This window comes from Melitaea cinxia, chromosome 15, assembly GCF_905220565.1.
Source record: "Melitaea cinxia chromosome 15, ilMelCinx1.1, whole genome shotgun sequence".
Classification (NCBI taxonomy): Eukaryota; Metazoa; Arthropoda; class Insecta; order Lepidoptera; family Nymphalidae; genus Melitaea; species Melitaea cinxia.
Window position 1 is genome coordinate 2,789,303 of NC_059408.1, and position 66,480 is coordinate 2,855,782.

The 66,480-nt window shown below is 35.6% G+C and overlaps 1 protein-coding gene and 1 long non-coding RNA gene across 2 annotated transcripts; one reads left to right on the plus strand and one right to left on the minus strand.

The window, feature by feature from the left end:
- Positions 1-5,376: 5,376 nt before the first annotated feature.
- On the plus strand, positions 5,377-45,942 carry LOC123660599 (sialin). Its single transcript, XM_045595654.1, has 11 exons — positions 5,377-5,380; positions 5,432-5,568; positions 7,405-7,538; positions 12,452-12,684; positions 19,166-19,252; positions 19,657-19,787; positions 22,549-22,698; positions 42,540-42,687; positions 43,649-43,789; positions 44,465-44,550; positions 45,049-45,942. The coding sequence occupies exons 1-11, from the start codon at positions 5,377-5,379 to the stop codon at positions 45,220-45,222; spliced, it is 1,425 nt and encodes a 474-aa protein (XP_045451610.1). The 3' UTR covers positions 45,223-45,942.
- A 14,061-nt stretch (positions 45,943-60,003) lies between these two features.
- On the minus strand, positions 60,004-60,334 carry LOC123660256. The gene is made up of 2 exons (XR_006744155.1): positions 60,276-60,334; positions 60,004-60,115 (listed from the first exon to the last, which is right to left on the minus strand). It is a non-coding gene; the product is annotated as an uncharacterized LOC123660256 (long non-coding RNA).
- Between the last annotated feature and the right edge of the window lie 6,146 nt (positions 60,335-66,480).

Consider the following 66,480-nt stretch of genomic DNA (forward strand, 5'->3'; position numbering starts at 1 on the left):
CCCATAGTTAAAGCAAGAGTTTCAAACGCTATAAACGAATGGGCTAATGAGCACTTGACCTGCCCATTAACATCTTTGACAGCGTGGTCAACGCTCATCGGACATCGGACTTATCTACAGCCTGAACATCTGGTCAAGAAACAGCAATGGATGACTGAGGAGATCCTGAAGTTGATGGATGAACGCCGAACATATAAAACCGCAGACCCAAAGAGGTACGACGAATTGGATAGGCTCATTGCTAGAAAAATTCGATCTGCTCGAGATAAGTTCTATGAGACCAAATGCGAACGTATCGAAGGCCTTTTAAAGTTACATGACGGATTTAACCTTCACAAGGAGATCAAAACACTTGCGGGGCTTAATAGGAATCACAATTTGAATATACTGTGTGATGATCGGGGCAATGTTCTTCATGACCTGGAAAGCAAGAAAAAGATATGGAGTGATTACATAGTCAAAATGTTTGAGGATGCTTCTAGGAGCTCCGCGAATGTTTTCATCACGGATGACTCTGGACCACCAATTTTAACAACAGAGGTGAAACAAGTACTTAGATCTGCTAAAACTGGTAAAGCTTTGGGCCCTGACGGTATACCAGTAGAAATTCTCAAACTGTTGGAAGAAGAACACTTAAACGCCCTAACCAACTTTTTCAACCAGGTGTATAACTCGGGCTCTTTACCCGATGATTGGCTAAAATCCACATTTATAACTATACCAAAAAAGGCAAAAGCAAAGAAATGTGAAGAATACCGCACAATAAGCTTAATGAGCCACGTACTTAAAATATTCCTAGCGATCATCCAAAACAGGATAAGACCTCGATGCGATGAACAACTTGGGGAGTGTCAATTTGGTTTCAGACCCGGCATGGGAACTAGAGAGGCGCTCTTTGCCTTGAATGTTCTAGTACAAAAATGCAAAGACATGCAGACCAATGTTATCTTGTGCTTCATTGATTATGAGAAGGCGTTCGGTCGCGTAAGACATGATATACTCATGGAACGTTTGAGGGATATAGGTCTGGATGGCAAGGACTTACGGGTTATTAAGAACTTGTATTGGAACCAAAGAGCGGCTGTGAGAGTTGAGCATTCGGAGACCGATCAGGTTGAAATTTGCCGTGGTGTCCGTCAAGGGTGTATATTGTCTCCCCTGCTTTTTAACATATACTCGGAAGCTGTAATGTCTGAGGCTCTGGAAGGGTTGGAAGTGGGCGTCAAGATTAACGGTCAAGTCGTGAATAACCTACGATACGCCGATGATACCGTGCTTATCGCCTCTTCAGAGAACGACTTACAGACATTGGTGAACAGAGTTAACGAGTGCAGTGTGAAGGCGGGGTTGAGCATGAATATTAGCAAGACCAAGTTTCTGGTGGTATCGGGCGATAAGGGTTTAGAGCCGAAAATTCAAGTAGAAGGTAAATACCTAGAGCGGGTGCGTATGTACAAATACCTTGGTGCTTGGGTAAATGAAGAATGGGACTGTGGGAAAGAAATTCGGACCCGGATTGAAATTGCCCGAGCAAGCCTTAAAAGGATGGAGAAGGTTTTGTGCAGCCGCAAACTATCCATAAAGCTCAGACTAAGAATACTCCACTGCTATGTCTGGCCAGTAGTGTTATACGGTTGCGAGGCATGGACCTTGCGAGCTGACACCCAGAAGCGTCTAGAAGCTTTTGAGATGTGGTGTTACCGCAGAATGCTCCGTATTGGCTGGACACAGAAAGTTTCGAATGTGAGAGTACTCCAGCGCGTCGCCACTAGCCGAATGTTACTGCAAACCGTCAAGAAGAGAAAAGCCGAGTATTTGGGCCACGTCTTGAGACACGAGTGATACCAGCTGCTCCAAATTATAATGATGGGCAAAGTAGAGGGCAAGCGACGCGTTGGAAGAAGAAAAAAGTCCTGGTTGCGCAACATCCGCGAATGGATGAAGATCGCCAGCGTGGAAGAGCTGTTTCGCTTGGCACGAGACCGCGAAAAATTCGCTGAGCTGACGGCCAACCTCCAGTAGTGGAGAGGCACAAGAAGAAGAAGAAGTAGCTTATAGACACCTGCAACACCAGAAGCATCGCAAGCGCGTTGCCGACCCAATCCCCAATCCACCCAGGAACTCTGGTCACCTTACTCACCAACAGGAACACAATACTGCTTGAAAACAGTATTATTTTGCTGTGATCTTCTGTAAGGTCGAGGTACTACCACAGTCGGGCCTCTTATTATACTCGTACTAACTTCTCCTATTTTCCCTAAGTACATAAAAGTTTACCTTCTCAAAAAGCTTCCTTATTAAATGTTCGGATCACTTCTGGCCATTTTTTTCGCTATTTTGCGTTCGTAAAATGTCATAAAATTTAATCATTGTTCAATACAAAATATTAACATAATTGTTTATATATTTAAAAAAAAAACTTTAGTATTAATTAAAACATATTAGTTAATAACGTATTTCTTTACATCTCAAACACAAATTTTGATTATCGACTGTACTCCGCGGTTTCACACGCGTTAATTTGAGGGAAAATAGCCTTTAGAAAAAAAATATCCTGAGGAAGGCCCTCGGTAAGTGGCCCATCCAGTACAAAAATAATTTTACAATTCAAAACAGTAGTTTCTGAACTAACTAAACTGGGTGTTAAAACAAACGAATAAAAAAAAATCGGCTTTATATATATATATATTTTTTTTAATTTAAAAATTTACATCCACAGCCTTAAAATGCCCATGCCTTTTGTTAATCATGCATGCATTATAATAATATCACAGGCGATTTTTCATTATTACTACAGATCGACAGTCCTGTGACATCTGAGTAAAACTAGGACGTGGTCCGACGCTGACGGTTTTTTCTTTCCTTACAAAATACTGTTTGATGGGAAAGTATATTTTTTCATTGTTTTATAATATTAGTATAGACACTTAGATATTGTTTAACAATTTTACAACATAACGTTCAACACACACAACACGCCGTTCAACACGCCGTGTCAACACAAAGTCCCCGGCGTTGACCAGTTATTATGCAATACACATATATGTACATAGTACGGACGTATATTTTAATGACACATTTACATATGACTACATCATAGATACATCGACCTAGTGTTGTTAATTTATTATATTATTACTATTGGATCAGATCAAGATCATTGATGTTCTTTCTTATTTTCTATTTATTTATTTAATATACAAATATCTATTGAATTACACTATTAAGCTTAAGTTCTCAAAAATGAAAATATATGCTCTTGACGTATATAAATCACTTGATATGATAATTATGATAATTATGATAATTATGACCTAACTACAGGTACAATACGGTTAATAAGGATAAAAGCCCCTTATTAGCTGCGTAGGTTTCGTTGTATTCATGTGTATTTTTTTAATCGTTTCAAATTGATTATGTTATTAAAAATTACTATATTTTTTTCCTTATTAGCTTACACGAATGACAAATAATTTAGTTTTAAACTGTCACAGCTCATAAGTGATCGTCGAAGCGTCAAACCGCATTAAAAACAAAAGGACACCTTATTATTGCTTACAGATGATAAAGGCTGTTGGGAATTCGTGTTTCTTGTTTTAAATTATTAAATGAACGTCTAAATCTCAACTCAAGGTCGGCCCACTAGGATGTGAAACCTGTGTCGTGGGTCCTGAATCATACAACACAAAAGCACAAACATCCAGAACAGGATAAACGTATTCTGTATCGTCTTAACCACTGGCTCTTAAACCTTTTCGTGAGGGGATCATTTGAAAAAATGTTAGTTTTGTTACGGACCACCAATTGTTTGGTGGCAAAATCTGGAGTATCTACTCAGCTTTTAGTATAACACACTCACTCTCCGCCCCTCTGTCGTCGACCATTTCGGGTGCTTCCAGGGATCACGATTGGTTCGTGGACCACCGGTTAAGAACCATTGGTCTGTACAAATATTTGTAATGTGTAGTAAAACGCGTTAACACATCAATGAACACGTAAAATTTAAAATAAATAAATATAGTAATTCCTACGTTTGTGTGTTCGTCTTTATGTGTAACTAATGGATCAAAATCATTATACAAATAACATGTAACAATTGATAATATTCAAGCACTAGGTAGTAGTGCCATTTACTAAGTGTAAACGTCAATTATAACTGTAGCTATAGTAATTGAAACATCACGAAATTTTTATTTTTATAAAAAACTCAAACATGTTTATCGGCAGTTTGACCACATAAAAAGTACGTCATTGTTATTCTATTATCGTTATGCTTATTACAATTTACAATTTACGTGGATTTTTTACTTGTTACATATCGAATATAGCTAACATTATGTGGTACACGTTTAAAATGTAGGTATAGTTTATTTATTATCTGGTGCCCTTTTCACAAGTGTTACTTTAAAATACTTTTAATTACGCAAACATCTAAATCATTAATCACGTTCCTTATCTTTGTCCGCAAATATAAATATGATGTAGCTTGTGACGTAAAGAATGCTGTAACATGCTTAACACGATACTCGATCAAAACATTTTGAGGTCAGAGATAATAGTGATAACAGAAAATTTTGCCATTCTGTACTTATGTACGATGATTCGTACTCTTCCGTTTTTTTTTTTTTTACTTACGAGAGATAGATAATCTTTATTGAGAAAAACATAAGAGGTTTTGTCACACAGTGACCATGTCACCTTTCTGATACGTTACGTGAGGAGTTTATATGAAAATGCTGCCTTAGCTAGTAAGCACATCACTTCAGCCTGTCGCAGTCCACTGCTTGACGTATGCCTCCCCTAGTTCGCGCCAAAAATGGTACGAACTTATGTGTTTTGCCCATATTCACCACGCTGGGCAGGCGTCTTGGTGACCGCAGGGCAGGCTTTGTCGCACTGAAGATGCTGCTGCCCATCTTCGGCCTGTGTATTTGAAAGCCAGAAGTTGGATGGTTATCCCGCCATCACTCGGGTTTTTAAGTTCCAACGTGTGTGTGTGTGTTCCAAACTGTGTTATTCCTTAGTCGCCTCTTATGACACCCACGGGAAGAGAGGAGGTAGCTATATTCTATACTAGCGTACACCCACACAACATAGTGATCACAATTTAAGCTAAATTAGACCGTAACTGCAACGAAAGAATTTTCAAGTTTTAGTAATCGTTAGTAGACAATACATTTTTATAATATGAGTCTTTATCGGATTCGAAACTAAGTTTTTTACTAATTAGTCATTAATATATTCTTTATTTCACTAAAACATAGATTAACATAGGGACGTTTAAAAGAAAAAGAAGTTGGTCACAAGAGGTCTTATCTCTCCAATAGCAATCTTTTCTAAGCAACCTTAGGTAGAGGGTAGATTTAAAAGTATGGCATGGGTAATGGGTTGTCCGAAACATTCAAAGATTTATGTTTGTTTTTTGTTGCAGGTTGTCTAACATGTGTTCAAGTGTTAAACATTATGGTGCTCCTCGGCTTCATGCTGAACTACGCTCTTCGAGTAAACCTGACCATCGCTATCGTGGAGATGATCTTCGACGACAAGACCAACCATACTGTTGCAGCAGTTACCAACCTGACAGAAACCTTCAACGTCACAGAAGTGAGTATAAGTTTTCCAGCTCAAGGTCATTATCAATATCTTTACTTATCGCGTTTGTTGAAAATTCCTATATTGACGTTGCAGACATCATGTTCACGAGCGTCTGAAATTTTTTTGGGTTCTAAATTGTTGCGTATTTTGCGCAATTGTTCGGATAACTGGATACGCCCCCCCATTTAACGGACTTCAAAAAAGGAGAAAGTTGCTCAATTCGACCGTATATATACTTTTTATGTATGTTCCGGGATAACGTCGTCGTTTATGAACCGATTTTGATAATTCTTTTTTGTTGGAAAGAAGATATCCCAAAGGTGGTACCATTATAAGGAAACCAGGATCTGATGACGGAATCCCAGAGAATTCGAGGAGAACCCTCGAGTTTGTTAATTTTTTTCGTCTACTTATGTTACATTTACATATACATATATATATATATATATATATATATATATATATATATATATATATATATATATATATATATATATACATTACTTGTCGATGTAATTGAAATTGGTTTTTTTTCGTTTGCTAACAATTTATTATTAAATCCGTTGAAAGACAAATTATACATATATCTGGTTTCATGACAATAATAAATTAAAAATAAATATTAGGAAAAACCCTCGGTGACACTACTGCTAATTTGATTTATAGCTCGATAATTGTCGAATACGTTGTTTTTTGGTACGCATATGTACATACATTAAACTTCGTATATTATTCTGGAGATCCAGAATAACACACGCTACTTTTTATCCTGAAATTCCCACGGGATTGAAAATCGCGGAGGTAAAACCGCGAGTTGCAGCTAGTATATTAATTTTAATAATTTTTCAATTCACATATCATGTTTGTATTGCTTATATACGCGTTCGCTTAATAACGAATATAAAATATCTAAAATTTCGACCTAACGGGTACATCGTTCCTATAGCTTAATTGGCTAACAAGGTGAGTTGGAGATGCAGGTTCGATCCCGCTGGAACGGATTTTACATATGACATTAAAAAACATATTATGTTTTCCTAGGTCGTAACAATGTGATCTTAACCTTAATGTATGTATATACGTAATAAATACGTTTTTCACAAAAACTCGCTAGTACATACTAGGTAATCATAAATATGCATTTTGATAAACCTACGTCACTTAAAGAATTTCATAACTACTTACTGACCATTTCGAAGCCATCTTTGCAATTAAGATTAGACGGGTATCAGACTGAGTAAGAAATATAAACGAGACAATTAACTGAAATTACAGTAGGTATGGGTTTTTTTTGAAAGTTTATATCCTTTTAATGTTTTTATTCTGTTTGTTATCAAAAATCACAGTTACAGGTATAATATTTTAGAATAATTACTTTAAAAAAAAAATTATAAAAATAATGAAACTGAGTCTAGACTCCTATTTAGTTTGTCTTTTAAGGAATAGTATTATTAACTTAGTGAGCAGTTTAAAAAAAGAGAGTGAGAAAAAAAAAGAAAATTTAATTTAGTGTTAAAAAAAGCGTGTTTTTACTTTTATAACCGCACGTAAGTAGTTATACTTCATTGGCTAGCTAACGTCAGGGTTTCGGTTTATTGTGACGGTATGCGCGCGCATCGTAAAAAGTTACTTTCATCATTTTTCCCTTACGCGCCAAAATAACTTCAAAAATTTAAAAATTAAAAAAATATGTTAAATGACTATCAAAAACAAAAAGATATCAAGTGGGGTCATAAGATTTAGTACTTATAGCGTCTCACACGCTTAAAGAAATTCACCAAGAAGGTTAAAATGTTTTATCTTTCTCAGCATCCGGAACACATAGAACAGACCCGATACCTATGGAGCACAAAGCAGAAGAATCTTCTACTAGGATGTTTCTTCTGGGGATACGTGCTCACAGAAGTACCAGGTGGCAGACTGGCAGAGGTCATAGGAGCTCGGTGAGTAAAATATGTCATACATTGCAATATGTATAGGTACGTTTGTTCTCTAAAGATTTTAGACTTCCAGGCTTAGGTAAAAGATACGTACCTTTACTGCTTTGGTAATATTTGACGTCATTACATGAACATATTGTTAATTATATTATTTTTTACATATTCAGTTCAAACTAATTCAATAATTTGAATGCAATTTTTAATGCTTTTTCATTAAACAAGCGTCCCATACTATAATCTACATAGGTTAACATAAAATTTATTCACTCTCTTAAAACTTTAATTTTTTTTATCGAGATGAGGTCGTGTAAATAAGACTTAAAAGCAATTATTAAAATATTTTATTTACATTGAACAATTTATAGTTCATAATTTCATCGTAATAAGTATTGATGTAAGCTTCATTACTTTGTATCCTTGAGCAGGTTTACTTAGACTTGAATTACAGTAGAATTTTAATTAACAATATAATATATGGCGTTATAAGTTAATTTGTTAATTTAATAACATAACTGTACTTTTTGAAATAATCAATTGTTTGACGTAACGGCATATTACTAATACATAAATTACTGTCTTGAAGATAAGGATCATTATAAGATGTGAAAAGAATCCTGACAGGCTTATCCTGCTAGAAATCCTTTCCAAGAAATAACTTATTACGATTTTTTCATGATTCACTTCGGGGCGCTGACCGAAAATATTGATTCGTCACAAAACAATGCAGCAATCTTTATTGGTTCTAAATATAATTACAATGTTTTAAAGGTCCCAATAATTATTTTCTTATAAATACGACATGTTGTCATTTATTATGATGAAGATCTTCTTTAAATAAGAACTAAGAATTTGAAAGAGATAACTTTAATGTTAATTTTGTTCACATTTTAAATAAATAAATAAAAAAATCACTGCTAAATTATCTGCTCAATATAACATAAAGGGGTTGTTTCATTTTGGGCCAGGTCTTTGTACAGTATTCGAAAAAATAGTATAAAATCATAGAAATTAAAATAAAATATGCATTTAAGTAGTTTTACAGTGATTTAGAGGTAGTTTATAAAATTGATAATTGGGTACATACGTAGAATGGTAACTCTCGAAGTGCATCCACGCCATCTATCTATGTATTTTTGTTATCTATGTTAGATGAAATGTCACTATTTAAATAAATAAGACATTGAAATATCCGTCTCAGCCCCTTTTCACAACCCATTACTAGACACAGATCTCCTCAGAATCGACTTGTTGTTGGATGCGTAGGTACCAATTGTTTTAGTTATTTATAATTATGTAAAATGTCATCATGACATTTGTGTACATGTCATTGTCAAAAAGGATGCCAAGTGGTTGCGATTTTAATTCTTAAAATAAAAACTACCTCGTAAAAAGGCCTTTTAATGAGAAATAATGAAGAAATAATTACTATTTCATGAACCTGAACATTTTAAAATACTGTACAAATACCTAGCCCAGGCTCCATATAAATTTGAAACAACCCCTTTAACAGTAACTGTAAAACCAATTACAAAAATTACGATTGGGAAATTAAAATTAATGAAAATTAATTGTAATTATTAGTTAGATACATGAATTAAGTTCATATGTAGAATATCCTCTTTTTTTATTTAAAGTTATTATAAAATTAATACCATTGTGTATTTTTTTTGTTAATATTGATATTGCGTTATCAATGCAAATCAAAAAAATGCGAATACAAGGTACACATTATATACACACACATAATACCATAATTATATAGTGTTGCCATTCTTTATCCAAGTACACATTTAAATATAAGTAACAATAAACCGTTTTCTTTTGAAGAAAACATAGTAATCGTTTAGTTGATAAGAAACATTTCAAAATTGGAATTGTTGTCCAAAAAACTTAACATTTACTTTATTAAGATGCAACTAATTATAAATCTATGCCATGTTTGTCATCTTAATAAGAACGCAGACTAACATATAAGTGTATAATCTATGGACTAACACGTCACAAATGGTTATTTACAGTCCATTAATATTGTACGTAATCATTTCAGTGGACTTAAATTAGCCTACATGTTATTAGAGGCATCATTCAATGAAATAATTAACGATTCAGCGTCGAACTTTCCAGAAGCGTAATAGGAGAGTCGATTGGGTCAACGAGGATTGATGTATGTGCTTTTGGTCCTTAGTTGTTATTATTATTGCTTTTACGAGCTGTTGCTAACCGATTCGTTATGTGTCAGCTATTGTTATGTTGGAAACGACTTGTTTTTGTTTATTTATATTCAAATTATGCGTTATGATTGGTTCTTTGTAACGTCATGATTTTATTCGTATTGTTTAGTTTTCGTGTATTATCCAATTTCGAATAAAAAAAATTATTCTAAAAAATCTGTAAAATATAATAATTATACCTTACCAAATAATTTCAATAAACATTAAAACATAAACTGTAAAAAGCTTGTGCGCTTTAATCAGAAATATTAAATTTTTAATAAGTACCCATAATATTTAATGCTACCTTTTTTACTTATTTTCTCTTTTTATAATATTCTTGAATATAGGTGTGAATAAAAGGTATTTGTTTTTGTTCATCATCATCATCACAGCAGCCTATCGCAGTCCACTACTGGACATGGCCTCCACAAGTTCACGCCAAAAATGAAAAATGGCGCGAACTCACGTGTTTTGCCCATAGTCACCACGCTGGGCAGGCGGGTTAGTGACCGCAGGGCTGGCTTTGTTGCACCGAAAACGCTGCTGCCCGTCTTCGGCCTGTGTATTTCAAAGCCAGCAGTTGGATGATTATCCCGCCGGTCGGCTTTTTAATTTCCAAGGTAGTAGTGGAACTGTGTTATCCCTTAGTCGCCTCTTACGACACCCACGGGAGAGAGGGGGTGACTATATTCTTTAATGCCGTAGCCAAACAGCATGTTTTTCTTACATAAAATAAATTAATACCTTACTATTTGTTATTAGTTATTACTATACAGAATGTTCGACTCCTAACTGCGAAAAAGAATTCATATCCATAAGCGGGTCTTTACTTGTATGAGACAGTTAGTATTAATATTTCACTTCTCGACGTTTTTAGGGCTAAGAAAACTAGTATTGGATGGTTATGTAGAACTAAGTTGCCAGATATATATGTTCGTATAACAAAGGAAAATTTAAAAAAAAAATGGCTAGGAATGTTTTTTTCACGTAGAACGTGATCTTTAACACCTACAGAACTTTTCACTACATTTATAGGGACGCATTTAGGATTCGAACAGCCTATATCATCATTGAAAAAGACAGCTTAGACGAAATAATATTCTAGAACAATCCAACTTTAAAGTATCGTAAAATGTGTCATTTGTTTTATCGTACATTTCAATTGCGTCAGCTGTCGAATCCAAGAGACTATTACGAGTTTATGACAAATACGAATTAATGATTGGTTAACTTCGATTAAATGCAAAATTGTTGCAGTTTTAAATGTATTTTTAACCGACTTTAAAAAAGAAGTAGGTTCTCAATTTGACTGTATTTGTTGTGTGTTCCTCTAACGTTTTACTGAATGTACCGATTTTGATGTTTTTTTTTTTAATCGAAAGCTGGTACTTGTCCTGTGGTCCCATTTTTTCAATTTAATTTGTAATCAGGAAGCAGTATCCCTAATGATGCGTATTTAATTGATAATTTCTTTGATTACCTACATATATTGTATTACGAAGTCAGTTATATTTTTTCGTTTGGGAATAAAAATAATAATTGTTTAATTAAGTATTCGTTCGTAATATGTCTCATATAAATATAATACTTTATAAAGATAATTAATAATTTTTTTTGAATACTTTCTTTGTTTTTTAATTTTTTTAAACACGATAAATAATATTTTTTCCGAAGCTATGAAATTTCTCATAAAGGAAACAAAACTAAAAATATTATCCTCATTCATACAACTCTGTAATATCTATTACAGTGTTTAAAGCAATAAGGTTCATCAAAAACAATTACATGCCGATAAAAACTTTGCCAAGTATTATTCAGTAATTGTGTTTGTAACAATTTATTGTATTTAACCATTAATTTTTTTAAATATAAAAACATTTATGTTATGTGAGTATGCTAAAAATGTTATAACAAACGGGAAAACATAAAAATAATATCACAATATATTAAAAATTCAATATAGTGTACACGAGTTTAATTTAAAATTATAATGCTTGTAATAATAGGTGCACAATCATGTGGAACGCTCTAGATTGTGAGACCGTTCAGACAGTGTTTCGATTTTAATGAAAATTCGAAATTCGAATTGTGAAATTTAAAAACTATTCCAATTTTCATTTCAAATTTTGTAATTTTATCTACACTTTGTAGTAGGTTTATTCTTAATTATAATATTCTTATAGTTCTTAAAACTAGACAAAAAATGAGTTAATTAAGAAATTTAAATGGTAACATTAAAAACAAATATCGCTAATATTGAACTATAATTCTGTACATGCTTATAATATACTGAATTTATTGAACTATTTTTTTTAACTATTTTATCACATATAAAATAGTTAAAAGTAATAGTTTAATGTAATTATTTATAAGTTTAAACGAAACAAGGAATTTATTGATTAAAATGAAACTAAGAAATAAAAGTGTTTCATTATACAAACATAGTTACTTTTTAATTTTATAGTAAAGTTCTAAATCATAGATATCGTTACAATATTGACTCATGTAATAATGTGCAGTAAATGTGAACGTTTGTAGGTTACAGTTTGAATATGATATTTGCCGATGAATCATGCCTTGCCAGTTGCCACACATGTAACACATCGAGATTGTAACATTTAGTTTAGCTATGAAATTTAATTTAATAACGCATAATATGTTTATTCAATTGAATTTTTAATAATATAATTTGACTTTTTCATAATTGGACGTATTTGCTTTGTCTTCTACCAGGCGAGTGTTCGGCTATAGCACTCTTCTAGCCAGCGTCTTAACCCTCTTGTCGCCTGGAGCCGCAGCAGCCGGGTTCGGCTGGATAGTCGCCCTTCGAGTAGTCCTCGGCTTCTTACTTGGCGCGACATGGCCGGCCATCCTCCCCATGGCCTCGAAATGGATCCCCCCGATGGACAGATCAAAATTCATGTCCAACATGATGGGTAAGTCCGAATGATCTCACGTCTGTTAATAACACTTGATAAATTACTTATAACTAATGAAACTGTTTTGACATTCGCAACGACCAATCCGTGACGTAGCTATCAAATTGACAATTAGGTAAGACGCAATGCAATGTATCGCTTCGCCTTGACCGGCGACCGTTTCGATTAAGCGATTGTCTATCGTGTAATTTTATACGTCAAATGTGGCGCGGAAGTTTATTGTTATCGTTGGCCGCGTAAACGTTTCGATATGCTTCGAAAACATGAGCAACATGGCGGAGGCGCGCGCAGGCGTGGTCGCTGACGTCAGCGCGATACCGCGCTTTGATTGGCCGAAACAAACACGCGATTTAACCTTGCAAAACCGTTGCTAAGCGCGGGTAACCAAGTAACCAGTTCGGAGAAATGTTGTTTAGTGTTATTTTAGTTTACATGTGACGATGAGTTCGATAGCAAGGTTATGCCCGGCTCGTGTTTGCGAAATGGAACGCCTTCGTTTGGCTCCCACTTTGTACGAAACGAGGTTAATGGTGTCTTGTCAGTGGAATTTCGACATATGCCGTAAAGAAATGACAATTTTTGCGCAATCGACATAACATTATTGCCATCGCTGATAAGCACATGTGTTTTATCACCAGATGTAGTTCAATAAAAAAGAAAAAAAAAATACAGTCGAATTGAGAACCTCCTCCTTTTTTGGAAGTCGGTTAAAAAGAATAAAACTATTTAAGGATTTTAAGATTCCATATTTGCTGTATTAGGTACTTATCGATTAATAGGACTGTCGTCCCAGTGTTGAGTGTAGGTCTCGCTTCAGCCTGTGATATCACACTGCTGGGCTTAGGTCTCTTTCTCCCATGTACGATCAGAGCTTAATCCACCACGCTGCTCCAATGTGGGTTGGCGGATATATTTCCTACTGTGAGTAACGATCGCTATTAGGTTACATGATAACAACAGGGACCGACCGGCTTAACATGCTCTCCAAAGGCTCGGTGGAGAGACCCAAAAGGACTGCACAATCACCCAGACCACGACAACCATCTGTATGGCTACTAATTTTTTTTGTCATGTGTGGGGATCGAACCCGTAACCGCCAGAGCAACAGCCACAAACCAGTGCTGTCACCGTTGCGCCAACGCGTCGTCAGGTCGGCATTGTAGGCCTAAAGTCCCTAAATACAATAAAATAAATTATATATAGGTTAGGTATCAAAATCTTACAGATACAGACAACGTACAAGACACAACGTGACTACTGCCAACACAACAACATATTATTTTCAACCAATACATATTATCTAAAGTCAATCCCAACAAGCACAAAGGTGGATTGGGTCATTAGGAAAATTTCACAGACCACTCATTCATCGAACACAAATATATAATTTTATATTATGCGTAAATATAATTAATAAGCAATTTTATATCTGTACGTAATGTAATAAGCTGTATCATTAATATTATTGGATGACGACGTTCTATGATAACGTTTGCGTAAACCACTTGTTTTTATTGAAATATCTATTAAATAACAAACAAGCTTCAGCCTGTGTCATGAATAAATATTAAAGTAAAAAAATATGATATTAATTATTACACTTAATACAATTTTAATTATTAATAAGTGTATAAAATGTATTTGAGATAATAATACTGTGGGGATGGGGAGAGCCATTGGATTCATTTTTCCACATAGCAGCTGCCATAGCTGATGCTATAAAATGGACTTATTCACTCACAATTTTGCCTTAAAATTGACTCAAATAACAATATTGTTATTTTAATGTACAGGATACGACTTTAGAAGTCAATTCACAATTAAAGACAATTATTTTGAAACTGTAAATACTACTTGACTAGCCCGTTGGAGCTGTGTGCAGTGACTGCTTTCTGCTCCAGGGGTTGTGGGGCGATAACCGCGCTGTCTCTGAGTGTAATATATGTATTATATGTATATATTTATCGAAAATGTAGCTATAACAGCAGATTGGTTTACATACATACACAAGAATTAAGTTGGTTACCTTAGACAAAAACGTACCTACCTTCGTTTGAAGAACTGCTTTACAGTTACCTTAAGTTTCTAGATAATTAAATCAATAAATTTAATATTTAATTACTTTAGTGAATAGAATATGTTAAATATGCAGCTACAGTTTTAAGGATTATTACTTATGACACTTATATAATTATTTTTTGTCCTATTCGATCTACAGATATTTGTTATTTGATAGAAAGAGAGAAAGTGACATTAAAACCAGTTATTAGGCATTTATAGGCGAATTATAATATTAGTTTATACTAAGAAGTAATGTTCAATAATTAGGACTTGAATCGACTTGGGAAGTACTCCAATCTTACACAAGATCACACCTAAATAGCATTTTTCTTAACTAATGTTGTGTTTCTATGGTGAGTAAGGTTGTCAGAGATCATAGAAAGCGCTGTGTTGACAGCAGGGGTTAGAGGCTTAGCAAAGCGCTTGTAATGCCACTAGTGTTGCAAACAACTATCAGCTAATAACTATAAATATAATACGGTAACGCGAAATACAAAAAAGTAATAATGAATTACATCATTCAAAGTATTGAAACGATGACATTAAGTGTGAACAGACTGCGAATATTTCATTCCTTGTAATGAATTAAATTGGTTCTATTTGAGTATGTTAAATTGAAATTGATGACAAAATATTAGACATAAAAGTAGGTACATGTTGAGTTTTATTTTTGTCGATTCACATCAACTGTTTAAATAGTCTATTAAAGAATATTTTACATATTCTGTCATACGATTTATTGACTTTTGAAGCCTACTTGAATAAAGAAATTGCTGATTTTGTTTCGAATAATCTATACCTACAACAGGATACATATGAACAGCAATTGCTTTATATTTATACCCTTTAAAAAAATTGTCATTTGGTTGTCAAATATTTATAAGTGCGTTCAGAAAGTGTTTTGTCCATATTTTTCACAATTATATGTAGGTGATACGAAGTTCACCGGGTCATCTAGTGTCCACTAAAATTTTTACTAAATTACGGAAATTATTTCTTTTCGCATTTCTTTATCACGCGACCTTCACTTTTGATAAAGGCAAAATCAATCGATACGGGAATTTTATTTTTCTTTAGTAATCTTCAGCCGTCTCGTAAAATTATGATAAATTTAATCTAAATCAATGAATCACATCAAATCTTACGATACGTTATCCATTTGTTTCCTCATTATCTGCAAATGACAACAATAATACGCAAAAATCTAAACCCCCTTTAATCTGCTATCTTTTTGATAATATAAAGTATGTTATGATTTTTTTTATACAACTAGGTCGGCAAATAAGCGTACGGCTCACCTGATGGAAAGCGGTCCGTAGCTTATAGACGCTTGTAACACCAGAAGCATTGCAAACGCGTTGTCGACCCTACCCCCAATCCCTCCCAGGAGTTCTGGTCACTTTACTCACTATAGGAGCAAAACATTGCTTGAAACCATTATATTAGCTGTCATTTACCTTAAATATCTTATCTTTATTAATTAATATAAAACCTTGTTGCACGGAGAAGTGCTATGTTATTTTTTAATTATTTATCACTATTTGTTTCTTGCGACATTCTCTGCGTCGTTAGTTATAACAATATGTTTTATGCGTAGAGTAAAAGACTTAAAATAAGCAATAATAACTTAATTGAAGAGTTACTTTAAATTAAAATTACTGTAAGATAACATAAATTCAACACATTTTGAGTTACAATGTAATAACTTTTTTGAATTAAGAGTGTTGAATTTCGAGAATTTCTTAGGTGTTTGTTTAACACAACATTGTCTACATTAGAAAACACTACGATGCTTAAGTGTTGCGTCAGTAAATACGCGAATAATATAACTTACGTAGATAATATGTACATAATTACGTAATATGTGTATAGGCTCTCTGTAGCTCTGTTACACGGTGACATGAACAAACTCATCCTAATTAATCAGTCAATGTCAATGTTGCCATTATCATTTCGAGTTCGTATTATTCGTATTATGTAACTTGCCATAAACAAATTTCATTTGAACATTTTTTAATGTTAATATTATGTAATATATGTTATGTTAATAATGCAATATAATCAAATAAAAACTCAAAGTAAGTAAGTAAAGTAAGTCACAAGAAGCCCGGTTGCTATATTCATAAAAAAACATTCGTTTTGCTGACTTATTGTCAATTTTCGAAAAAGAGATGCTCTAAGTTTAACGGTCCGTGAGCAAAACGAATCGTTTGCTGATTATAACAACTTGTCATAAGACACAAGAAAAACCAAACATATGATTAGTAAATTATATTTTCCGTTGATAAAAGTCATTAAAATAAATAATAAACACTATCCCTTTGAGTTGTCAACACATGATAATGGATCCGTCCAAAAATATTACGCACGTTGAATTATAAAATTTCCGTCGTTCCGGATTCACGGGCCTTTTAACTCACAAAAAGAATTCGAAAAAATCGAAATATTATTTCATATATTATCATTGGATAGCCATCCAACTGCTGGCTTTGAAATACAGAGACCGAAGACGGGCAGCAGCGTCTTCGGTGCGACAAAGCCAGCCCTGCGGTCACCAACCCGCCTGCCTAGTGTGGGCAAACTATGGGTAAAACACATGAGTTCGGGTCATAATGTCTGGCGCGAATTTGTGTAGGCCTATGACTGCGATAGGCTGAAGTGATGATGATGAAATATCATTTTATATTAACTCTAATAGTTCTGAGTAGTTTCTCTTAAGCTCGATTGGAGATGGTCCTGTCCTTTTTCTTAGATGATTTATTTATTTGTACAAATTACCGTATCCAAAAAAATGTTGGGATATTTGTCCCAGTGATTTTTATTACCTTAAATTGAAAATCGCCATCGTTACTTTTGATGTTGAAATTATCTAATAAACCAAAGTAGAACAGTATGACAGTTTAAGCTCTAACCATTGTTCAATATGAGACATAAAAGCTTTTCATCATTATTGAAATATCTTCGGTATGCCAAAACGCATGAGAGAAGTCGCAGGTGTAAACAAGTTCATTAAAGCATGTGACTTGCCCTATGTCCTTTCACACAAGTGGGTCTAGGTACTGTTAAGGAAAAAACTAATTACACTAACCTTCACGTTTTGACCTCTCTCGAAAGTGTATTCCGCTAATGGATTCTTTGCATGCGAAAATTATTTTCCTTTTATATCGAGAGATTGGATTTTACGCACTTGACCAGTTCTAGACTTATCTCTGTTAAAATATAGCCTATGTCATTCATTGATAACGTTAAAACTGGTTAGAGAATTTTTAAAATCGTTCGTTTAGTTTTGAAGCTTATCAAATACAAAAAAAAAAAAATACAATCTGGATATTATTATAGGAATGATGATTGATTACGGTTCAGTGATACTTATTTTTGTATATGACAATTTTAAACATTACATGGGGTTACAATTTTTGATTTCTAGTGCCTTGAACATAGCCGAGAAACTAAGAAGTACAGACGATTGTCCATAGACATCTCAAATAATGCGTTTGAGAAAGAGTACTATTATTCAGAAAGATTAAACGAAGACAATAATTGACGATATTTACACACATATACAGTAGATACAGAACATTACTTTATAAAGTAACTAGCTGTTCCGGCGACTTAGTCCGCGTGGAAATCAATAAAAAAGTTATTGTTCTTTCGCAGAGTAATAAAATAAATAAATTTCTAAAATAAAAGTAGCTTAAGTTACTCCTTATTACACCAGCTGTCTGCAGTGAAAGTCCTGTCAAAAACGGTTCAGCCGTTTCAGAGATTAGCCGGAACAAACAGACAGACAAAAATTGTAAAGAATGTTATTTTGATATATGTACCGTGTATAACATCTATTTAGTAATAAGCGGTTATTTTACTATCACAAACAGACATTCCAATTTTATTTATTTGTATAGACTATCTAGCCCGGCGATTTTCATACCGCCTTAATTTTTTTTTTAGTTATTCATTATTTACATCGAAATAAAATATAGCCTATCTTTCAAGTTGGATCTAACTGCACTCGGTGTGCAAATTTGATTAAAATCGGTTAAGTAGTTTAGAATTCCATCGCGGACAAACAACCTGTCACGTAATTTGTATATATTACTAGCGACCCGCCCCGGCTTCGCACGGTTGCAAAAACTATCAGTGTTCCTCTATTATATTATGCATGTGTTATACATATCCTTCCTCTTCAATCACTCTATCTATTTAAAAAAAAAACCGCATCAAAATCCGTTGCGTAGTTTTAAAGATTTAAACATACATAGGGACAGAGAAAGCGACTTTGTTTTATACTATGTAGTGAAGACGTAGTGTTACTTTTTCGATCTATAATTTATGAGTACACTTTGCATATACATAAAAAATTTAAGTAAATGTATTTATATTTATATAATTTTAATACGTATTATATATTTTGTTACAGCTTCGTCCCTGGGTGCAGCAATAACTATGCCTATCTGTGGTTTTCTGATTGCACACTTCGGTTGGGAGTCGGCGTTTTATTTCACCGGTATGTGAAAGCTTTAATTATTTATTTCTTGTAAAAATACTTTATTATCAACTTTAACAATATTAATTATTATTTATTCATTATTTATGTTTTTAATGAGATTTCACAACTCAAATTACATATCAAACTTTTCTTACCTACCTTCAAAAACGAAGAATATTCTCAATTACTGTATTTTTTTTTAATGTTTGATACCTCGCAACTTTTTACTGAATGTACCGATTTTATTGATTATTTTTATTCAAAAGAAGTTGGTTGTATATTATTAGGATGTTAATATTTAGGGTATCCGCTTTTAACCAAATGTCCGGTCAAATTGGCTAGTCTGTCCGGCCTTGGCTAGGTTTGACGACCTGGCAACTCTACCAGTAGCTGCATTTTACAACATTATTTTGATTTATCAGGTATAATTGGAGTGATGTGGTCGGTGGCATGGTTCGCTGTGGTGTATGACTCACCAGCTCAGCATCCGCGCATCTCAGACTCTGAGAGAAACTTCTTGCTGAAGGTACTCCCACTGGACACTGGAAAACAGGTGAGGCTACTAGATAAAATAGTTATTTTTTTATTTTTGAAGTAAAACTTCAATGACGCACGCTTGACTTGAGAAGTAGCTGGTGAATGCGTTACGAGAGCGTTACGAAAAGTGTGATCGGGCGAGGCGAACGGAGCAAGAGAGAGGATCACACATTTTTTATCTCTTTCTCTCATAGCTAGTTACGTTTCGTATATCTAAGACACAGTGCAGGCATATTGTGCAGAAGTTTTATTCCAGCCGTGTGGCCGTATGTTTATTTATTATATTCTCTGATTAAGCATAATTTTTTTTAGTCATCTATCATGATTATGTTAGAGTTTAATGGTCAATTTACAGTGGCTTAGTTCAAACGGGACAGTCCCGTATTTAAGGATGAGAATGTGAACTGGGCCATAGCCAACATATTATTGCTTATGATATCAAAGTCACAAATTTTATACAACTACTTTTCTTATATTTCTTGTATTTAGATTATAAACTGACAGTGACATCAGCTCGGGTTCAATAATCATTTTGTGAATTGTTTCGTCTTTAGCATTTCAAGAATCAGTAGCTTGGTAATAAATCACTAATCAGCAATATATTCAAATGTAAACCAACTCTTAAAAGGCGACAGAGCGACAAAGCAATTACCTTATTAACATTTGTACAAAAAGAATTATCGTAAGTTTTCGTGATAAAGAATCCAGTATGGAAATTAGAGCTTCATGTTTCGAACATATTGTTTTGTAGAATGAAACTAGTTTTAACGAGTTGTTATATAACTTCAGACTATGTACATATATGTATGTATTATGAGATGGTATTGTAGATAGAGAAAATAGAAGAGCCACTGGGGAGGGTCGGTGGTTAACTTGGAAATGGGTTAGTAAATGCCCCTGGTGTGGCAGTCCATCGCTTCAGCCTGTAATGTCCCACTGCTGGGCATAGGTTTCTTTCCCTATGTAGGAGAGAGATCGGAGCTTAATCCACCACGCTGCTCCAATGCGGGTTGATTATCATTCACATATCTATTCCCTACTATGAGTAACGATCGCTATCAGGTGTACATGATAACAACCGGGACCGACGGATTAACGTGCTATCCGAGGCACGACGGGGTTCCACAATGACTGCACAAACGCCCGGACCACGGAAAACATCCGTATGACGCCGGCGCAACAGCCTCAAACAAATGCTGTGATCGTTGTGCCAACGCATCGTTGCTGTATACGTATATAAAGATTTTTTTTTTAAACCAGAAACATTATGAATCAAAGACCTTGGCTATTACTAATTTATATTCCTATAAAACCAGTCCCTACATAACGCATTTTAATGTGGCCTTCGCAGATTAGTTAAAATGCACTCACAAAGTGACGAGCAACTGTCGTCTCCGCTATATGTAATGTATTAAACATTGGCAGATTTAATTCGTATGATTTATTTTTGGGTTACCCACACATGAGGAAATTCTAAAAAAAATGTAATATCATATCAAAAATCGACCGTTCCAGCGGGAATCGAACCTGCATCTCCGACTTACCGTGTCAGTGCTTTAGCTAATTAAGCTTTCGAACGATGTAACCGCTAGATCGAAATTTTTGATATGATGATTTTATATTCAGTTTAAGCGACCGTGGCGCCGTCTATAGTGAGTCCTTTACAGCACTCGTAACTATTCAAAGCTTCACATTACAATGATTTGGCAGAATGAATTGGCAGATTTAACAGAAATATAGCCTAGGGGTTTTGTCCACTATCATAATTACAATTAATTTACTTAGCTGACCCTGCGAATTTAGTAACCCATTTTTTTTCTTGAATATATCTCTATAATATTAATATACACATATAATATTTATTTACTGTTTTTTTTTTTACATTAACCTCGTCTGATCATTTAAAAAGATCTGTTTGGTGCAGCCGTTCAGAAGTTATGGCCGTTTATACATTTTGGAGATTAATTTTTTTATTATAAAGATTAGAACAAGGTCTTCTCCATTCTTGATTCATAATTCATAGTTGAGGATTTGAGTTTACGTAGGCTAATTTGTTTGAATTTGAGTTACGAAGAAGTCATATAAATTTACAGAATGTTCTTATGTTTAGGTGTTAAATAGGCACGTCATAAAATGCCACTTCTAAGCGTCAATGATTATTACCCACCATTATTATAATACTAGCGACACGCCCCGTCTTCGCACGGTTGCAATGCTGATACTAAATACACTACAGAATGTCTTTATTTATAGTGTGAAGCTAGCTTACAGCATGGTTATTAGCATAATAACAACATTCAAATATGCGTCGTTAGATTACATGTTCTTACAGAATGCGTTGAAGAAATAAAGGTTCACTGCTAGTTCCCCGTAGGTGATAGCGTGATAAATTGTAGTCTATATGTTGACCCGACTTCTTAATAATATTCGTGCCAAATTTGAAGTAAATCCATGCAGTACTTTTTGAGTTTATCCTGGACATACATACAGACAAACAGACAAAAATTCTAAAAACTATATTTTTGGCTTCGGTATCGATTATAGATCACACCCCAAGTATTCTTTTAAAAAAATATTCAATGTACAGTTTTGAGTTTCCTACCATTTTATTATATGTATAGATTATTTGTAAAATTACGATTCCAAATTGTTTTTTAGTCTACTTGAATGAAGTAAGTTTCATATTTTGATAAAATTATTATTTATAAATAAAGTATAACAATCCGTGTAGGTAATTCACTATACAAAATATTAAAGTTTGGTATACAATCCCATAGCATACCTCAGTCCCCTGGCGTCACCTCATAACGTCTCCACCTGTTTGGGCCATCGTGATAACTCATGGCGCTTCTGTCTTCGGATACTTCACTGTGGTCAACCAGCTACCCACATATGTCGAGAGCATCCTGCACTACAGTATTAAACAAGTAAGTAATATTTATACATACATAATTATAAGGAAACTAGCTTTCACCCGCGCCTTCGCTTGGATTTATTTTTATTTATAACAAGTATCCTATGTTACTTCTAATACCTCCACGAATATGCGTACAAAGTTTCATGATGATCGGCTTAGTATTTTTCGCGCGAAAGCGTAACAAACAAAATTACATTTACATTTATAGTATTAGTAAGGATTGCACTTGAACAGCATAGTCAATTGTTGTTTATAATTAACTGAGGTAGGGCCCAGCAGGTATTTCGTGCTCAAAATATGGAGCAGCCCGACTGGGGTAGTACCTCGACCTTACAGAAGATCAGAGCTAAATAATACTGTTTTCAAGCAGTATTGTGTTCCTGTTGGTGAGTAAGGTGACCAGAGCTCCTGGGGGGATTGGGTATAGTATAGGGTCGGCAACGCGCTTGCGATGCTTCTGGTATGGCAGGCGTCTATAAGCTACGGTAATCGCTTACCATCAGGTGAGCCGTACGCTTGTTTGTCGACCTAGTGGTATAAAAAAAAAACTGTGTTTGCCGATTTTCATGATTCTTTTTATAGTCAAAGGCTGGTGCTTGTTAGGTGGTCCCATTTAAATTTGATCGAGATTCGTCGAGTACTTGTTGAGTTAATAATGCCTATTTCATTGACTGTTTTATCAAATAACTACGTTGTATTACTCGTGTATGTAATTGAAGTCTGTTTTTTTTTCGTTTGTGAGTAAAGACAATTATTAAGACATCGTGTAGCGTGTTATATATTAAAGATTCTTTTGATATCGTGCTTAAATAGTTAAAAATACATTATTCCATTGTTATATCGATTTCTTAGTACGTTTCCATAATTACAATCGTACGAAAGATACAGGGCCAGATTTACAGGTCTTAGAGAGACTATTAGATTATAATGGGACTGCCTTTTTGATTTTCAGCCTTGCTGTAAAAAGTCCTTAAATCTCATTAAAAAAAAAGCTTATTATAATCTGTCTTATCTCTTCTTATTTTTAAAATTTATCCTCTATCTTGAATCTGAGTCTTATATCTGTCTTCTATCTATCTTATATCTATCTTTATATATGTTGTCTATTAAATGTTATTACTTTTATTATTCTCGTGTAAAAAATAATGATTGCACATGGTTAAGTTATAATATATATAATCTCATCATGAGGAGTGCATCTGATAGTCATACAATATGATTAATTATAAATACATGATATACTTATTCAAAAGTAAATATATCTTTACTAATATTATAAAACTGAAAAGTTTGTTTGTTTATAACGTGCTTATCTCGGGAACTCATACTGGTCGGAATTGAAAATTTCTTTTTGTGTTGGATAGCACATTTTCCTAGGAAGGCTTTGGGCTATTTTTTCCCTCAAGTTAACGCAGGTGAAACCGCAGGGTACAGCTAGTTGGTTTATAGCCGTGACTTAAAAAATTAATAAATCAAAATTTTTAATTACCTACAATTTACTAATAATTAAAACTATTTCGGTATCGAGTTAGACAGAGTGTTACAAAAAGTGTGATCGGAGGCGAACGGAGCAAGAGAGAGTGGTGCGAGCATACATTTTCTTTCTCTCTTTCTCTCTTAGCCAGTTACATTTCGTATATCTAAGACAGGGTAGGCCTATTGCGCAGAAGTTTTACTTCAGTCGTGTGGTCTAAAGCACACTCGTTTTTTTTTTGTATGAAGATGTTAAATACTTTTATTGAATTGAATTACTTCGATGTTCTATGTTCAATTGGCTTCAATTGAGATAAATTGATTTTGCTGATTGGTATTTTATTTATTTATTTAAATATCTTTCGACATTATTTCTTTTATTTTGCTGTTGCAGTTTCTGAAAATATCTTAAAAATTACATTATTTCTTCTGTTCCCTTTTGTTTTGGTTTTTTAACTGACTTCAAACAAAGGAGGAGGTTCTGAATTCGACGGATTTTTTTTTATGTATTCTACTTCAGAACTTTTTACTGAGTGAACTGATTTCGATGATTCTTTTTTGTTAAGGTGTTGCTAGTCATGTAGTCCGATTTACATTTAATCGAGATAGACAAGTACTCTTTGAGTTATATCTAATAATGCGTATTTACTTGACTATTTGTTTCGTCGAACTACGTTGTGTATTATACCTTATAACTTTTTACTCGGTGTACCGATTTTGATGAATCTTGTTTTAGTCGAAAGCTAATGCTTAGCCTGTGTACTACAAGGACACACTTAAATTTCATCGAGATCTGATGACTCCGTTTTGAGTAATATTTGATAACGCGCGTATTTACTTCTCTTTTTTCGTCTACCTTATTTTTACTTGTTACATAATAAAGTTGAAGTGGGTTTTTTCGTTTGGCAGGAAACACAATTATGTTGATATATTACATACGTATTCCATATATTGTATATTGCAAATATATATGTATATTTCAAGGTCACATTATCAAATTGGTTTTCCGAGCTCAGATAAAACTAATTCATTTTGATAAATAGCTTGTCGTACTTCGTCTCTGTGTAGGTTTGTAATGATTGATTGACTTACAATTATTACGAAACACGTAGACCCGTGTCATCGGTTTATAATTAATTTATCTGATGTATAACGGTATCTGACAGAAAAAAGTTTTTGATTTATTATTCTTTTTTTTACCATCGAATTTTACTACATTTATGAGAAATTTCAATTCGCATATATCAATCTTAAAGTTCGCTTCCGCCTGTAATATCCCACTGCTGGGCATAGGCTTCTATCCCCATGTAGGAGAATGATCAGAGCTTAATCCACCACGCTGCTCCAATGCGGGTTGGCGGATATATTCCCTATTTGAGTAACGATCGCTATCAGGTGTACGTGATAACAACCGGGACCGACAGCTTAACGTGCTCACAGACCCACGCTACATTTGCAATAATTACAATATATTTTTGAGTAGTTTCAACTTTTTAATTAATAAATTTGTTGACATCTATAATTGTTAGGCGTCATTCTTTCTTTAACAGACTTCCAAAAAAGGAGGAGGTTCTCAATTCGATTGTATTTTTTTTTATTATAAATAAAGGCTTTGTACGCGTTATTAGTATGTATAACCCGTTAGTAACATAATTTAATTTCCTTTATCTAACAGCCATATACAAACGTAAAGAATATTACAAGCGACATTACGAATCTCGAAATACGTTCAAGTTCATCGTGCAAGATTCGCGAAGGTTTGAGCTGTATTATCCGGTATTCACTTCCGATATTATAAAATTCTTTTTTAAAGGAATTTCAACTCTACTAATATACTGTTAAAGCTTAATTTGTATACATTTAATTGGCTTGTCTTATCAATTGTAGATTTTTCTTTCGATTCTCGTAGGGTAACCATAATGTTAATAAAGTTTGGACTAGTCTCAATATGTCAAAAAAGGTTTTTCTGGTAAATGATCGTTAAATTTTATAAATAGGCAAAAATAATGTTTTAGTATTAGGAATATGATGTTTTAAAGGTGACCATAAAGTTGTGTTAAGTAGTAATAAGAATTATATGTAAGTATGTTTCTTGCAAATCAATTTCACGGGAACTAAATTTTTTCGAAATCGAACGAAAACTAAATTTTTTCGAAATCGAACGAAAACTAAAATTTTTCGAATCGAACGCAGCTTAGTGCTATTCCAGGCTATAACCTGTGTCAAATTTATCCTGATCTGTTAAGATATTCAGGCGTTATTGAGTTACAACCATCTATCCAAATCTTAGCATTTATAATGGTAGTAAAATAAATATTATTCTTCAGTTAAATACACGATATATAAAGTTGATACAATAGGTTATATGAATATATAGACGTTTATATGTATTTTGTCATCTTTAAATATATACTAATAGAGTAAAAAAAATTTATTGACGGCGTTAAGAATAATATATAAATTTTATGAATTTAGCTATTCCACGTTTATTTATTTCTGAATACTTATGATAAATTACGAAGAAAATATGTGACGATATTGACATGTAACCATCATAAAATATAAAACAAGTTGCTTGTACGTGACAAAAAGAAAATATGAATCATACATTACTACAAGAATTTGTAATTTTATTGTGTATTTGATAGAATTTTTAAAGAATTTATAATTTTATTGTCTAATTTACAGGTCAAACTAATTACTAATCGTTTAATTACATTCAAACCCGTCAAAGACACTAAGCTCGTGAATTCATTATATATTTTATCTTTAACGGTATCTAAATTGTTCGCGTCTGCTGTAAATACTATGTACGTTAGCATAAATTAAAAGTTAATTATTAATTAATATATACATCGATTACTAGTTACATATACAAGTAATTTGTAAAGACTGTTACAAATAAATCTGGCACTAAAATGAATTAATTTTATAAATCTTAATTGCGTGGCATAGCATTCTACGTATTCATTTATCCATGCATATATTCTAGTTTGATGAAAAAAAAAAAATGTTATGACCTCTACAAATTTGTTGGAAGTTATAAAAATAAAAACAACTGTAGACGTATTAAAAATTATACAGAAACTTTTATGTTTATTTTTTGAAGCGAATCATAATAATAGATTTTTTTCTCTTAATAAAAAATTAACTATGGTTTATTTGTAATTTTGACTGGTTTAGACTACAAATAAAGTTAATGAATGCTAATAAAATTGTAGTATATTAAAAGACTGATGTAAGTCTCTTACTCTATTGCATCAGCCATACCAGCCTTAAACAGCAGGTTTTCCCACTACGGTCGTCCTACATGCTCTTCAACCTTGTTTCGGCTATAAAATATTGATATATAGATATATAGATATTATAATTAAAAATTATGTATTTTAGTTTTTTTTATTGATATATTTAATTAAAGTAATGCAGATGGTATGTGATAAATATATAGATATTATCTTATGTATCATATGAAAATAAGTTTTAAAAAATTATGGATTTTTTTATTATATGATGTTTCTAATCTTTGAAAAGATGCGATAAAGCCAGTCCTGCGGTCACAAACTCGCCTGCCCAACGTGGTGACTATGGACAAAACACATGAATTCGCGCCATTTTAGCGTGAACTTAGGGAGGCCTATGGCCAGCAGTGACTGTGATATATAGGCTGAAATGATGAATCTTTGAAACTGTACTTGTCTCCTGTTTTTTTACACGATAGGCTAAAGCTTTAAGAAGTATGAGAGTAACATCATAGTTATGTTGTAAAGCGCAGAAACGCTTTTTCTTGATTGTTTAAGAGCTAAATAAACATTGAATAAGCATTAAAACAAAAACCAGTTAGGTTCCCACTGATAAATGACAACTACATAGCACAATTAAGTTCAAAACAAAGATTTAAGAAAAGGAATACAGTAAATTTAGATTTTTTTTCTTTTGAACGTTCAATTAAAACTTGATTTTTGCTATAGGTTTAGTCTGTAACATCCCACTGCTGGGCATAGGTCTCTTTCTCGATATAGGAAAAGGGGCGGAGCTTAATCTACCACGCTGCTCCACTGAGCGCTGGTGGATAAAACTTACATCTATATCTCAGTATGTGTCTAGCCTTGATATTCGAAAAGCTATCAACAATTTTCTAGAACAAATGCATTACTTAAAATACTTGAAGTGAATGCACATATTAAGATATAAAAGTCGTAATTTATGCCATTGAATGTTGATATTATAGATACTGCGGCGCGATCTATTTCCGTGTTATGAGATATAATATTATTAAGTAATGTTTTTTTTCTTAATTTAGTAGTATTATTTCGTTGAAAAAAGTGTATCATACCTACCGGTAAGCTGTTAAAACATGTAAAAAAAAACATCAACCGGTAACCTGTTACATAAAACACAGGCATTAAGGCAGGCATAACATAGAAACAGAAGATCGTGTGTGTAATTAAAATACTAGCGGTGCGGCTTCATCCACGTTTATTTTAGAAAAAAATGTCTTTAGCCTTGGCTATCCAAACCAAAAAGAATTTTTCAATTTGAATCAGGCCTAGTAATAGCGTGTTTAAACAATAAAACTTTTCAGGTTTATCATATCGTATAGATATTGATTTTTTTTTTTGTACACCTAAACATTTTATCATGCAATAATTCTTTAATATTACCATAGAATTAATTATTACATTGATTAAATTTAAATTTTAGCACTGTTTATAATACCTAATTCATTATAGTTAAATTTTATGAATAAAGTGAATACTAACAAAAAAAGCAAATTATCACTAATAATATAATCAACAAAGTTTAATTATTAATAGTACCATAAGTAATCGCGTAGTGTGGTTACCCCACACTCAGCTGCAAAGCAGACTCGTTTTTTCATCATCCTTGTATTAAGCTTATAAACTAACAAATTATTTATTACGGCCATTTAACATTACAACGTTTTTAAACGTACTAAATTATTATCTTTGTCCGATTGACCTTGTAAGAACATTTGGACATTTAATATATGTGATGGATTATTGGCATATATGGTTTTAAAGCGATTTTAAAAAAAGAAGGAAGTTCTCAATTAGATTGTTTTATTTTTTAAGTTAACATCTCACCTTTTTACTGTGTGGTATCGATTTTGATAATCCTTTTTTTATTCGAATGCTGGTGGTTGTCATGTGGTCCCATTTAAATTAAATTTAATTAAATTTGAGCTAGATCTGACGATAAGTTGATTTATCCTTGATGTCAATTGTTTATGACATTATTTACCAACACAATAATTTACTACACAAACGAAAAAAAAAAATGCATGAAATATTTTTAGTATTTTCGCATTTACAAGTACGTAGCGCTTTTTCGAAAGTCGGAATATAACCAGAACCTACAGTGAAAATGATATGTGTAAACTAAATTCAATTGATATTTATTTTTTCTCTGATAACGAAGTAATATAAAAATATTTTTAATATAATAATATAAACTTTTTAAATTAAAGTCAAATATTCTTTTTCACAATGTCTATACATTTCACAGTCAATTGTAAGTTCGTCTAAATTCTAGACGACCTAAGTGTCGCACTGTGAGGTAAGCGTCTGACTCTGATACCGATCTATGTGTGCTGTCCCAACTTATAATATTTCTAAGCCTGATTACACACACATACATACACGATTCCAATTATTATGTATTAATTCCTTGGTATTGTAAATGATAAATATAACAAAAAAAAAAATGACACTTAAATAAAAATTAAATTAAATTGTCATACTACACATATTTTTTACATGTTTTTGTACAGCGAACAGACAACCTTGAGTGTGAGCCATTCAACTTATCATTAAAACAAAAATGCTAAATGGTTCAAGTTGACAATTAGCAAGACTTGTATGGGGTCCATCCATCCATCAATTCTATTTTTAAAACAAAGATATGGATTATAATAAGAATGCAATTGAGATTGTTGTATAAAGCTTATATGTTTGTCTTTTTATTTTTATATTATATTATTGCATACAAGTAACACATACAAGGTACACATTATGACATATAGCAATACAAAAAAAAGAAACGTCTTATTGGTTTGAGCAATGTCTGACAGACATCTTTTGGTGAGGGAAATTAGTTTATGAATAAAATATGTGATGTGTATTTTTTTTTTTTTTGTATAATTTTGGTATGTTTTTTAAAGAATTAATTAAGAATAATTATCTGCTATGTAAGATCTGTGTGAGGTTTAAGTGTTAGCTGTTTGTTGTGTTTCATTTTCTCTTTTAAGGTCATTTGTTCACTGATATTTGTGTTTCATTTTATGTTTTAAAAGAACTCGTAAATATCTCACCTTAGTATTATGCTCTTCTAATTTTGCTTTTGTAATGAACTTGGCAATTAGCATTCTAAAATTCTTATTTGAAAATTTTAGCGGTTAGAATAATAAATTTTTATTAGCGAACTAGCTGTGCCTGCGACTTCGTCCGCGTGGAATTTAACAAAAAAGTTATTTTTCCTAAAGTAGCCTAAGTTACTCCTTATTACATCAGGTATCTGCCAGTGAAAGTCCCGGCAAAAAAAGATTAACCGGAACCAACAGACATACAAAAATTGTAAAAAAAAATATTTTGGTATAAAATATGTACCGTGTATAAAATCATATGCATTTAGTAAAAAGTGGTTATTTTAATATTACAAACAGACACTCCAATTTTATTTATTTGTATAGATAAAAGTATTGAAGATGCTGCCTACGAACTATGATCGCGACATTTCGGATTGTTGTGCAACTCGGTTCCGTACTCGTAATTGTGAGTTATGCTCGAACGCGCCTTTTGTTACCAAGCTTTTATTAGCTCGGGTTGTTTGTATGTAATGGAAGTTTTGAGCATAATTTTCACCAATTTCCAGAAGTTGATTAATTTGAAACTTTGCACACGTATCAACGACCGATGACAATGCAATAATTCAATGACAGTTTTCCAATATCCTTATTAGGACCGCCAGGATTAATAAATTCTTTCGTGGATCCTTTGTAAGGAAGTAAGAGAGATAAAGCTAGCGCGCGATCTGCGCATGCCACGTCAGTAAAATAATTTATTGAAAAATCGAACTAAAAATAAAAAACAAATTATAATTAAAAAAAAAAACTAAAAACCACGCTTTTATAGGTAATCGAACTAAAAAGTAGATAATAATTTTTAATGACAAAGAGTTTATATTACAGTAGTAGAAGATCGAACAATCAATCATAATTAATTACTTCAAAATAAAATTATAAAAAAATTTCATTAATTAAGAGATTAATTCAATTCAGATTAAAAAAACGTGGGGCGCATTTTACTATTCGCACAGCATGGAATATCCTGCTCAAAATTTTGAGCAGCCTGTCTGGGGAAGCTCCTTACAGAAGATTACAGCTAAATAATACTGCTTTCAAGTAGTGTGGTGTTCCTGTGGTGAGTAAGATGGCTAGAGCTCCTGGACAGGTTCGGGGGGTAGGGTAGGTAACGATAGGTAGGGTTGGTGCGATACTTGTGTTGCAGGCGTCTATATATATATAGGCGTCTATACGATTATAGGCTCCGGTAACGCTTGTTTGCCACTCCAATACTTTAAAAACATTGAATTCAAATATTTACTTAAAAAATATAACATTTAAAAATTAGTTACCTAATTGTTACATCACTTGGCTTTTATAAATGGAATAAATCCAGAAACGATAATTACTCTGTATCAGAATATTTAAGAACTTTTGTAAGCCTCAAATAAACACATTTGTGACGATTTCAACTTGGCATTGGCCTAAAGAAAAACGTATCTTCATACTCTGACATAATCCCAAGATTCGTTATCTTATTGTCTTTTGAAATTAAAAATAATATTAAATAGGACACGACTGAACAGGAACAGGCAACCCAACATTCTCAACTGAAGAAGTCCCATGTAACCATTTAAGAAGGAATTGAGACGGATATATGTAATTTCTAAATTGAGGGTACAGGATGGATCTCATCTGCTTATAAGACATGAAACGCGAAACAATATACTATGAGAAGGCTACACGAGTATACAGGCAACGAACACATTGGATTCTATTACCTCGTTATACAACGCGCTATTAAACTGGCGTCGTTCTATTTAACTGCGACATCAGAATCGATACCTAAATATGCAACTTGCCCTAACGCTTTAGTATAAATAATAAAATTATTTAATAAATAAATAATATTAATAAAATTATCGTCATGCTTTAGTGTTGTGTCAATGACCGAGTCATGTGAGTATTACAGTTAAATCGGTTATTTAAAGCCAATCTTTCCGTCTTCTCAACATTTTTTTTTCAAATTTTTCGATTTTAAAGATACCTAGTAATGAGCTGTACTTACTAGTGTTTAATTTTTTTTAGAAATGAAAAAATGCCAGTTTAATAACACTTCGTAAGTATATACCGTATTTACTGATTACTACTTAGCTCAGGGTAACTTAGTGAGAAATATTGACGAGCATTATTTGACGTGTTAGATGGTAACAGAAATATTTCATAGCCTTTATTACTTTACAACATAGGCTACAGTATATGACATCACTGTGGCTTTAAGTAGGTAAACAGTGGCTTGACATCACTGTGGATTTTAAGTAGGTAAACAGTGGCTATAAATGTCATCGCAAGTGAAGCGAGGGTAGTTAAAGATTTGATGATATTCTACTGTTTGAATGAAGGTAGAACTTTTCAATTTACCAAAACTGTTTTGTTTTATTATTTATGTTATTTTTAAGATTGGTGCATATGTCCTTTGGATCTTGATTTTTACAATTGGTGCATAGACAATTATATACAATTATACAACAAGCTTAATGCTGCTTTAAGATATCGTAAAAAAAATCAACTCCACTTAGTCCACCACTTCGAAGAACAGTGCTTGGTGCTAACTCACCCATACCCAGGCTGTGCTAGAATCATAACAACTGCAGTGATTTAGTAGACGTACAGGCGAATAGTAAACTGAAATTCTCTCTTCGCGATCTTAGGCATAGTTGTAGATCTTTTCAATAGTAAATTTCCTTTAATGTCCCATTTGCTAAATCTCTAGCTTATGCTTATACCAGTCTTGTAATTATTTTGAAATATTTATTTGTTTTCATTACGTTTAGTGTAAATCAATAATATCAACTGCATAATTATATCAAGTGTCGTGTCGTATCTAGTCGTCTTAATGCGTGTTCTATCCGTGACTTACATGCACTCGATCGCTTTTGTTTTATTTCTATTCACGTTGTTAATGTTTATGTTATGTTTATTTTTGTTAAGTAGCAGTGGTTACTTTGCGAAAAAATTTTTATTTTGTTGTTAAACTTATTTTCTTAATATGTGCTTATGAATTAATGTACACAACCGTTGGTTCACCAAATAAATAAATAAATTGACAAATTGCTTCGCTTCAGCCTGTAATATTCTACTGCTATTACAGGCATAGGCCTCTTTCCTCATGTAGGAGAAAGATCAGAGCTTAATCCACCACGCAACTATAATGCTGGTTGGCGGATATATTCCCTACTATGAGTAACGATCGAATGATGTGGGTTCGCAAAAAATATACGAAAAACTAGACCTTACCATTGATTTATTTTTAAAGAAAATCAATTTCGTCCATGCAGATTCACCGTAGCCACATAGTATGCTGTGTGACTATATGTGTTAAATAATATCAGCTATATATTAATAACATAATCACCTATATAATCAAGAATATGAAAAGCATTCTGTTTAGTTTGACGATAAAGCAAGTAATTAGGAAAATTTATTGCTTAAAAAGGATAATGGTTTTTGTTGTATAAACAGTAATAATACGCTTAAGGAAAAGCTTAATCATTCGCATAAAGTATGACAAGAAACAGAAATTTTACAATTAAACAGGCTTATTTCAATGTTAAATGATTTATGTTATTGTTGTAAGGACAATCCTCAATTACATTAAAAGATGTCTCTCTTAACGACAACATAAAAAATGTGACTTATATAAAAATAATAATTTTGCGTACTTTCCTGCTCCTGGAGAGAGTCCGAGGGTAGGTCGGCAACGCGCTTGCGAATGTTGCAGGCGTCTGTAGGCTACGGTAGTCGCTCATCGTCGTGGACTGTAAGCATGTTTGCCACCATAGTCGCATATATATATATATATATATATATATATATATACAAAAAACAAAAAGTTATTTTAAACAGTCAAATTTTACACAGGAAATAAAGTTTAGAAAACTCGTTTGATTATAAGCGTATCATTTGGGGAATAATTACCGATTAATCGGTTCATCCGTTTTTATTTTACGATAAACGGTTGTGTAAAAGCCGGTGCCTTATTTATAAAATGATATCCATAATGTTATATAAAAAAGTAAAAAAAACAAATAAGGTTTTTATATCATTTAATCTTGTTTTACTAAAGAATGTATACAAATAAAAATTAATCTCCGTAATATACATGAAAAACAAAATATCAGTACGGAGTTAGCCAGATCGGTCCGCTCTTTTAATAAAAAAAAAAAAAAAAAAAAAAAAATATAAAATTCTGTAGAAATCAATTTATTGTTAATTTGAAAGTGTAGTGGCGCCACATTCGCTAGACATAATTATAGTCTAGGATTTCTGTCCAACTACAGTCTTTATTGTGTATATGTTTAAGGTCTTGCAAGCATGTTAATACTTTAAAGATCCTACACAGCTTATCGTTTCTGCAATCTCGTTTCCAGTTAACCATTAGTTACGCAAGCGTACACAGTTTATAATAAAAAAAAGTTAATTTAAATAAATATTACAATAAAATACCACACGTTGTGGTAATCTAAGGATATTTTTTTTATATTTTGTAATATGTTACTATGATGGAATTAATACACCGAGGAGCTGTACTTTTAAGTACCTATTTACAAACAAAAAACAAAAATAAATTTAAAACTTAGATTTAAAGAAAAAATAATAATTATTAATTAAAGAGGAAGAGCGACTGTTTTCCAGTTCGTTCTCATGGGTACGGTTACGAAATATAAATACTTCTAATTTTATTTTTATTTTTTACCAACTCAATAGAGGGGTATGATTAATTGGATGACAATCTCTCTTGTTTGTATGTCTGTGGCATCATAGCTCTGGAATGAATGGACCGATTTCGATGCGGTTTTCTTTCATGTTTGATAAAAATCGACACATCATTTTAAAAAATATCAGCTTTTATCTAAGTCGATGCAAGGTATGTTTGATATAAATAATTATAATTATGCGGGCTATTTTTAACAAAATAAAATTTAATATTTATATTTTACAAAGCTTACCAACACAATTTATATAGATATACGAAACGACGAGAGATTTTAGTTAGTCATTAAACAATTATATTATCTATTCGTATTAAATTATGTCTCTGAGTATACGTCTGTCTGAAGATTCTCATTATAACAGCTATTATGCGCGACCGCGATATACTGAGATTACTCATACATTATGAGTGTTGTAAAGCAATTCTTAGTATTACAAGTACGACTTGCAATCATAATTGTTATACCTCTTATCTATGTAGTAAAATCCCGACTACAAACTCCACCCTACTCCGGTTATTATTAGTATTAAAAACCTACTAATATTATAAAGAGGAAAGGTTTGATTAGGGGTTGTCTACAACTAAGATTCATTTTTAGAAAATGACGTTTTATCCCTGTTTTTAGGCAATGAAAAAATGGCTACAATATCGTTAGAATGCGTCAATATAGTTGTCATAGTACAGATGGGAAATCGGCCGGTCGGGATCGACCGAGATGACCACGGTTCAAAACCCATGTCTCCAGATCGATTTTTTTTCCTTTTTTTTTCTAATTGCACTCATGATTTTTTATTTAAATAAACAGTTCATATTTTTTATTATTATGTCGGTAAAATCGAAAAATATTATTCATATTTTATCAATGTAATCCTTTACTTACCAATGTAATTCGTATTTAAATATGATTTTCAAAAAACACGATTTATTAAAAATACCAAGCTAAGCTCGGTCACCCAGGTACATACTATTATATTATTTACATAAGAAATAATAAGCTTTAACCCTCTCGATAGAGTTAACTTGTATTTAATTCCGCTTCAGCTCAGCTCACGTGATCAGACCATAACTAAACCGTGATTACACCGTGATCAGACCGTGATTAGATCGAGATCAGACTCAGACCAGAATACGAACCAACATATCTGTAATGTGAATTGAACGTAATGAGTCTGTGAATGTTCAATTTAAATGATTATTCTTAGATTTTTAATACTTTTTGTATTTTATCTTAACTCAAAACAAATAAATGATTATTATTGAAACGTAGCGAAAGTCAGCTAATTAAAAACTTATGTTTATTCATATCTTTGTGAGTTATTATTAAGTGCCTTTAATGAACGACCGTTTATAACATAAATTTAGTAAATAAGTGAAATTTTAACAGCAAAGAAAAGAATTAAGGTGCTGGATAACACTGGGTACATGACCTAAGTTTGTTATATGTATACCTAATATTTTTATGTAATTGTTTTCTAATGTTTACGCGGATTTCACTCATTACTATGAAAAAAATTCTTTTTGGATGTTTATTTAGATGTAAATGTTTTTTAACTGATTTATGTTGTTACCACCTTAACTTTTTTATGTTTTGACGTTCGTTAAATGTTTGTGTCACCTAAAGGCGAAATAAATATTTTCATATGTACGATTTTATTTTTGGGTCGAATATAAATTATCATATCAAAAATTTCGATCTAGCGGGTACATCGTTCCATAGCTTAATTGGCTAGAGCGCCGACACGGTCAGTAGGAGACGCGGGTTCGATCCCCGCTGGAGCGGTCAATTTTAGATATGATATTCAAAAATGTTTAAATATTTTCATTTCATTTCATAACATGAAATAGACTCAACACATAGTCACATACAACACATTTATTTACTCATTAAATGAGAAGTTGTATATTGTCTGTGACCGTTAATAAATACTGAATGTATATAAATAGACCACGATAGCACAGGTTGAAACCTCAGTGTTTTTTTGTTGCTATTATTTTATTATTTATTGTAGTTTATATAAACCATAATTAAATATACATACATATATATATAAGTATTGTTATCAAAGATTACTCAAAAAGTTATCAGTTTTATAAAAATCAAAATGTTATATTTATATTTTTATGTCCTAATTTTATGTCAACGTGACGTTATTAATTATCACAAGTGTAACAAAATTACAAATTCTCTGTAAAACATTCCGAAGAACCGGTTGAAAGGAATTTGATTATGACATTGTGTTATCATTAAGGAGCAGAATTTCCAGACTGATAACATTTAATTTTCTTTCCTGTTTTTTTTTTTAAAGTAAAGATAGGGAAGGGAAGATGGGTAAATTTATTTTGTGTGTATGTGGGGGTTAGTCATAGGATTATTTCGAGTAGCTACTTAAAAAATATAAATTTTAAAAGGTACACCGTATTTTTAAGGATTCACTTTGAAGTGAATTGGAGATACATCAATGCAGGTAAAATTGAGCGGCTCAACTTGTTATGTAATAAAATTATCAAGCTAAGTACTTTGAAAAAAATAATTGTGTTTGCTCGCAAACGAAAAAAAAAACCGACTTCAATTACATCGAGGAATAATACAACGTAGATCGACGAAAAAATAGTCAAGTAACAACGCATTATCAAAGATTACTCAAAAAGTTGTTATCAGACCTCGATGAAATTTAAATGTAACCACATGATAAACTTCGGCTTTCGATTAAATTAAAAATCATTAAAATCGGTAAACCTAATAAAAAGTTATTGCGGATTTTCAAGAAGTTCCCTCGATTTCTCTGGGATCCCATCATCAGATCCTGGTTTCCCTATCATGGTACTAAACTTGGGATATCTTCTTTCCAACAAAAAAAGAATTATCAAAATCGGTACACCTAGTAAAAAGTTATTGCGGATTTTCAAGAATTTCCCTCGATTTCTCGAGGATCCCATCATCAGATCCTGGTTTTCTTATCACGGTACTAAACTTGGGATATCTCCTTTCCAACAAAAAAGAATTATCAAAATCCGTACATCCAGTAGAAAGTTATGCGGTATAATACAACGTAGGTCGACGAAAAAAGCGTCAAGTAAAAACGCATTATTAGATATAGCTCGAAAAGTAGTTGTTAGATCTCAAATAAATTTAAATGGGACCAATTGGCACACACCACCTTTCGATTAAAAGAAAATTTGTCGAAATCGCTCCACCGAGTCAAAAGTTCTGATGTAACATACATAAAAAAAAAAAAAAAAAAAAAATACAGTCGAATTGAGAACCTCCTCCTTTTTTGGAAGTCGGTTAAAAAGTAGTATGTATTTTGAAAAAAAAAAAAAAAAACAACAAAAATAAAATAAGGTGGGATACTTAGATATTCATAACTATACAATTGTAATAAAGCCTTGAATTTTATTAAGGCGATAGTGCACGTGTTAATTACACGCAGAGATTTTCTAAGAATTGGGGTCTTGGTTATACGGAAGAGACAAAAGGATAGTCGATCTTAAAAATAACATCCGCTCTGGTGTGCCTAGTGGCGCGAGTAACGGCTTAGAACACCAACGACGGTTCGCGGATTCGATTTCCGTACGGGATGGATATGTATTTGTTTAAATATTTCTTTTCGGTTTGGATGTCTGTTCTTGTGTCTTTTGATCCCGGTTGTTATCATAAATATCTGATTGCTATCTTTACTCATACTAGGGAATGTATCCGCCGAACTGCAGTTGAGCGGCGTGGTTATTCTCCAATACTTCTTCTACATAGAGAAAGAGACCTATGCCCAGCATTGGGATGTTACCGACTGAATCAAAAAAATAACATGTTAACTCAAAAAAAGTAGAGTTTTTGACGTTGTTGACGGCAAAGGAGTTGCGTCAGACTAAAGCTTCGGTGCTTGGATGGAGTGAGAAACAAATTAATAGCAATTGATATGGGGAAGTTAGAGGGATAAAGCGTTAGAAATATCGGCTTGGAAAAGCACCCGTAATAAGACCAAGGTACACTCACACACCCACGGCTGTAGCATCCATAGATGATGATAAGCTCTATTTATATCTTCTGACAGTAATATCTTACCTAAATAATCTCTATTTTATAGATAGTCTTCTTGTTTCACACCTGAGGATGAACTGTATATCTCTAAGTGCAAGCTAAATAAGAACAAGCTACGTAATATCAGATTTAATTCTATATTTAGATCACTTGCGATCAGTTTCCTAATATAGCATCAGTATCATCTGTTCGATCTCAGTATGGCAGATATGTACGGCATTCGCATTCCGAACCTGTTCCCGTGCAAGTTATATTTAGCAGTAACTGTTTACAATAATCGATGAAGCGTCAGTCCCCTGTAATTCGCGCGGGCGTCGGTTTTTACGTATTTATGAATCTGGTTACGTAACGAAATTATAATCTATACAAATAAATAAAATTGGAGTGTCTGTTTGTGATATAAAAATGAACGCTTTTTACTAAATGCATATGGATGTATGCACGGCACATATACCATAATAACATTTTTGTCTTTCTGTCTGTTTGTCTTTTTGTTCCGGTTAATCTCTGACACGGCTCGACCGATTATGACGGGAGGCTACTTTTATTTTAGAAATTTACTTATTTTATAACTGCGAACCGAACAATATTTTTTTTGTTAAATTTCACGCGTACTAAGTCGCGGGCACAGCTAGTTGTCAGTAATGCACATCGATTTTTAGAATGAAATCGACTAATTTTGACCCTCGACTCAAGATTTGATTCTATTACGACCTATTAAGTTTCAGGGCTTTATTTATTTACAACCTAATACATACACTGTAGATAATCATCATAACCATCTAACGTCTAGTTTCAATACTTTATCTATCTCAAACTTTGCTTACTCACAAATTGTGTAGTGTGCTAGTAAGCAAAATCAGAGATACTTAAATTATTTAAAACTAGCTGACCCGGCGAACTTCGTATCGCCTAACACAAACTTTATCGTATGGTATTAAAGTTCAAATTGACTTTTAAGTACTATCACAAATCTTTTGTATGGGAGTATAGAAAAGTGTTGTTTTTGGACTTTTTCAGGAAATTTAATTTTTTTTTTTTAGAATTTTTCTCTCCGTAAGAACCATCCTCGTACTTCAAGGAATATTTTAAAAAAAGAATTAGCAAAATCGGTCCAACCGTTCTCGAGTTTTGCGCTTAGCAACACATTCAGCGACTCATTTTTATATTATAGATGAACGTAGATCTCTTAGCGCTCCTCTTACATTTGAAGCGTTTAAAAGCTTACTAACACAATACATATTAAATAGGTAAATAGGTGTAGCATGCAATTTAATTATTTAGGATTTATCTTTTTACATTTGACATAAATACGACCTCGTGATAGTTTTGCCATTATCTATGAATTTAACCCACATGTACGCCCGTATGTTTTAATATGTGAAATTAATTAAAAACTATAGTACAGCCGTAACATCGTTAATACCATGTAATAAAATATGACCTAGACGACAAGTGAATTTTAACTAAGGTTTTTGAACAACAAAGAAGAGTAGGTATATTTGATTATATTTTTGTTTATACCTCAATTAATAGTTAACTGATTAATGATTATTATTATGTCTGAGATCTGTATTTTGTCTGAAAAAATCCACACTTCAGAAAAAATTAAGAGGTATAATTAGAAGGTTTGAAATTTGAGGTATAATTTTTATTATTAAAAAACAATAATGTCTCACCGCTGCCGCTGGGAAAAAGCTTCCATGTTACTACGTATATAACGTAATTTTTTTAGAAGTTAGTCATATCAGCTCTGCCAACTTTTGAACCTAAACAAGCATATGCATTCGTCAGGAAAAAATAAAATAAATTTAATTTCTCATAGAAATTCCTCAAAATGAAAATGCATTTCTCAGTATTTAAGTAATTAATTTTTTTTTTGTCTAATAGAATTAATATCTATCGATTTTTTTTTTTTTAATACAAAGATCGCGTTACTCATACTACTCGTACTGCGTACTTCGTGTTTTCTTTAAAAGTGTGTTTTAAATGATTCATAGTTTTTACTCATCATAAAAGTATTGCTCAGATCGGGTAATGACCTGAATTGAACTGACGGAGAGTCATCAAACTGACATTTTGTTGTTCTGTTTCAATTTCTTGCTTTATTACGAATAGGTATGTATACTTAGCTTATATTCATACTACTTGCAGAAATAGTACAAGATAATACTCTATGGTTATAAAGAGAAATTATGCACAGTGTGTTGCTTTAGCCTATCACAGTCTACTGCGACAAAGCCGTCAAAAGTTCGCGTCAAATATCCCGGTCTATAATTACTATATAAAAATATAAAAAAGCAATATGTAGAATAGTCTTGATCAGTGGACTCGCGTTGAGTTTTAGAAATTTTAAGACTAGTTATTAAGGCTTCTAGGATTCTAGAGTTGCGGTGATTATACCAATGTATGTAAAAAAAAAAGATATACCTATATATATGGAATAAAAAAAGCACGGGCATAATAATAATAAGCCTGTGGATATATCACTAAAATAAAAACAAAAAAATAAAAAAAAATATCCCGGTCATACTAATAATGGAAAAACAATTTAAATTAAATTTACTACATAATAAAAACATAGTTATATTTTCAACATAACATAGTTACGGTAGAAAATTACAAATAATTTTACAAGAAGGATCGCTACAACTTGTAATCGACGTTATTATCGCAAATTGTACAAAATCCATCAAAGCACGTAAATCACAAATCGAGGAGGTTACTGACCTGCCTCAATTACCTCTATTTGCATTTTACTACTAGGCTGTTAAAAATAAAAAGAAACCTACGATGGCGCCTGTCGGAGATTCCGACTGTGTGCTATTTTAAATGCCTTCTTTGCTATTTATAGCCTTCATAGCTACCGCTTAACGACCTGCCTGTTTTATAGTAGAATACAGCCTTTTTATGAAAAAAAAAAGATAATTTCTCTGGAAAGTAACATCGGGTGTATTAAGTAACAAGCGAGCACGCGACTTCACTTGCGATTATTAATTTTTTACTTTAATCCTCTCGTATTTGTACAAATATTTACCCACCCCACCGTGCATCGGACAGCACGTTAAGATCGGTCGCGGTTGCTATCGTATATGTATATACCTGATAGCGATCGTTACTGATAGTAGAGAATATATCCGTCAACAAAGAGTATCGCAACGTGGTCGACTAAGCTCCTGTGCCCAGCTATGGGGTGTTACAGGCTGATCATTTAGATTTTCTTTTTTACACTTATATAGATTGTAATTATAATTTACCAAACAGAACGGTCTCCTGTCATCCCTGCCGTACCTTGGTAAATACCTCTGCGCCCTGGCGTCCTCGGTGCTGGCCGACTCCCTCCGACGCAGCGGCCGCCTCTCCACCACAGCTGCTAGGAAACTCTTTACTGGATTCGCTGTTGGATTACCTGGTAATTATTTTATGATACCTTATTTGGCTAGCTTACAGCTTATAATAACTTATCTATACATATAATAAAATGGTAGGAAAGTCAAACTGTACATTGAATATTTTTTTTAAAAGAATACTTGGGGTGTGATCTACAATCGATACCGAAGCCAAAAATATAGTTTTTAGAATTTTTGTCTGTTTGTCTGTCTGTATGTCCGGGATAAACTCAAAAAGTACTGCGTGGATTTACTTCAAATTTGGCACGAATATTATTAAGAAGTCGGGTCAACATATAGGCTACATATTACCACGCTATCACCTACGGGGAACGAGCAGTGAACCTTTATTTCTTCAACGCATTCTGTAAACGTGTAATCTAACGACGCATATTTGAATGTTGTTGTTTTTATGTTTATAACCATACTATAAGCTAGCTTCACACTATAAATAAAGACATTCTGTAGTATATTTAGTGTCAGCATTGCACCCGTGCGAAGCCGGGGCGGGTCGCTAGTACGGTATATAAAGTTACAAGCAACCACATATTGATGGATACGATTAGATAAACTTTAGTTCCTTATTTGATTTATTTATTACTTTACAAGCACATTTAGAATAAATAACATTAAAGGCAATAGCAATATTTTAAATAAAAAAGGGCAAAGTTCTTTTTATTAAAGTTAAGTTTCCTTAGCTGTAAATAAGGCTTTTATGTTTACATAGATCTCACTTAAATTGTATATATAATAGATGTGTTTTACCAAGATCTAAAATTGAAAATGAATGACTTGATTGATCTTCTGTAAACAAATTTCAAATTGCCAGAAAATGCTGCGAACTAAAAGCTAAGGCTAAAGAAACAAAACGAAAATTTCAAATTCAAAAATTTACCTTTTTTCCTTTCGTTTGACTTCTACAAGACAAATGAGACAAATTAATAATGAAAGAACAAAAATTGACATTAATTTCTCCATCCCCAGGTGTAATGATGATCGCCCAGGCATTCTTCGGTCACGACAGAATTTGGTCGATCGCTATCTTCACGATGGCTCTGACTATCAATGGAGCTGTCACCGCTGGCTACCTCGGTAATGGACTGGATATTGCACCGAAATTTAGTGGTGAGCAAAATGAATATGTGGACAAATACAAATATCCGTTTCAAACGGTTAAACCGCTCGGTTTATAAAATCAAATTGACACGCACAAAAAGTTGACATTTAACATACGAGATGTATCCGGGTGTATCTATTACCTGATAAATTGCCTGATTTATTGATGCTGATAATTTTTACTGTAATAAATTTCTATCTCAGTGTTTTAAATTTAAATTAACTCAAAAATCAAAAAGAAAAGAATATAAAAAATACTTATATTATCATTATAATAATTAGCTGGCCCAGTAAACTTCTGAACATTATAATTTTTTTTCGTGACTTCATAGATATTTTTAATTTTTTTTAGAGTAATTGGTCTGGTCAGGTTAGATATTCAAGGTTACAATAATTCGCATGGAATTGATAATCGGCACGAGTGTTGGGCATATCATTATAAATGACCTGTGAAAAACATTTTTGGCCCTTTGATTTTGGATAACTTTTTGCAGATATGAATTTTTATCAGAGACTTTACACATTTCATTTGTAACAGTTTTCCAAACTTTTGTATCAATTTTCTGTTCTATGGGAATTATTGTATCTCATTCCCATTTTTTGAGCTAATAAGCGTACTACACACATAAAAGTATTTATCCAATTTGAAGTTACCTATTACTCTAATATAAATTTATTTTAAAGGTACAATCTTTGGCATTGCGAATACGCTCTCCTCATTCGGCGGCTGGCTCTCCACGTTTATGGTCGGCGAACTGACTAAGGAACATGTAAGATAATTTATATGTATATTTTATTATTTACGAAACAGACTAGAGCCAATTTCTTTATATAAAGGACTCGCTGATCGTTCACATGTTTGATTGTTTAAAGTTAACCTCCAAATTCCTAAATATGTATAGAACTATGTACTCGCGTTTATAAAAAAACATACTTGAGCATCAAAATTTCATATCATAATTATGGTTGTATTTCATATAAGCAAAATGTATAAAAAACATTGTTTTGATAACACGTTCAATGTTATATATTAATACATATAGAACTTATTGATGTTACTTTGCATACCTTGAAAGTTGAATTATCAATAGATTTATCATCGATATAAATATATCGAGGTATTGCCAGCGAAATTTTAAATTGATGAAAATTAAATAATCACTATTTAATTAGAAGAAATAGTAATTCTGTAATTATTTTTACCCTCACGCTGACACTTAAAATATACAAAATTAAGAAATAAAAATAATGCGTCATATTTTTTACAGAATACATACGAACAGTGGCAAATAGTTTTCTTCATACTCGCCGGTACATACATATTTGGTGCTTTAACCTTCGTATTATTCGGTTCCGGTGAACTACAGCCATGGAACCAACCGAAACAAACCGAAGCCACTGAGAAACAAGAGGAACAACCGCTAAACGAAGAAAAAGTTTAAAATTAAGGTAGTTTTACAAATTGACCTATAAGACTGCAAATATACACCCAGCGCCATCTATACGTAGTGTTGTAAAATAATTAACGCCATCTAGCGGTGGCGGTTTAAAATAAGTAGTTTTGATAAACGTAGCACAAAACTTACGAAACATAATCTCAACTGAACTATTTCTTGATTAATCTAATAAAAGTTCTACATATTTAAAATAATAAATACGGAATTAAACACACTGATATTAAACTTTTAAACGAATGAAGACAGAAATTCGTTTATTGGTTATATTGATTTCAGTAAATTAAAAATATCGCAAAATTTACAACCAAATACGATTATAGGTGAAATATACAATTTGTAAAATAAAATATTATATAAAATTTGCAGACTGAATTTATGAAAAATTTGATTCATTAATTTTTTTATATTAAAATTAATGAATCGATTTACTTTACATTTTAAAACCTCCTTGTTTAATTTTAAAATAATAAAAAAAAAAAATTAAAAAATAAATCTCCCAAAATTAGACAAGGTGGTTTAAAAGCAATTTTAAATATTCTTAGAACATAAATATTGTTAAGACTTGGTGGGCAAATTATTGAAACAATATATGAAACTAAAAGAATTACTATATTTTTTCAGTAAGGAAACAAAATATGGTTAAATTTTTTTCTTAGATGTCTAAATATTTTGCCCGCCAAACTTAATATTATCTATGGTAAATATCTATGGTAAAAAAAAAAACAAAAAAAGGCTGTTGATAACGATTGTGATGTATTTATAAACGTACCGGCACGCGCAACGGACCCTGTATCACAAAGTTGGAAACCCGACTCAGTGTTAAATAAATAATTATATTAGCGCTTAGGAATCGAGGTGTCGTGCAGTTAACACACGCGTTTTTATTGACTAAGTTACGCTTGTGACTTCGTATGAAGTCCATCGCATGGGACTTTTTTCGGGATAATTTCACTCTCGGAAGCCTGAATTCTTTTTACCATTTAAAACCAAAATTTAGTTTGCACAATCCCTTCTCTTACCCATTCTCGACCATGCAGATGTGTGCTTTTTAGATATGACACAGGAAATTCTTAGTAAATTAAAGCGTGTACAAAACCTTGCTTATTATTAAAATTAAAATTATAAAAATTATAAAAACGCTTTATTTTTGGTTCACGCCAATATGATCGCATCTTCTATTCCTGCACTACTTTGCCCCGCGTTCACATCATCTCTCACTACCATGGGTTGACTGGAAGAGATCTCTTTTAGAGATAAGTTCGCCCTTGCCAACTTCCTATATTATAATGACTATTGCAAAATTACTTCGTGCAATAAAGGATATAACACAAAAAGTAATATATAGAAGTCTTGTGCTATACGAGATTTCTTCCGTGCTTATTAATTATAGTAATGATTAATTAATAAATTATTATTTCATGAGAATCGTAATTTTTCCGGGATAAGAGAGTAGAAAATAGTCTTGTGCCAAATATTATCTAGGCCCGTTCAGAGCGTGTTGTAACTGAGTCAAATATCCATCCAAACTTACACACAAATAATAGTAAGAAGAAATAGGTCTGTAAATAAAAAGTGTAGTATGGCTTAAATATAATAAAAACAAAAACGTCACCAACAATGGTAATGTGAACAAGTCAATTACGTAGTTTTTGAAAACTGGTCAAAAGTTCATTTTTCTAAACATTAATTTTCATTATGTACGAAGTTACGAGGTCTTAATATCGTTAACCGATTACAATAAACAATAATCTTATCAAGAAACTCCTTTTAATCAGTTCCTATATTATAAAACTATCACCAGTAAAAATTATTAACGTTATTTTCGTTACAAATGAAATATAACATACCCGGGACCAAAAGTTAACTGCGAGCTACCTCGATATTATTTTAAAACTTATTAAGATCTAATTATCGATTATTATTTATTTTTATATATCGACGGTTTAGGAAACTCTTAACCATTCATTCAGATTTAAGTTAAATAATTTTTATATGGTGGCTGACGGACGGAGTATATTTCATATTAATAATACAAATATTATAATACAAGTACAATTTAAAATATTAATTATTTTACTTTATTTGTCTTTGTTAATATATTTACCATTGTATATACCATTGGCACAGTTCGCAGTGCTTTCTGCACCGTCGGCTGCACATATTTATTTATATATATGCACTGTTATTTATATGTATCTGCTGTTAACTAAAATACAGGCAATAGGTTGTCCATCTTAGGAACAAACGACCATGTATATATATTTATTATATACCAAAAATATGCTTAAAATATAATAGCCAATTTTTAGTTTTTTTGTTGTTTCCGTCAGTCACCATAAAAATTTTGACCATAGACAAGTCTCGCTACGTACCGTAAGCCATAGATAGTAAGATTAAGCCATGTTCACACTTAGCTTTATTGCAAGAGAGAATGCATTAGCCACTATCTGCACCAATACTTTATAACACATAATTTTAATGTATCACTTATTTTATATTTTTATTTCTTTTGTTAATTCATCTCGTCCGTGTACTGTCCATTTAGCTTCACTAGTCAAGAATGGCTAGTCTATTCAAATCTCTGTCTAATCTCGTCTCCTGTCTAGTACGCTACGGAGTTTGTCTCTAAAATTAGTTTTTATATAAATATTGTCCTAACTGTCTATAAGACGTTATCGAAAATTAAATATGGCAGACGTTATCTGTCATAATAATTGTACTTGAATCTTAGATTTTTTTTTATTCATAGTCAGGTTTTAAGTTCATTTTAATAATTCATTATTGTTTATTCAATTAGTTCTTATAGAAGTATTCATGCGAATAGTGGTTAGTTTCACGTGCATTTCGACAACTGTGATAAAGAGCTTCGTCTATGAGTCCTGTCTGTTTCAATTTATGATTTCGGAATTAAAAATCCTAAAATGGTTATTATTAGTTCCTAAATTACTATCAGTATTTCGTAACCGTTCGTTTTGTTTTAATATGGACAGATAAACACTATAGATAATTAATATTAAATTGCATTGAATATTTTTATGTTATCTGTGGAATATATTTTCAGTATAATTCATTTGTAATGAGCCGTTAGGTATTTTAGTTTTAAGGACGGAGTTGTGAGTTATTCTATTCACGGCTAAATTGTTACTGTATAAAATTGTGGACATTTTTGGTTTCGAAGGCACAGGTTCTCAAAGAAAATTACAATACCCCCAGGGAACGACATCTAACCAATATAGGTTCTTATAGTATTTTACATTAAAAAATATAGTAAGTCTTCGCAGTCCTTCGGCAATTCTTTGCGGATCCTTCACCAATTTCCACATTAAGCTAGAACCCGTCAACACACAGCGTTCTAATTTACTACGATTTGACTGGTCAAGAGGGGTGGTGGGTTTAAGTGACAATGATAAGTCACCATTTTCTCAATGGCAAAATGACTAATATCCTTGGGAACCTGTTGTAAATTGTCAAATATGTCAGTATTTATAATTTAGTATTTCGAATGTAATAAAAATACTGCATTACGTTTTTAAAGAGTCAAAATGTCCGCTAGTTTAATTGTACCTTCACTATCGATAAGTAGCTAATAACTAAAATTTACCATTTAATATTTACAGCGAGCAGTTAGTTGAACGTCTTATGTATGATAAGAAATGGATATATAAAAAAAATCTACATTCTAGGCATTTTTGAATATTACATTGTATTAATTTAATTTATGGCTTACAATAGGGTCGAATGAGTTTCGTTTTACAGAAAATTTATTTGAATTGAAATCTATAAATCTTTTTGAAAATAAATATTTGATGTATCTAAAATTTGAAATCAATGAAAGTATTTCCTGATTGTGTAATCAAACATTTCAATCAAACTAAGAAGCTTCTACTCTATAAATTATTTTTGTGCCTGTTTATCTGCATTTTAATGATTTAATACCAAACATGTTTCATTAATACTGAAATAGGTCTTAGAATCTATTCCGTGAGTGCTAGCTAGCAGCGCGTAGTACATTACTTACTAGTGTAAGGTGAATATCATTATTGTAACTATTTAATGTAATAATTTGTTAAAGTGTCATAGACTTCTGTAATTTTGTGAACAATTTTTTTTTTAAATAAAGTTTTCGAAAAATTTTCTGTTTTTTATTGTACCGTTATTGTAATTTTATGCGTTTTTTATTTTATTTTAATAAAACTAGATCTACAAACAAGCCTTACTGATCGTAAGCGGTTACTGTAGCGTTAACACTTTTGCAACACCAGTAGCAAGCTCTGAGCACCTTTATACTCAAAAAAAAAAAAAAAACGACTACGTTACGTTGGGGTTCTTCAAACAGGTTGGTCCAGATTTAGAAAAATCAAAATGGCTTTAATTAAATAGGCTTCGAAAGCACTTCGATTCGTTTTTCAAATTAAAATTTTAATTGTTTTTAAAATGGAAATTACCACCGATTCGGAATTATATTCTGCAGAGCAGACACAGCAAGAAACTCTGCAGTTACTCTTTAAAAAATAATATATAAACTGTTTTAAGCCAAGATTAGAAATATATTACGTAAAATACAGCGCAAGTCCACACATCTTTATCATCTATGAAATCCTGCACCGAATAAGCTATTAATTTCTATTCGAAAGAAACTTTAAATATATGTAGAGACAATCACAAAATCGTTTGTGGGATTTTATTATACATGCGAATACCATGGAGACTTTCTCCAATATCGGAAGTGCTGCGAATAGCACTTTTTTAATATGTACGATTTTTATTTTTGTGTTACCCACAATTAGGAATTCTAAACATTTTTGAATATCATATCAAAAATTGACCGCTCCAGCGGGATTCGAACCCGCGTCTTCGACATACCGTGTCGACGCTCTAGCCAATTAAGCTATGGAACGATATACTCGCCAGAGCGAAACTTTTGATATGATGATTTTTACTTTCGGTTTAAGCGAACCGTGGCGCCGTCTATAGTGAGTTCTTTACAGAGACTCGTAACTATTCAAAGTTTCATATTACAATGAAAATCTTTGACAGGAGACGACACCATGCTATTTTTAATATGTACGATTTTTATTTTTGTGTTACCCACAATTAGGAATTCTAAACATTTTTGAATATCATATCAAAAATTGACCGCTCCAGCGGGATTCGAACCCGCGTCTTCGACATACCGTGTCGACGCTCTAGCCAATTAAGCTATGGAACGATATATGGAACGACACGGTATGTCGAAGACGCGGGTTCGAATCCCGCTGGAGCGGTCAATTTTTGATATGATATTCAAAAATGTTTAGAATTCCTAATTGTGGGTAACACAAAAATAAAAATCGTACATATTAAAAATAGCATGGTGTCGTCTCCTGTCAAAGATTTTCATTGTAATATGAAACTTTGAATAGTTACGAGTCTCTGTAAAGAACTCACTATAGACGGCGCCACGGTTCGCTTAAACCGAAAGTAAAAATCATCATATCAAAAGTTTCGCTCTGGCGAGTATATCGTTCCATAGCTTAATTGGCTAGAGCGTCGACACGGTATGTCGAAGACGCGGGTTCGAATCCCGCTGGAGCGGTCAATTTTTGATATGATATTCAAAAATGTTTAGCACTTTTTTGCTAAATAAATACAGCCTCAATATCTGTAGCATTATCCTACAGTAACAGGTTGTAAACATAAAAAACACTATGGAAATAGATAATGGTAAACTCGCAGTAGCAACGTCAATTGTCGAACTTTTCTAACTGCGAATGCTGCGTAGCTGAGTCTACCATTTAAGGATGACAAATGGGAATTTCACTGAAGTTTCGGATCTGAATGTATCCCTAAGAAAACTGTGGTATCACTGTACACAATAAGTCTCTTCTTAACATTGGACAACGCAAACACAACAAACTTGGTTTTCTTGGCGTTCAAAACAAATTTATATTGAAAGTCATATTTATTTGTACTATAACAATAATGAGTCGTTTTTTTTATAAATCATGTTTTAATTTTTTTAACGGTAAATAAAGTCGTCCACTTTTAGTATCTTAACTGTTTAGCGGAAGGCGCAGAACGCACTAATGGGTATTTATAATTCTACTACTTACTTATAGTAAAATTATAATTAGAAAAACCATTACAATAACGATGAAAAACGTAGACGAGTTTGTCATGTTTTTAACATGACAATTAACTAAAATACTTTTCTTAATGAATCAAACAGTATACATCTAGTGTTTTACTTTAGGAAATTAATAGATATGGAACAGACTACAATCAAAATGAAAATGAAAATATGAAAAATAATGAAACATGGTTAATATCCAGTTTTTGAACAGTTTTAGAACCGCCCCGCTGATCCACTGGAGGTCGGTCAAAATGTCCAAGAGCAACCAAAGCAACAATCGTTAGCTGTTTTGGTAGTAAGGATAAGTTAATAAAACAACACACTGTAACTTATGATAGTTTATTGAAGAAACATTGTAGCACAGCCTAGCTGTCCCTACGAAGCTCTCACTCCCTCCCTACTTACAAGGCAAGTGACTTTAACTGCTCCAATAACATTGCTTGGAATATTGTTGAGAAGACTTCAAACCCCAAATATTTATGAGCAAGTAAACTCAAAGTGTAAATGATCTTAATACATTTTTAAAGTAATTTTATTCACACAAGATTTTAGATTAACTTGGTTACTTCTATTACTAAAACTATGCAAAAACGGGATATTTGCCATGTTTTTTATTTTCATAAGACATTAACTGCGAAAGTTTCGTGAACAAGACATTCGCAGGTAATGTCGAAATATTGAGCTCCGCAAAATGAAATTAAAAAACACGGTAAACTTCCCGTTTTTGATTAGTTTTAATTTTATTCATGTACATTAGCGTCCTTAATCTTTGAGTTTTTCCAATAATTTCCCAAGCAATCGACACAATGATTGTTTGGTTACGATTGGCTTATCACAGGATGTCTATAATAATATTAGTGACAAAAGCTTTACATTGAATTACATAAAACAACACTTCAACATAAGTTTCACAACGATAGGGATTACTAAAAACATTTACATAATTAGAGTAATGTCTGATATAATTATTAATAATGTTGAGAAATTTATATTGAAATGTCGTTCAAATTACAAAATATAAGCGAAAAATCTGCCTGCATAAATATCACATGAATGAGTGCTTCATTTATTAAAATGTTATCCTAGTTTATTTTATATTACATCATAATTATGGATAATTAATGTCATCGTCGATTGTCAAAAATACATTATTAAAGAAAATGCTAAATTTATTTATACATAATAAAAAAAATAATATCAAAAAAAAAAAAAAAAAATTAACTACTAAATAGTTTAATTAAAATATACAACTTTGGGAAGAGCTGGAGATCCAAATGAATTGCATTATCTATTATTATGAATAATGAGCTTTTTTTCGTTTATTATTAGTTATTATTTTATTTATTACATTTTTTTTTGTTATATTGACACAATACTCTTCTATTGCATTATCTATACATACACAACCTAATGTTTTGCGTCTAGTTTTGTTTTATTCGTTGTTCACTTACAGAAGTTACAAAGTATGACTATTTTTATTTTTCTATATAATGAAACTATTGAAATTATATAAATAAAGATTTGTAATTATTTTAAAACCAAAAATACACAATTTTATAATCATTTATAGATAATTTATGACAATGAAGAAATATTTTTGTTATGTATTTACAAAAGAGAAGTGATAAGTGAAAGTATAATTTTTAAGGCAGTAGTTGTAATACTTGAGATCTAAGTTAGGGCAAACAGCATTATATTAATATCTTCATAGAGTTAATATATAATAAACTAAGTTTGAACTATAATGTTAAAAATCATATCATAATATATTCAGGTCTTATTAAAATATTAAAAATATGTAATAAAAATATAACTCATTATCCATAGTACAAATTGATATTGATGAATAGGCCTGCACTGTGTCTTAGTTATCTGTCTAACTCGATACCGAAATAGTTTTCATTATTAGTAAATTGTAGGTAATTAAAAATTTTGATTTATTAATTTTTTAAGACACGGTTATAAACCAACTAGTTGTACCCTGCGGTTTCACCTGCGTTAACTTGAGGGAAATAATTGTGTTTGCTCGCAAACGAAAAAAAACCGACTTCAATTACATCGACGAGTAATACAACGTAGATCGACAAAAAAATAGTCAAGTAACTACGCGTTATCAAAGATTACTCAAAAAGTAGTTATCAGATCTCGATAAAATTTATATGTGACTACATGATAAACATCAGCTTTCGATTAAATTAAAAATTACCAAAATCGGTACACCCAGTAAAAAGTTATTGCGGATTTTCAAGAGTTTCCCTCGATTTCTCTGGGATCCCATCATCAGATCCTGGTTTCCTTATCATGGTACTAAACTAGGGATATCTTCTTTCCAACAAAAAAGAATTATCAAAATCGGTACACCCAGTAAAAAGTTATTGCGGATTTTCAAGAGTTTCCCTCGATTTCTCTGGGATCCCATCATCAGATCCTGGTTTCCTTATCATGGTACTAAACTAGGGATATCTCCTTTCCAACAAAAAAAAGAATTATCAAAATCGGTACATCCAGTAGAAAGTTATGCGATATAATATAACGTAGGTCGACGAAAAAAGTGTCAAGTAAAAACGCATTATTAGATATCACTCGAAAAGTAGTTGTTAGATCTCAAATAAATTTAAATGGGACCAATTGGCACACAGCACCTTTCGATTAAAAAAACATTTGTCGAAATCAGTCCACACGGTCAAAAGTTCTGATGTAACATAAATAAAAAAAAAATACAGTCGAATTGAGAACCTCCTCCTTTTTTGGAAGTTGGTTAACAATAAGAGTTATAGCTTATATTAATTGTTACAATTAATAAATGAACGTAATTTTGTGTCTAATACAACAAAGAAAGCAAAGCAGTTGAAAATTTGTTATTTGATTAGTAACGAAAAAAAAACTAGAAGCAAATTAAAAATATGTAGATTTACAACATAGATTGTAGAACAATAATATTAGAATAAAAAAAATATAATTATATATATATCTCAAAACAAATTCATATACATTTGCTTCACGTTTTTGATACGAAACGATCTTAAATTTGTATAACTTAAAAATGTTCACATCTAAAAATGAAATTTTCGATTATTGTCTATCTTATTCAACATGAATTACAAAATTTAAAACTCGAGAGTGAATCATAAAACCTTGTCATTTTGATATGATTTTTAATATTAACATTCTATTTACAGCGACGTAACCATTAATTAAAGCGTAGTGTTTCAAACTTTATTACCTGTCATCGAGAAGAGTTTAAAATAATTTACTTATATGTATAAAATAAATATTGATCGTAACTTACAAAATAATATTTATACCACTTCAAAAACGAAGTGGACTAGGATTTTTTTGTGAATATTTTCCAATTGGACTAAATAAAAATTTTCAGGAAAAACAAAATTTTGGAAAAGTCAAATAAAATGAAAATAGGAAATAGAAAATTTTAAATGAATTTTTTGACAAAAAAATGGCGATAGGATATGTTCACCTGTTCAACTAGTACATTTAAAATATGGATAGGGCAATGTTTAAAACTAATCCCTAGAAGGAATTCTTCATCTGAACTTTTCTAGAATAGTTCCTATAGTAACCGTACTTACAAAACATTACCAATTCTTTCTACTTTAATGACGTTTATTGAATAATCGTTTCTGATCATGACTTCCTGTTCGATGGAGTTGTACCAATTTAAAAGATTGGTCTGGTTTTGACTGGATATGTTGCATATCCGATGTGACGTTCCTTCATAGTATTGTGATAGGATCATAATAATTGTGTAACTTATATGAAGTTTTGAAGAAGGACTTTACAGAAAAGTATAATTAGAAAAAGGAATATTATAATTGAATTGTTTCTCAGGCGTCTGTAAATACCCTCAATAACAATGTATTTTATCAGAGCGATTTTCCTTTATGAATTTAAATACTCAAAATGTTTTCCTCAGTACAATACATTTAAAACATCACAACAATTTATTTCATTTAAAAAAGTTTTTTTTTTAATGATTATACAAAAAATACTACACGACGACTATAATTAATGTATAAGAGTTTTCTGCAATCCATTCGTCGATATTTTAATAAAAATCATAAAGTTTTTTAATATATCCCCCAAACCGCATTGGAACAACGTGGTTGATTAAGTTTTGACTCTTCTCTACATGGGCAGTGGCCTATGCCCAGCAGTGGGATATTACAGGCTGAAACGTAGCATATTAAAGTTTTGACTATAGTACTATACTAATGTTCACAGTCCCCCATCAAAATTCTTTTTTGAAATTGTTTTTTCAGCCTCTTTAGCTTTTAATCTTTTAGTTGTGTAGTAAGACAAGTCATTTCGACAATGACATTTAGGAAAAGATACAATGTAGATTTGGTGCAATCACAAATCAAACTTAATTATAAGTTTTGATATGGTTCAAGTAAATTATTTCAATAATTTGTATCGGCACGTATATTGAGCGCGGGGCATCAGAGTGGGGATAAATGAGTATCGAGCAGGGGTCGCAAACAGTTTTAAACAATAATTTTGTTCAGTTCAAAAAAAAGTATTTAATACTCATTAATAATTATTATATTATAATCGATATCTACGCGTATATCCATAAAATATTTAAGTTGAATGTCAGCGCTCAAGATCCGAGCCGATAACTGTGAAAGGCTTATCTCGACAAAAGATAAAATACAAGTAATTGATAGTTACGTCACATTTACAAAATAATGGCAGCATGCAAGTAATTTTGAAATATATCTCAAACGATTATTTATGCAATAAGAAATCAATATAAACGAAATTGAGCATTTGGTTGATAAATTCGAAATCCACAATTTTTTTACATGAGGATTTTCAGAAAATAAACATACAGGTGGATACAAGCGTGAGGCATAAAATTAAACCATATAAGTATGTACATGGCATTTATAACCTATATACTAAAACCAGTCAAATAGAGTAGTTTAATTTCAGCTCTAAACCTATATTTTGTTATTAATAATCCAAGTATGTTGCAGTAGATAGGTTTGTGCATACCCGATAGGTAGCCTGTATATATATATAAATATATATATATATATATAGATAGATAGGTGGGGTGGGGATGAATCTCCATCTTACAGAAGATCACAGCTAAATAATACTGCTTTCAAGAAGTGTTGTGTTCCTGTGGTGTGTAAGGTGACCAGAGCTCGAAGGAGATTGGTGGTAGGGTCGGCAATGCACTTGCGATGCTTTTAATGTTGCAGGCGTCTATAAGCTACGGTAATCGCTTACCTAGTGGTATAAAAACAGGGGAATTGCAACGGAGACAGAAACCGAGTTTGTTTGCAGTACCCCACGGCAGAAGCACAAGATCAATCAGAACGCTTAATTCGGTAGCTGAGACACTGGAACTTTTTTTTATTTGGAGCGAGTTCGCAAAAGTTACTCAGTATATGTTATAAGTAAAGAATTGAATGTTTTATTTTTATTAATGTTAATTTGTTTTTTGTTTTAGTATCGCTGTTCATGTGTAGCTAATTCCTATTTTAATTTGAATGTTATGTGTTTATTTTTTTGTGTTTTATTTTGTGTTAAATTAATTATTTCCTGCCTGTAATGTTTGACGTAACTGTGGTTATTTATTACTATTATATATTTAATTTAGTGCCCATCGCTTGTAGCCACCTGTATATATAATTATGTATTATTATTAATTTGTTATTTCATACTCAAACACCCATTCCTAAGACGCCGCGCAATCTTGAGCCACGACACTCAAAGCCGTCACGTTGTAAACACGTAGAGTAAACATTACAATTACATAGAAATAATCCGAACAATATCGAGAGAAACAACAATTTGGTCGATTCACTAGAATTACACAACAACGAACAACTAAAGATGCATTCACACCGATTTGTCGAATAATTGACATATATATCATACAGCAAACACCTATGAACAACAAATATGTTTCATGTTTAAAAATGTTGTAATTAGGTAAAAGGCGGTAAGGTAAAATCGAAATCTAAGAAAATTGACTAAGTTTTATATTAATTTGAACTAAAAAACATTATAGTATCAATATTTGATAAAACAGCCCACTGGACCGACGATCTACGTAAGATTGCCGGTGTAAGCTGGATGAGGATTGCGGAAAACCGGGATGTCTGGCGCGAACTTGGGCAGGCCTATGTCCAGCAGTGGACTGCGATAGGCTGATGTGATTTAAATAAAATAGGTTTAACGGATATACTTTACAACTGTAATCATAAAAGAAATGCAATGGCGTCTCAATTTTACCAAAGAATTAAAATAATGTTACTGCCTTCTACCTAAGTACGTAATCCTTAACTGATATTACAGTTTTTGACAGTTGAAATATTAATATTTTAAAATTAAACTATCATAAATAAAAATACCCGTGTTAGACGATTACCTTTAAAATATTTAACTAGCTATACTATGGTTACCATTTTTTTTCAAATATAAATGAAAATAAAGCAATGATTACAATTTACTCACTCATATATCATTTTTAACTTTTAAATATATTTTTTATTACATTTAATATACACCCAAAGCTGAAAATAACAAATTTTATTTCATAAAAATTATTGTTTTACGATAGTTAAATACATAATAAATATTGAAAATTTCACAATTAAATATAACTTTTGTCCAACAAAAGGTTTTTTTTTTATAATCTTTTTTAAAGACTTTTCTAACCTCTCTGCCGCTTCTAAGTGTCGCTTATAATTTTATTAAAATAAAATATAATTATCAGGCACCAGTATTTGTTCCGATCCAACCTTTTCCCAAATATTTCGTGAAATGGGCCATATGACGTATTTATATAATACGATTCAGCCTGAAACATCCCACTGCTGGGCATAGGCCTTTCTCCATGTAGGAGAAGGATTTATATTAGTGTGAATATATAACCTATATTAAATATGATTACTACATTACTATATTATGCTTGTATAAGCCGGTGAAGTTGTAAAGTAATATATTTACAAATACACAATTATTAGAAAAAATAAAATAAACAATGCATAAGCAGTTTTGAAAAAAAAAAGTATAAATCTTTATAAATATTTTTAAAAAAGTTTGGTTGTCTGTAAAGTCGATTTACGGACGTGATAACGTCATAAAGAAACATTGATGAAAAATTCCATACTTTTATCAATTGAATTATTATCACTGAATTATTTCGAACTGCTAGCTCTGACGTCACGCGAGGAGATAAATGTGTCACAAGCCAATGCTTGGGCCGATCGTGCGTCTCTATCGCTTGTTACGAGCTCTCGCTTGCACGTTCAGGTTCGCGCGGAACGTGACACTTTTTCGTGCATGCAGCCGGTGTTCATCGATTTATAAGACATTATCACGTCAAAAGATTTTTATTTAGATTAATTTGATTTTTATTTGAACGTTACATATGGCCCACTACACCACACTAAACACCCGCCCATACACCTCTAAGCGCAATTCCTTTAGGAACTATAGTGATTGTGCAAAATAATTTATCAGTGACTTAAATCCGGTCTCTATATTCAAAAAACGTACCGTTATCCTTACGATCCATTGACATGTCCTAAATTTATCTGCTCGTAAGCAAAACGATTCGTTTTCCGAATATAGGAACTAGAAATTAGCTGTAAGTGTTCTAAACTAACCTTAACACACTCGAAGGCAATGCCGTGAAGCAATACATGTATGTTTACAACTACATCTTACGTATGATTACAAGTCTAAAAGGGAAATATTTTGGTGTATCATTATATCCTTGTAAATTTCTATGTACTATATTTGTTCACAAATAGCTTATTGTACGAAAGACAGCTGAGTACATAATACCCGAAGTATATAACTAGTCAGCGGTATTAACATTAAATTAATTCGAACGACGCAAATTTTACTATACTGTGACGTCATATGACACTGATCAGTATGCGGGCTGTACTCATACATAAAATGATTTTAACTATATTTTGTAAATAAATGGTTGCGGTAAATATAGAAGATTATTAATATAAATAATTTCATTTTCTAGATTAAATCAAATTGACGAAATCATAATTGACAAATTATAGTGAGGTAGAATAAACCTAATGAGATGTTGATCTAAGAGTACATTGAAATCGATGATATTACAATAACCATTTTAGGAAACTTCTCAAAAGATATTTACTTTAAATTTTTTATTATGCTTAAATTAAAAATATCATGGAAAAATTTACAGAATTCATTTTGAAACTTGCACTAAGATATATAAAGACACTTAGTAGCCATTAATGACAATGCAAATATCTTCATGATAAAAGTAAAATATTTGAATAAGGGTAAAAGAGAAAGAGAGTTAGAAGAAAAAGAAATCAAAAACAGACAGACAGAGCAAGTAGCGGAAAGTTTTTAAGGAGCAAAAAGGTGGTTATTGAAGTAAGGGGTTCAAGTCGAAGTCAAGGAGATTAAGACTTAAGGTAAGAAACTAAGTAAACCAAGCATATAAATAAGGTCAATTAGACTAATTAATTGACAGGTCAGCAAAATTCTGAAGTTTGTTTTTTCTTTTTCGCGTATTGCAATATCATCGTCAATGATAATAAGTTAATAAATTAGGACTAGAATTTAAATTCGTAACGATAACTTTACGAGCTAATTTGGATACATTCAAACACATATACCACTGTTGACGATATATTTTCTAATCGCACTAGCCTTTCGTACGCAGCATCCGACATCTGCGATGAGTCCAGTGAGCTAGGGGATGCGAACCGATTGCAGGACTTTGCTGGCCTGGGAAGGATAATAAAGAGACATTAATATATATCTGATGTACAGCACAACAGGATATAACCTGCTCAAAATCTGGAGCAGCCCAACTAGAGGACCTCGACAGCCCGCAGCGCCCCCGCGCCACACTAGTCACACCGAGCTACAGGCCGCGGCCGCCCACCTGGTAGTCGCGCTCGCCGGCCAGCACGCCGCACACGCTCAGCAGCTGGTACTGGCGCGCCCGCAGCGCCCCCGCGCCACACTAGTCACCCCGAGCTACAGGCCGCGGCCGCCCACCTGGTAGTCGCGCTCGCCGGCCAGCACGCCGCACACGCTCAGCAGCTGGTACTGGCGCGCCCGCAGCGCCCCCGCGCCACACTAGTCACACCGAGCTACAGGCCGCGGCCGCCCACCTGGTAGTCGCGCTCGCCGGCCAGCACGCCGCACACGCTCAGCAGCTGGTACTGGCGCGCCCGCAGCGCCCCCGCGCCACACTAGTCACACCGAGCTACAGGCCGCGGCCGCCCACCTGGTAGTCGCGCTCGCCGGCCAGCACGCCGCACACGCTCAGCAGCTGGTACTGGCGCGCCCGCAGCGCCCCCGCGCCACACTAGTCACACCGAGCTACAGGCCGCGGCCGCCCACCTGGTAGTCGCGCTCGCCGGCCAGCACGCCGCACACGCTCAGCAGCTGGTACTGGCGCGCCCGCAGCGCCCCCGCGCCACACTAGTCACACCGAGCTACAGGCCGCGGCCGCCCACCTGGTAGTCGCGCTCGCCGGCCAGCACGCCGCACACGCTCAGCAGCTGGTACTGGCGCGCCCGCAGCGCCCCCGCGCCACACTAGTCACACCGAGCTACAGGCCGCGGCCGCCCACCTGGTAGTCGCGCTCGCCGGCCAGCACGCCGCACACGCTCAGCAGCTGGTACTGGCGCGCCCGCAGCGCCCCCGCGCCACACTAGTCACACCGAGCTACAGGCCGCGGCCGCCCACCTGGTAGTCGCGCTCGCCGGCCAGCACGCCGCACACGCTCAGCAGCTGGTACTGGCGCGCCCGCAGCGCCCCCGCGCCACACTAGTCACACCGAGCTACAGGCCGCGGCCGCCCACCTGGTAGTCGCGCTCGCCGGCCAGCACGCCGCACACGCTCAGCAGCTGGTACTGGCGCGCCCGCAGCGCCCCCGCGCCACACTAGTCACACCGAGCTACAGGCCGCGGCCGCCCACCTGGTAGTCGCGCTCGCCGGCCAGCACGCCGCACACGCTCAGCAGCTGGTACTGGCGCGCCCGCAGCGCCCCCGCGCCACACTAGTCACACCGAGCTACAGGCCGCGGCCGCCCACCTGGTAGTCGCGCTCGCCGGCCAGCACGCCGCACACGCTCAGCAGCTGGTACTGGCGCGCCCGCAGCGCCCCCGCGCCACACTAGTCACACCGAGCTACAGGCCGCGGCCGCCCACCTGGTAGTCGCGCTCGCCGGCCAGCACGCCGCACACGCTCAGCAGCTGGTACTGGCGCGCCCGCAGCGCCCCCGCGCCACACTAGTCACACCGAGCTACAGGCCGCGGCCGCCCACCTGGTAGTCGCGCTCGCCGGCCAGCACGCCGCACACGCTCAGCAGCTGGTACTGGCGCGCCCGCAGCGCCCCCGCGCCACACTAGTCACACCGAGCTACAGGCCGCGGCCGCCCACCTGGTAGTCGCGCTCGCCGGCCAGCACGCCGCACACGCTCAGCAGCTGGTACTGGCGCGCCCGCAGCGCCCCCGCGCCACACTAGTCACACCGAGCTACAGGCCGCGGCCGCCCACCTGGTAGTCGCGCTCGCCGGCCAGCACGCCGCACACGCTCAGCAGCTGGTACTGGCGCGCCCGCAGCGCCCCCGCGCCACACTAGTCACACCGAGCTACAGGCCGCGGCCGCCCACCTGGTAGTCGCGCTCGCCGGCCAGCACGCCGCACACGCTCAGCAGCTGGTACTGGCGCGCCCGCAGCGCCCCCGCGCCACACTAGTCACACCGAGCTACAGGCCGCGGCCGCCCACCTGGTAGTCGCGCTCGCCGGCCAGCACGCCGCACACGCTCAGCAGCTGGTACTGGCGCGCCCGCAGCGCCCCCGCGCCACACTAGTCACACCGAGCTACAGGCCGCGGCCGCCCACCTGGTAGTCGCGCTCGCCGGCCAGCACGCCGCACACGCTCAGCAGCTGGTACTGGCGCGCCCGCAGCGCCCCCGCGCCACACTAGTCACACCGAGCTACAGGCCGCGGCCGCCCACCTGGTAGTCGCGCTCGCCGGCCAGCACGCCGCACACGCTCAGCAGCTGGTACTGGCGCGCCCGCAGCGCCCCCGCGCCACACTAGTCACACCGAGCTACAGGCCGCGGCCGCCCACCTGGTAGTCGCGCTCGCCGGCCAGCACGCCGCACACGCTCAGCAGCTGGTACTGGCGCGCCCGCAGCGCCCCCGCGCCACACTAGTCACACCGAGCTACAGGCCGCGGCCGCCCACCTGGTAGTCGCGCTCGCCGGCCAGCACGCCGCACACGCTCAGCAGCTGGTACTGGCGCGCCCGCAGCGCCCCCGCGCCACACTAGTCACACCGAGCTACAGGCCGCGGCCGCCCACCTGGTAGTCGCGCTCGCCGGCCAGCACGCCGCACACGCTCAGCAGCTGGTACTGGCGCGCCCGCAGCGCCCCCGCGCCACACTAGTCACACCGAGCTACAGGCCGCGGCCGCCCACCTGGTAGTCGCGCTCGCCGGCCAGCACGCCGCACACGCTCAGCAGCTGGTACTGGCGCGCCCGCAGCGCCCCCGCGCCACACTAGTCACACCGAGCTACAGGCCGCGGCCGCCCACCTGGTAGTCGCGCTCGCCGGCCAGCACGCCGCACACGCTCAGCAGCTGGTACTGGCGCGCCCGCAGCGCCCCCGCGCCACACTAGTCACACCGAGCTACAGGCCGCGGCCGCCCACCTGGTAGTCGCGCTCGCCGGCCAGCACGCCGCACACGCTCAGCAGCTGGTACTGGCGCGCCCGCAGCGCCCCCGCGCCACACTAGTCACACCGAGCTACAGGCCGCGGCCGCCCACCTGGTAGTCGCGCTCGCCGGCCAGCACGCCGCACACGCTCAGCAGCTGGTACTGGCGCGCCCGCAGCGCCCCCGCGCCACACTAGTCACACCGAGCTACAGGCCGCGGCCGCCCACCTGGTAGTCGCGCTCGCCGGCCAGCACGCCGCACACGCTCAGCAGCTGGTACTGGCGCGCCCGCAGCGCCCCCGCGCCACACTAGTCACACCGAGCTACAGGCCGCGGCCGCCCACCTGGTAGTCGCGCTCGCCGGCCAGCACGCCGCACACGCTCAGCAGCTGGTACTGGCGCGCCCGCAGCGCCCCCGCGCCACACTAGTCACACCGAGCTACAGGCCGCGGCCGCCCACCTGGTAGTCGCGCTCGCCGGCCAGCACGCCGCACACGCTCAGCAGCTGGTACTGGCGCGCCCGCAGCGCCCCCGCGCCACACTAGTCACACCGAGCTACAGGCCGCGGCCGCCCACCTGGTAGTCGCGCTCGCCGGCCAGCACGCCGCACACGCTCAGCAGCTGGTACTGGCGCGCCCGCAGCGCCCCCGCGCCACACTAGTCACACCGAGCTACAGGCCGCGGCCGCCCACCTGGTAGTCGCGCTCGCCGGCCAGCACGCCGCACACGCTCAGCAGCTGGTACTGGCGCGCCCGCAGCGCCCCCGCGCCACACTAGTCACACCGAGCTACAGGCCGCGGCCGCCCACCTGGTAGTCGCGCTCGCCGGCCAGCACGCCGCACACGCTCAGCAGCTGGTACTGGCGCGCCCGCAGCGCCCCCGCGCCACACTAGTCACACCGAGCTACAGGCCGCGGCCGCCCACCTGGTAGTCGCGCTCGCCGGCCAGCACGCCGCACACGCTCAGCAGCTGGTACTGGCGCGCCCGCAGCGCCCCCGCGCCACACTAGTCACCCCGAGCTACAGGCCGCGGCCGCCCACCTGGTAGTCGCGCTCGCCGGCCAGCACGCCGCACACGCTCAGCAGCTGGTACTGGCGCGCCCGCAGCGCCCCCGCGCCACACTAGTCACACCGAGCTACAGGCCGCGGCCGCCCACCTGGTAGTCGCGCTCGCCGGCCAGCACGCCGCACACGCTCAGCAGCTGGTACTGGCGCGCCCGCAGCGCCCCCGCGCCACACTAGTCACCCCGAGCTACAGGCCGCGGCCGCCCACCTGGTAGTCGCGCTCGCCGGCCAGCACGCCGCACACGCTCAGCAGCTGGTACTGGCGCGCCCGCAGCGCCCCCGCGCCACACTAGTCACACCGAGCTACAGGCCGCGGCCGCCCACCTGGTAGTCGCGCTCGCCGGCCAGCACGCCGCACACGCTCAGCAGCTGGTACTGGCGCGCCCGCAGCGCCCCCGCGCCACACTAGTCACACCGAGCTACAGGCCGCGGCCGCCCACCTGGTAGTCGCGCTCGCCGGCCAGCACGCCGCACACGCTCAGCAGCTGGTACTGGCGCGCCCGCAGCGCCCCCGCGCCACACTAGTCACCCCGAGCTACAGGCCGCGGCCGCCCACCTGGTAGTCGCGCTCGCCGGCCAGCACGCCGCACACGCTCAGCAGCTGGTACTGGCGCGCCCGCAGCGCCCCCGCGCCACACTAGTCACACCGAGCTACAGGCCGCGGCCGCCCACCTGGTAGTCGCGCTCGCCGGCCAGCACGCCGCACACGCTCAGCAGCTGGTACTGGCGCGCCCGCAGCGCCCCCGCGCCACACTAGTCACACCGAGCTACAGGCCGCGGCCGCCCACCTGGTAGTCGCGCTCGCCGGCCAGCACGCCGCACACGCTCAGCAGCTGGTACTGGCGCGCCCGCAGCGCCCCCGCGCCACACTAGTCACACCGAGCTACAGGCCGCGGCCGCCCACCTGGTAGTCGCGCTCGCCGGCCAGCACGCCGCACACGCTCAGCAGCTGGTACTGGCGCGCCCGCAGCGCCCCCGCGCCGCGCCGCAGCAGCCGCAGCGCGCCCGCCGCGCCGCACACCGCCTGGCGCACCTGCGGCACGAGCGGCTAACTGAGCTTCCAAGCGAGAGAGCCACCCTCGGGAATGTTATCCGTGTCTTGTGCCGTGTCGGCGGCGGCTTAACACCGAGGGTCGCAAGATCGATTCCCACACCCAGTGGCTATTTGTTGTTATACAAATATTTATTTCCGACTGGTTTTTCAATCCTTGCGGGTCTCCCCACCTCGCTTCGGAGAGTACGTTAAGCTGTCGGTCCCGGTTGTTATCATATATGTACACCTGACAGAGATCGCTACTCATTGTAGGAAATATATCCGCTAACCCGCATTGGAGCAACGGTGTGGATTAATAATAATAATAACTTTATTTGTTAAGCTCTGATCCTTCTCCTACGTGGGGAAAGAGGCCTATGGCTCAGTAGTGGCACTACGTCAGCGCAACCATACCACTCTGACGAGAGTGTTCGACAGAGAAGAACTTTCAAACTTATCCATACTCTCCCTGTATCGCCATCATATTATGTCCCTCTTTCTCTCTCTCTCTCCTCCCGTCTTGCTCTATCTTTTCCTCCCCTTCTCTCTCTACTTGACTTGACAAAACTTTACTACATTGTATGTAGCCCCCTTTGTAACTTTTAGCAACCCCTAACAATACTGCACATCTCTTTTTTTTTTTACGTGGAGAAAATTCATCATGGATCCTCGGCGCTCTCGCGACCCTCCAGCGTGGGGACGCCAGAGGGTTATGTCAGACTCTTACTGCCTAAAAAACCACCACGTGTGAGCAGTCGTCTGCCTGGGTGGGGCGAGATGGGGTCGCGCTAGCATTCGGCACCTCGCCCCGGCGGTAGGCCCGGGCAATGCCTCCGGGCCCCGGCACAATGATGGGGTGGCCTCGCTCACAACAAGGCCACCCCTCAAACGTGTGGGGTCGTGTCGTCCGGAAACAATACTGTACATCTGCCACAACTGCTTAAAAACAAGTGGTTTGGATTTTTTTTACTTGAAAAATATACATTAAATATACATAATATATAGATAGGGCTTCGAAGTACGTGATGACGCTCTGTCGCCACGAAAAAAAAAAAAAAAAAAAAAAACAATCAACTGATGTCAAAAAATTGAATTTCTTCTTTATTGTCACCTTTATCATATTCTAGTAAAAAGTGTAGCTTATCGACGACTTGTCTTTCTCTCTGAAACTCCTACCTGAGCCGGTGAATGTGAAGGATCCAATACAAGCAGCATAGCTTTGCCGTCTTTGTGTTTTTCGTAGCCAATTATCGTTCTGGAGTGACCTGAAACCAATAGTGTTTTTTATTTTTAATAATTTGTGCATATCTATGCTTTTAG

Excerpts from the sequence above, each read along its gene's own strand:
- LOC123660599 (XM_045595654.1), top strand. Across the intron at positions 5,569-7,404 it reads CCAACCATACTGTTGCAGCA|CATCCGGAACACATAGAACA; the intron begins GTTACCAACCTG and ends TATCTTTCTCAG. Across the intron at positions 12,685-19,165 it reads ATTCATGTCCAACATGATGG|CTTCGTCCCTGGGTGCAGCA; the intron begins GTAAGTCCGAAT and ends ATTTTGTTACAG.